Source organism: Aegilops tauschii, chromosome 5 (assembly GCF_002575655.3).
Source record: "Aegilops tauschii subsp. strangulata cultivar AL8/78 chromosome 5, Aet v6.0, whole genome shotgun sequence".
Lineage (NCBI taxonomy): Eukaryota > Viridiplantae > Streptophyta > Magnoliopsida > Poales > Poaceae > Aegilops > Aegilops tauschii.
The window spans coordinates 466,108,966-466,181,054 of NC_053039.3; positions in this window are offsets into that span (position 1 = coordinate 466,108,966).

The window sequence follows — 72,089 nt, forward strand, 5'->3', positions numbered from 1 at the left end:
TCAGGGTCATCCCATCACTGTGGTCAGTTCTGCCCCTCTTGGTGATATTATCCAGAACAGAGAGGCTACAGGGAGAATTGCTAAGTGGGCTATAGAACTCGGACCTCATGGCCTCAAATATGTGCCACGCACTGCTGTTAAATCTCAGGCTTTGGTGGATTTCATCAATGATTGGACGGAGTCTCAAGTGCCTGAGCAAAAGCCGGATAACACTTATTGGACTATCCACTTCGATGGGTCCAGACAGTTGGAGGGCTCGGGGGCTGGTGTTGTATTGGCTTCCCCTAAAGGTGACAAGTTCCATTATGTGCTACGGTTGATGTTTCCTTGCACTAACAATGCGGCTGAATACGAGGCTTTGCTCCACGGTCTTCGGGTGGCTAAGGAGATGAGCTTAAGCCGGGTAAGGTGCTTTGGTGACTCAGACTTGGTGGCTCAACAAGTATCGGGCACCTGGGATTCTAAGGATCCTCTCATGGCGGCTTATCGCCGCGAGGTTGATGCCATTGCTGGGCATTTCCAGGGATACCAAGTGGAGCACATTGATCGCAGGAAGAACGAGGCGGCTGATGCTTTAAGCCGGCTAGGTTCTCAACGAAAGCCGGTGCCGCCTAACACTTTCCTGGATGTCCTGTATAACCCCTCGGTTAAGTTGCCTACAGAAGAGGACTTGGCTATCCCTGACCCGGAGGCACGACTGGTGGCGGCTCTTCATGTCACACCAGATTGGACAATGCCATATCTGGCTTATATAACCCGGGGAGAGTTTCCTGAGGATGAAACTTTGGCCAGGCAAATCACCCGGCGTGCTAAGTCAATGATCGTCATCGATGGCGAGTTACATCATCGCAATGTTTCGGGGGCATTTCAACGTTGTATCTCCCCTGAGGAAGGCCAAGAGATCTTGCGGGAGATCCATGAAGGGGATTTTGGTCATCATGCCGGCTCAAAATCCCTTGTAGCCAAGGCTTCCCGTCATGGTTTTTATTGGCTGACGGCTCACGCTGATGCAGAGGACTTGGTCAGTAAATGTGATGGTTGCCAAAGGTTCTCACGACGGGCTCATGTGCCGGCTCAGGAGTTGAGGATGATCCCAATCACTTGGCCCTTTGCAGTCTGGGGGCTTGATATGGTTGGGCCTTTTAAACGGTCCAAGGATAAGAAGACCCACCTCTTGGTGGCAGTTGACAAATTCACGAAGTGGGTGGAGGCTGAGCCAGTTAGCAAGTGCGATGCGGCCACGGCGGTTCAATTTATGAAAAAGGTGATTTTCCGCTTCGGCTTTCCGCACAGCATCGTAACTGACAATGGCACCAATCTATCCAAGGGCGCTATGGAAGAGTTTTGTCAACGAGAGCATATCCGACTTGATGTTTCCTCAGTGGCTCATCCCCAATCCAATGGTCAAGCTAAGAGAGCTAACCAGGAGATTCTGAAGGGCATCAAGCCCCGGCTTTTGGTCCCTTTGCAACGGACGCCGGGTTGTTGGGTGGAGGAGTTGCCTTCCGTCTTATGGAGCATCAACACTACTCCTAACAGGTCTACAGGCTTCACGCCTTTTTTCATGGTTTATGGAGCAGAAGCAGTCCTCCCCAGTGACATCCGTCACGACTCACCTCGTGTGGCGGCTTACGTTGAGACGGATAATGAACAGGCGCGCCAAGATGCTCTGGACTTGTTGGACGAACAACGTGATGTGGCAGCAGCCCGTTCGGCGATTTACCAACAAGACCTGCGCCGTTATCATAGCCGCCGGGTCAAATCCCGGGTCTTCCAGGAAGGCGACCTTGTGCTCCGGCTTATCCAGGATCAAACAGATGCACACAAGTTATCCCCACCTTGGGAAGGGCCTTTTGTGGTCAGTAAGAACTTACACAACTGGTCATATTACCTCATTGATATTCGGGAACATAAAGATTCGCGTAAATCTGAGGAGGAGACCCGTCGGCCGTAGAATATAGCTCAGCTTCGGCCTTACTACACTTGAGCTACCGGCTCTCGTGGTGTACATATTTATCTCAGACATGTATATATTATGATAAGCAATAAAGCAGGACATCTATCCTTTTTTCTCCTCCAATTATGCGTGGGTTATTTTTTACATGCTGATTTAAAGGAGGATCCGGCTTATGATCGTATTCGAGCCTAGCTGTAAGCTGTAAGGTCACTTGGGGGCTTCCTGTTCAAACATGGGTCGTATTCGAACCAAAGAGAACATAGCTGTCGATACCCACTTGATTGGCAAAGTGCCGAGCTCATTGGGAAGTTAACTTTGGTCATATTTGAATCTCAGTTTTAACCCCTCTGAGAACCGACGTGGATCGTATTCGAATCGGCGTCGTTAAACAATGTTAAGAATCATTTGGGGGCTTCCTGTTCAAACATGGGTCGTATTCGAACCAAAGAGAACATAGCTGTCGGTACCCTCTTGATTGGCATCGCCACACCCACTGGGGGCTATATGATCGTATCCGAATCTTGGCTTAACCCCTTTTGGGCCGGGTCTCTGGTCGTATTCGAACTGGAAGCCCCTAAGTTCTGATTTATCACAAGTTTTCTCTGATTATGACAGTGTGCATGGCCGGGTCTCACTTGCCGGCTTAATTTTGGGTTTATTTTGTTAATTTGAACATCATGGATGTCATCAAGGCAAGTAAATTAGAGTTAAGATGCCAACCGTGCTACCCGGGTTATTTAAACCGGAAGTATGCTTACAGGCCGTTAAGTGTGTTATCACAGCTATGTTCAGAGTGTAACTAAGGACAAGTTTTTTTTTGATTCATATTCCGGGTTATCCATCTCAAGCACCTGATTCTTAGGGTGGTAAGCCGCCTTGAGACTTGTGATTTACCTTTCTATGCAGATACTTAAAGGCACCTTTTAAGGTTGAGAAGGACAAAGGGATAATTATGACCCGGAGGAACACCAAAAGGATAACTTCAAGGGATTTCAGCATTCATTACGTGCACGATGGCACGGCAGAGATAAAATGTTGCACCTATTCTATTACAAAATTCATCAAGTCCCAAGGATGGAGTGTAGTTCGGTGAACCGCCAGCCGCTTTATGATGCCTGCTGCGTTGAAGTCCCCGGCTCGTTCCTGTCTTCTGCTCCGGCTGATCCCAAGACCTCGAAGGTTGACGACTTCCAGTTGATGCCGCTGAGAGCTTTGAACTGGGCTTCTTCGTCAATTAACCCGGCCGGGTCAATCTCCGGGGCGAAGGTGTGTTGACGAGCCGGAGGAATCAGATTGAGAGCTTCATAGCGAGGGGTTGGAATCCTCTGATTCTCCGCGTTGTACCCCGGCTGATACTTGGTTAAGTCGGTGTCGTTCCCGATGATGGTGGCCACCGGGCGTACAGCCTTCACACATGCCGCGAAGTCCTTCTGGTCGAAGGTTGAGCCGTCTTCCTTCAGGCTTGGATAACCCAGGGCAATGTCTGCCGGGTCTAGCTCCGGCAGGAATGCTTTGGCCCGGCTCAGCGCGGCAATTGCTCCGGCTCTTGCGGAGGCTCGGCGTAGCTCCTGGATCCGCTGCGGCAGAACAGCGAGCCAGCGCAGGACTTCGGCTAGATGGGTTGGCACCTCGTTGGATAGGGCCACCACAGCTAAGGCGCGCTGTGACCCGGTGTAGAGTTGTTCCACCAGGGTGTACACGGCCTTTAACTTGGTGACCACACTCTGGTTAAGGTTGGCACTCCTGGGACCTGTTTAACAAGATCAGATAAGCCGGTGACAAGGATGAATCATAACATATACAGACTTGATGAAAGCCGGTGAGGCGACTTACCGAAGATAGCAGCCACCATTTGGGAAACCTGGCGCTTTAGGCCGGAGAGCTCAGCGGTCTTCTCAGTGAGGGCTTTCTCCGCCTGTTCTGCCCGGGTCACCAGTGCAGCCTTCTCCTCAGCCCAGGCCTTCCGTTCAGCATCAAATTCGGTCTTCAGTTTCTCTTGAGCGGCGATGCTGGAGACAAACTTGGCGTTTGCCTTCCGGGTCTCCATCTCCTGTGTCTTCAGCCGGCTCTTGAGATCCGCAAGATCCGATTCTAATTTCTTGCCAACAGCCTGCATATATTTCCGGGTTATTAACAGTCATTTTATAAGTCCCAAGCGCTTTCCAAGCAAAGACGCTTGGCACTTGGGGGCTAATGCATATTGAATGTATCTATCTATGTACTGCCGGCTCAGTTCAGTAAGCCGGGACCTAAGTCTACAACATATTCAAGTATAAGTCGTCGACTTGGGGGCTAGCATGACAAGGGTCGCTATGCAGAAAGTAAGAAGACAGCAGAAGGATACCTCAGATTTTTGTTGGATCTGGTTGACCATCGCGATCTCGGCATCCCGGCTTTTGTGAACTTGGCTGATGTAGCCAGAGACGAGCTCTCCAATGCTCAAGTCGGTGTAGCTGGAGAGGTCCAGGTTCACCCGGTGGGGCTGCAGCAGCTCCCCCTTCGCGGAGCATTTGGCCAGCACGGTCGGTCGCCCTGGCTCAACATACTCCGTCCGGGTAATTACCACGTCCGGGTCGTCAGCTGGTGGGGCTGAGCCGGAGGCCTCCGGGTTAACCGACGCTTCGGTCGTTGTCTTGGTAGTCGGGGCAGGGGCTTCAGGCGCCGTGTCCATGGGAATGGTGGCCTCGGGGGCGGAGGCAGTTGGCGGCTCTTGAGCTGTCGCTTCCGGCTCAGGCAAGTCTGGCACTCCGGCTGACCTGGTTTTCTTTGCTCTTTTGGTGAGCTTTGCCTGGGCACTGAAAAGGCAGAAGTGTTAGGTATACAAAAAGTAACTACGGACAGATAATGTAAGGACATTGTTATTACCCGGGTGCAGTCTTGAAGGCCGGCAGGCTGGACTGCATGGAGTCACCCGAAGAGGGGGAGGTCTCCTGATAATTGGAGTCAGAAGAATTGAGTGGCTGACGGGTGACACCCGCCAATGGATGAAAAGGGTACAGGTGAGAAAAAAACCTCAGTACGACGCTTCCTGGTTGTGTCGGGTAACCCGGTGGAGAGGTCGGTGTCTTTGCGGGCCCGGGTGTGACGCCGACTTTCGTGAACCTGCTGCTTCAAAAGAAATTGAGGGTCTTGATGAGCTAATGGATGTGAAAAGCTTACTTTCCGGGTTACTCTTCGGACTTTCAGCTGTGGCAAAGGCTCCGAGTTGGAGGAAAGTGACATTACCTCTTCAACCACCGGGTTACTGGAGCCGGTGTCATCCTGTCAGTGAGCAAAATGTTGATAAGGCGGACAGCAACAAACAACAAATATGGCAAGAGTTTAAAGGTTTAAGGGTTACCTCTGACTCGGAGTTGTCGCTTAATTGCAGTAGCTCCGAAGCAGTGGGTCTGCTTCCCTTTTTGCGAGGGGCGGCTTTCTTGGCGGCTTTCTTCGCCTTCCTGGCCTTCTTGGCCGCCTCATGGTCATACTTGACCCGCCAGAATTTATCATCAGCCTGAGAAATACAGTAATGAATTCTTAAAATGGTTCAGAGCAAGGTGACATGCAAAAGAAGTTGAAAGGTTAAAGTTAGCGGCTTACCGCTGGGGCTGGATTGGTCTTGCAGAACGGGGCTAGCCCGGTCCTTCCACAGTCTGCCAGGCTCTCGTTTAACAGAGCCTTGGTCTCTTCTTCAGCAACGTCTTCTGGAAGATCATTGCGGCTGTGCCTCTGCGGGTCATCCTTTCGCCCGGTGTACTCACACATTAAGCCGGGGCGGCGGCTCAATGGGATCACCCGCCATGAGATCCAGACCCGGACCAGGTCAATTCCGTTCAGACCGTTGCCTAGCAGGGCCTTGATCTTATTGATCGTTGGAAGCAGAGGCTGGCGTTCCGCAGCAGTCAGTTTGTCGGATAGCGGATGAGTCGGCTCTAGGCGTGTTGGGTGAAAGCCGGGCAGCGGGTTCTCGTCAGCCGGGGACGTATCTTGGCAGTAGAACCAAGTCATATTCCAGTCCTTGGGGTGGCTTGGCGGCTCTGCGTAAGGGAATAGACAGTCCCTACGCCGTTGGATGGAGATGCCGCCTAATTCCAGACTTGGCCCGTTCACGCACTCGTTTTGGCGGTTTAAGTAGAACAGTTCTCTGAAAAGCAGCAAACTGGGCTCCTCCAAGGTACACTTCGCAAAAGACTTGGAAGTTGCAGATGTTGGATACAGAGTTGGGTCCTATATCCTGAGGCCGAAGGTCAAAGAAGTTGAGCACGTCCCGAAAGAATTTTGAGCCGGGCGGTGCGAAGCCCCAGCTCATATGGTCCGCAAAGATCACTACCTCCCCGTCCCTCGGCTGTGGTCTTTCTTCTGACGGATCAGGGGCACGGTAGGACATCACTTCCTTCTTGGGTAGATATTCGGACTTAACGAAGTTGGCCAGGGTCTCGTCAGTGACGTTGGATCTCATCCAGTTGGAAGTGATGGGAGCCTTGGGAGGCATGGTGAAGGTTGGTGGTCTATGATAAAGAGAAAAGTATCTGGGTTAATTATAAGCCGGAGATCTATTGTTCAAACTAAGGTGGCGGCTTATGAAGGGGACTAATGATATATATTCAGATACGGTGGGTTATCTAAGCCGTAGGAGCATTCAGAATAAGTTGGTCATCTACGGCTTACCGCAGTTAAGCCGGAGGATTCTACAGAGCATGGTTCTCTTTAAACCGGAAAGTTCTACGGCACGTGTTTTCTTTAAGTCGGAAATATAAGTCGCCAAGATTCAAGGGCTGCAGTTTTTACTAAGTGTGGTAAAACAGGTTTCACATATTGCAGTAACTTTTTTGGATCAAAATGGTCGGGTGAAATGAAAATTTTCTAGACCTAAAAAACCGAGGCAGGGGAAGTTCTTGAGGTGGAACATGGTTCTTATGCAGTAAAAGGAGGGCTTCTTGAAGGTGAAATGGATCTCAAACATCTACTGCACTGACTCTATGCGAGGTTAAAGATCAACCGAGTGCGGTGACTACAAGAGCTACTGAGGTTTGCGGCAATGGTGATGAACGCGAAGAACACAAGATGAACCCTACAGTAGATCTATCTGACAGGGCAAAGGAGACTCACCGGAGTTGGAAAGAGCGGAGGTCGCTGCCGTGAATCTGGTCCGAATCAGGGTGATGCAGCGGCCGGGTTGATGAAGACCAGGGGCGCGACGGCGGCGGCAGTGGCGGAGCTCGGGCAGAGGAGCGACAGCGCGAGGAGGAAGAAGGAGGCGTGAGAAGAGAGCGTTGGGCCGGCCTATTTATAAGGCAGAGTCATAAGTGGGCGCGAGATTCAAGGAGACCACGGCGTGGTTATCTCCCCCTCACGACGCCTCGATCTTTGGAACGACAGTAAAAGCAAAGATCCGTTGCGGATCTGGCGGAGTAAAAACGGACTTAATGGAGGATGACGTCACGGCGGATTATCCGGAGTCCAGAGGATGACGTCACTCCGGGTTATGGCCTTCACATGAATGGTAAGCCGGAGATTTTCTCTGTCGGCAGAGTTGAAGATTGACACGAGCCGGCTCAAGTCAATCTGGGGCCTAATGTTGAGGATATAGACCTTAGAGTCACCCGCCAGGAGGGGCCGGGTTACTCTTCGGATGGTCATTGCCAGAAGCCCGGAGCCAAGTTTCAAGACGATGGGCCAGAGATGGGCTGAGACCCGGATATGGCTTAGGGCCTGTAGTTACAATCATTATTATAGTAGACTTGTAGTATAAGGCAAGTATAGTTTAGAGTCCGAGCCGGACGTTCTTATGAGCCGGCCGGCACTCTAAGAGCTGATGGGCGTCAGCCTCCCTATATAAAGCGACAACAATCTCATCGAGAGCCGGGCATAGTTGTTTAGCTCCCTGGCGATCGTAACCCTAATCAGTAAACACCTCAAACTGGACGTAGGCTTTTACCTTCACCGTAAGGGGCCGAACCAGTATAACCCCTCGTGTTCCTTGTCCCGCATAACCCCTTCAAGCTTCCTGGTTGCGATGGCCCCACGACTAAGTCCTAGCTCGAGGACATCTGCCGTGACAATTCCACGACACCTGCAGGGTATTATCTTTCGAAAGCCGTGCCCGCGGTTATGAGGCAGATGGGAATTTGTTAATGTCCGGTTGTAGATAACTTGTCACTTGACCCAATTAAAATACACCAACTGCGTGAGTAGCCGTGATGGTCTCTTCTCGGCGGAGTCCGGGAAGTGAACACGGTCTGAGTTATGTATGACGTAAGTAGGTGTTCAGGACCTCTTCTTGGTCATTGCTAGATGACGACCGCTCCATTGCTTCTCTTCTCGCTCTCATTTGCGCAGTTAGCCACCATATATGTTTTTGCCGCTGCAGCTCCACCTTTTTGCACCATCCTTTCCTACAAGCTTAAATAGTCTTGATCTCGCGGGTGTGAGATTGCTGAGTCCCCGTGACTCACAGATACTTCCAAAACAGTTGCAGGTCTCGACGATGCCAGTACAGACGATGGCGTCGATCTCAAGTGGGCGTTCGACGAGGAACGTGGTCGTTACTATGTGTCTTTTCCTGATGATCAGTAGTGGAGCCCAGTTGGGACGATCAGGGATCTAGCATTTGGGGTTGTCTTATTTTCATCTGGATATTGACCGTAGTCGGTCTATATGATTGTATTTTGGATGATGTATGATGATATTTATGTATTGTGTGAAGTGGCGATTGTAAGCCAACTCTTTATCCCATTCTTGTTCATTACATGGGATTGTGTGAAGATGACCCTTCTTGCGACAAAACCACTATGCGGTTATGCCTCTAAGTCGTGCCTCGACACGTGGGAGATATAGCCGCATCGTGGGCATTACAGAGAGGGACGCATGGAGAAGATGGACGCATGGGGAGGGAGAGAGGGTGTGTTTGTGATAGAGAGATCCCCTCGAGATTGTGAGGGGACTATATGGGTGGGAGATCGAGGGACGAGGTGCGTGTGCGATAGAAAGATGCCCCAAGAGAAATCGAGATAGACTACGCACATGTTTGTGATGGAGAGTAAGAATTAGCTAGTCATATACATATAGGGGGGACTGCGTGTGCCTACAATTCAGTGAGAGACCATCATACTTGGCTAGGCGCGAGATTGTGTGTGTGCGTGTGAGATGGAGAGAGAACGAGGGAGAGAGAGAGTTTTAGATGGGTCTATCGAGTGCGAGTGAGATATGCATGTGTATGTGTGACCCAAGGAGATGGAGAGTTTGAGAGAGAGAGAGAGAGGGAAGAGCTCCGAGACGGCAGAGTGGTGCTTGAGAGAGTTGCGGGCAACGAGCCAGGGAATTTGTGTGCGTACGATGAGTGCACCCAAGATATTTAGCTTGGACTAGAGAATCATACATAGTGTGTGAGAGAGACCTATACATGGAGTGTGCATGCGAACTTGAAAGACCCCCCCCACACACACACACAGAGAGAGAGAGAGAGAGAGAGAGAGAGAGAGAGGGAGAGGGAGCAACAAGGTTTGTGTTTGGATGCGTGCGATAGAATTGAAAATTGTCGGCGAGAGAGAGAGGAGGAGTCCGGGAGAGGGGGAGGTCGCAGTTTATGCATCAAAGACTGATATAAACCATGTTTCGATATAAACTTGCATTCAAATATTTAAATTGGAGGACATGTTGTCTGAAATCCACACATGAATGGAGATATGCGTATCAAACAAGTTCATTAATTTGACTTTCAACATGTTCATGGAGTACTATAATACTGTACAACATGCTACTCGATTGAGGTGTTCAATTTTGGATTTAGTTCACTATTTTGACCTGGTGAACGAGCTATTTCATTGAATCAGGATATTTCATTTTGGGTTTGACTCCCGTTTTTGAGTGGGTCAACTATTTGTCATATAGTAAATCATTAGCAACGAGCATGTAAAAACACATTAGTCCCGAGCATCATCTCTCCATCTAAAAAAGAAGTGGCAACCTAATATTTCAAAATTTGATTCGAATCGACTTGGTAAGGTAGACGTGGACGCTCATTGTCCCAAAATTGGAACGAACTGCTAAACACCCTCTGCTCGGTGGTATTCGCCCGAGCAAATAAATGGGAGACACGAAATTACCGGCCTATGTGGGACACGCATCAATTGGCCCGTTGTACATCGAGGGTAGGTTCGTAACTTCATCCAAGCGTGCCTTCTCCTCGGCCGAAATGACATGTGCCGAATAATTCATAAACCATGGGCGGCAAAACACCCTCTCCTCGCCCGAAATCGCTCGCGCCGACTATTTCAAAACACGCCCTCCTAGCCCGAAATCGCTTGCGCCGACAATTTCAAAACACGCCCTCCTCGCCCGAAATCGCTCGCGCCCACTATTTCAAAACATGCCCTCCTCGCCCGAAATCGCTCGTGCCCACTATTTGGGAGAAGCAAGGTTACTCTACTATCCCCGACCCTCAGTACACAGACCCAAGCCCAGAAGCCTAAAGGCAGGGGTAAAACTGTAACCCCCCCCCACACACACACATTTCAGACAAATGCGTCCGTAAGACATGGTTCCCCCTCCCAATTCCCCATTCATACCTCGTGGGTGCCAAATCAGGCCCTCCTCTATGGCGCCCCCACCGCACCAAATTCACCGCCGCCCTCCTCCCCAATGCCGAAGACGCTGTCCGTTTGCCGTCATGCACTGGGTCGTGTGCCTCTTACTCCGTGCTGTCGAAGCTGCCTCGACGACGGCCACGTGAACCGTACCGGAGCCGATTCACCCCCGCCGTTGTGCACGGCGCCGGAGCGGCTCCAACTTCGGATGCGTCCAGGGCCCTGGCGCTGCTTCCCCGTAGCCATCGACCATCGCGACATCTCTGCTTTTGTGCCACTGGTAGCCACCGCAACCGCGCCGGCCTCACCGACTTGGCAGCTGGAGCTGCCTACTTCACCGGGCCACAAGATAGGTCATACCCTAATCTCAAATCACTTTATTTAGGCATCAGTTGTCTGAATTTTTATTCTGGGCCCATCGATTCCCAATGGGATGCAGCACCCCTCGAGGCGACGGAGCTCCTAGGCTGCTGGTTGGCTGGTGTCTAACATAAGGGTGCGGGGGCGCAAGTTCGCTGCGGATGCAGCGCTTAGATGGCTATCTTAGAGTTGCGTGGGTTGAAGGTACTGCCGCCGCCGGATCTGGATGACGGCGAGTCTTTGTGGATTAGCCGGGGGCGGCGCAACCACAGCAGTGCGGTGGGGCGGGGAGCGGGGTTTTGGTTGGAGCTCTCACGACCACGGACGGCGGAGGCAGGCTGCTTTGCCGGTGGTCGCTGGCCCTTCGGGGAAGATTCTGAACAGTGTCAGCCGGGAGGCACAAGACGGCCATCAAGCCATCCGGCATAGATCGGACAGTACCAAAATAAAATAAATCGTGTGACCCCAATTTAGTCTTCAGTCAACAGACGTGTGACCACTCTCGGACCTTACTGTTCATCTCTTAGGGTATTTCTTCAGATCAGAGATATGTGTCGTCCTTATCATTATGTGTTTTCTGCCTCTTTAGCCACACCGTCTTCCTTCTCACCGCAGCTGCTCCAACAAGGGAAGCATACACCAGAAGGGAGCTATAGTCCCCACTCAACAGTTCCCTGCATCGAATGCGCGTGCCCGACATGGACAGCCTCAACAACTGCAGGGCCATCGACAAGTCAGCACATGATGCTCACTCCTATGGATGGCAGCCAGATAGGTTGTACCCTCATCTTACTTGTGTGCAACATTTATCACTTTGTTATTCATCTAAGCATGGAAAATAGATTATCACATTTCACTGTATATTCATGTTGATCTCATACGGGTCTTGTTCAGGAGTTAACGTTGTTCCATAGTTCAGCTAAGAGACTTGTTATTTAGGTGACGTTGTTCCATAGTTATCATCCATCAGCCAATGCTATCCCACAGGCTGGTGATTATAGTATTATACCACTTCTAGTATTACCTATGTTGTTCTTTAATACTTTTGTGTGCCATCTAGTTAATCTCGAGTACAAACGATACATATTCTGTAGCTTTCATATGTGTTCTCCCTTTAGTTTTTGAGACCTATTGCTGCTAGTTAACCCCAGTCCTACTATTTATGTCGTCTCCTACAGGCACTCATTACATAAATCTAACTACTGGTTGTCTTCCATGCATGTCAGATATAATTGCACACACTGATATATCCACAAGAACCTCACGGAGCAATGTAACGGCCAACAAACTTGACGTCAATGGTACCCAATATGATGGAACATGTAAAGGGAGTTCTTCAGAAGACTTGCAGAAAGATGATGAATCCTATTCACCCCACAAGGTCCTTGCTCTAAATTGGCCCGTGATATGGGTACAACATGCATATAATGTCCTGGAGTGCATCTACTCTGTTGCAATGCCATGTGCTTAGCCTGCTGATCATGCATGTAAATATGTCATGCCTTCCTATTCTTCAATACCTATTCCATTCATGATAACATGTTTTGAAATTCAAGTACTGTCATTCTACTCTATCGCAATGCCATCTGCTTAGTTTGGACATCATGCTTCTGAATATCTTATGCATTGTTATTCATCAGTATGTACTTCATCTATCTACCATACCATGGTTTTTTTACATTGAAGTGCTGTTCTAGTGGTCTGTTGCAATGCCATCTTAGTTTCCAAATCATACACGCATATGTTGCCTTAGGATTTTTCTATATGTATTCCGCTAGCATACAGTTTTAAATTCAACTAGTGTTTTTTACTCTGTTGTCCTGTCGTATCCCTAGCTCTTACATCATACTCCCTCCGTCCGGATTACATGTCGCAGAAATGGATAAAAATGGATGTATCTAGAACTGAAATACGCCTAGACCCATCCATTTATTTCCGGATGGAGGGAATACATGTCAATATGTCATGCCTTTCAGTACCTATTCCATCTCTCTGCTGTAGCATGTTTTATAATTGAAGGACCATTCTTCTATATAAGGCATGCAAGGGGAAGACTGTTATGTTAGAATCTGAAGGGTTACAAACAAGGTCTTTGCAAAAGATCCAAACGCCAGGAGATAGTAAACCACCTCCAGTTTTCATAGATACTGCTCCAGCAAATAGAAACCCAACTCCTACTGATAATAAGCAGATTCTAGTGGCCAAAGAACTAGTCCGCTCCAGTCCAGCAAAAATATGTCAACTCCATTCTGAGAAGCATGTGTGTATCCTCGCATCATGAAATTTTATAGCATTATGATCATATTTTCTACATGTTTCTTACCCATCTCTCTTTTAGGAAATAAGCTTAAAGGATAGAAGACTTTCTGCACTGGGATCGTATTCGATGAAAGTATCTTGCGGGAATTCTCTGTTCTCCAATGCTGATGTAAGTACCTGTTGTATATCACTATATTTTTACATTAGCATGTATTTTGTTAATTGGTGTGAATCCAACCTTTATCTGATCTAAATTTAGTTGTAGCAAAATGTATAAGTAAAGGCGACAATGTTGATTTTTGTAAGGAAAACTGCCTGGTAGTTTTGCATACTGAGCTGCATGAGTGTACTATCTCATATCATGCACATTACTGAATTGTAGTGCTGCTCTGGTCCATTCATTCATTGTGTCAATGTTGCTTTCGTATTACCTTACCTGGCTGATGATAGTTGTGCCATATTGTGTTAATTTGGTGTAGGCTGGTGTGGTCTGGTTGCCCAAATGTTCGTTGTGTCAATGTTGCTTTCCTATTATCTGACCTGGCCAATGATAGCAATGCTAGTGTGTTAATTTGGTGCAGCCTGCTGAAGATAAGAAGACAAACTCTGAAAATAGCAAGGCAACCCCATTGTTTCTTTCCAACAAATCTAGGCCAGGTAATATGGCAATAACTCTTGATTAATCTGTTTGGCTACCCTCCTAATTTATGTTATGATGCAGTGGTCAAGACACTCTCCACTATCAATAATACAAGCCTGCCAAAGTCACCATCTGAATCTGTTCAGTTTCCTCTGTCCTGAATGCAATGGAAAAATGTATGTTTGTGAACCAATTACTGGCTGAAGCAATGATGGAAATCGTGGAGGAATCAGAGGTGCACATTCTTGCGCAACAACAACTGATCAATGTTTTCAGAGACAGTGTAGCAAAGAAGGAAGAACTTGCTCACATGCTTATGGGCGTCATCCGCACTGAGGTTGCAGATTGTGACATTGTAGATCGTTAGGTTCTGTTCATTTATTTGCACTGGCATCAATCTTTGATTGCCTAGTGGATGTAATCTCCTGTAATATATGCTAGATGTGCAACGTTTTTCCCTGTATGTCGTACCTTTGCTTAGTGCGCCTCGCATTCCAGCTAACTGGTCACTAGGAAGCAAAAAAGCAATTAAGTTATTAGTTAGCATGAACAGTCATGGGACCTATATGAAGGAAGCTTCCCACTGCCCTTAACGGGCTTCCCTAATGGGCTCGCATGGGCCAAAATTCTCATAGGCCTTTGATTGATCGGTTTTGGTCCTGTGCATAATTGCTCGTCGTAATGGGCTCAAATTATCTAATTGGGCCTACAGACATGTTCGAACTTTAGTGGGCCCATTAAGTTAATGGGTCATTACCATGCTGAAAGTTAATGCTCGGCCATGTTACCTCCCGGGTCGTTAATAGGCCGACATCGAAGCGGGCAATAGGTGGGCCCATTTGATTTCAAGGTCCGTTAACAGGCTGATACTAAGGTCGGGATACATATGGCCCAACTATACTGTGGGCCTTTAGCGGGCCGAAAGAGACAGCGGACTCGTACTGGACCATGAAGAGCATGGGCCGCTAAGAGGCCGAAAGTCAGGCCGTACTGTATATGGCCCAACTGTGTTGTGGGCCTTTAGCAGGCCGAAAGAGAAACTGGGCTGGCATTGGACCATGAAGAGCATGGGCCGTTAAAAGGCCAAAACTCAAGTCCGACTGCAAATGGCCCAACTCATTTATGGGCCGTTAACATGCTGAAAGACACACTGGGCCGGAAATTGGCCCAACACTTAAATGGGTCGCTAAAAGGCTGAAAGACGTACATCCTGAAAATTGGCCCATCCCTTGAATGGGCCGTTAATAGGCCGAAACCACATCGGGCCGATAATGAGCCCAATTATATAGCGGGTTGTTAACGGGCTCGAACTGAGGATGGGCTGCAATGGTGTCAAATCGTTAACAGGCCGAATTGGCACATCTCGTATGGGCCTTGGGCTTAAATGGACCTGACACTAGTAGGCCTTGTATGGGCCGGCCTGCTAATTTTTACTGGGCCAGCCGTTTTCACCGGAATGGGCCACTCTTGGGCCTTGCCACGTGCCAACGTATCATAGGCACCTCCCGTAGTATGAGTGGATGACATCTGTCCCAACGCTGAGCTGACACGTGGATCCTCCGGCGAATGAAAATTTTACACGTGGAAAATCCCCATTGGTCGGGGTTGTTAACGAGTTATTAGATCAAAACTGGAACCCGATAGCTTAACGGCGACCCGTTACGGTGGATGCCACGTGTTGGTTACCCTTGACGAAAGCAATTCTATGATGCGTGATTTATCGTCATGGAAGTGGACACTTCCGTGATGATAATTTTGGTAATGTCATGGAACACTTCTACGACTGCACAGGTATGACTATCTTGATTCTGTCATAAAATCGTCATGGATGTACATGCATGACAGAAAACGTGACCTACTGTGACAAACACGTATCATCACGGAAATGTATTTTTTGGTAGTGGGACTGGTGCAAGCATCTCGGAGTTGGAATATACGCTTTGATAAGGTGATCAAAGCATATGGTTTTATACAGACTTACGGTGAAGCCTGTATTTACAAGAAAATGAGTGGGAGCTCTGTAGCATTTTGATAGTATATGTGGATGACATATTGTTGATTGCAAATGATATAGAATTTCTGGATAGTATAAAAGGATACTTGAATAAGAATTTTTCAATTAAAGACCTCGGTGAAGCTGCTTATATATTGGGCATCAAGATCTATAGGGATAGATTGAGACGCTTAATAGGACTTTCATAAAACACATACCTTGACAAAAGTTTTGAAGAAGTTCAAAATGGATCAGTCAAAGGACTTCTGGCCTGTATTGTAAGGTGTGAAGTTGAGTAAGACTCAAAGCCCGACCACGGCAGAAGATAGAGAAAGAATGAAAGTCATTCCCTATGCCTCGACCATAGGTTCTTTAAAGTATGCCATACTATGTACCAGACCTATTTTGTACCTTGGCATGAGTTTGGCAAGGGGGTACAATAGTGATCCAGGAGTTGATCACTGGACAACGGTCAAAATTATCCTTAGTTACCTAAGAGGACTAAGGAAATATTTCTGAGTTATGGAAGTGATAAAGAGTTCATCATAAAGGGTTACGTCGGTGCAAGCTTTAACACCGATTCAGATGACTCTGAGTCTCAATCTGGATACATATTAATAGTGGGAGAAAATAGCTAGAGTAGCTCCATGCAGAGCATTGTAGATATGGAAACTTGCAAAATACATACGGATCTGAATGTGGCAGACCCGTTGACTAAACCTCTCTCACAAGCAAAACATGATCATACCTTAGTACTCTTTGGGTATTAATCACATGGCGATGTGAACTAGATTATTGACTCTAGTAAACTCTTTGGGTGTTAGTTACATGGCGATGTGAACTATAGGTGTTAATCACATGGCGATGTGAACTAGATTATTGACTCTAGTGCAAGTGGGAGACTGAAGGAAATATGCCTAGAATTGTACTAATCGGAAACTTAAATACATGTGTGAATACATAAACAACACCGTGTCCCTAGTGAGCCTCTACTTGACTAGCTCGTTGATCAAAGATGGTTAAGGTTTCCTAACCATTGACATGAGTTGTCATTTGATAACGGGATCACATCATTAGGAGAATGATGTGATGGACAAGACCCATCCATTAGCTTAGCATAATGATCGTTCAGTTTTATTGCTATTGCTTTCTTCATGCCAAATACATATTCCTTCGAATATGAGATTATGCAATTCCCAGATACAGGAGGAATGCTTTATGTGCTATCAAATGTCACAACGTAACTGGGTGATTATAAAGATGCTCTACAGGTATCTCTGAAGGTGTTTGTTGAGTTGGCATAGATCGAGATTAGGATTTGTCACTTTCAGTATCGGAGAGGTATCTCTGGGCCCTCTCGATAATACACATCATAAGCATGCAAGCAAACGACTAAGGAGTTAGTCACGAAGTGATGTATTACGGAACGAGTAAAGAGACTTGCCGGTGACAAGATTGAACTAGGTATGCAGATACCGACGATTGAATCTCGGGCAAGAAACGTACTGATGGACAAAGGTAATTACGTCATAACAGTTCGACTGATGAAGATCTTCGTAGAACATGTAGGAGCCAATATGGGCATCCAGGTTCTGCTATTGGTTATTAATTGGAGAGGTGTCTCGGTCATGTCTACATAGTTCTCGAACCCGTTTGGAGTCCCGGGTGAGATCATGGACATGACGAGGAGTCTTGAAATGGTGGAGAGGTAAATATTGATATATAGGACAATGGTATTCGGACACCGGAAGTGTTCCGGAGGGTACCGGGTACATATCGGGTCACCGGAAGGGGTTCCGGGCACCCCCGGCAAAAGATATGGGCCAAGAGGGGAAACGCACCAGCCACAAGGAGCTGGTGTACCTCCCATATGGGCCGAACCTGGAGAAGGAAAGAGGGGAAGGGAAAAGGAAAGGGGGGGATTCGGCCTCCCCCTTCCTTTCCTCCTCCCTCCTCTTTCCTACCCCCTCCGGCAAATAAGGCAGGGGCGCGGCCAAGGGGAGACCCCAAGTAGGATTCGGCCTACTTGGGCGCCTCTTGGTAGCCTTCCCTCTCCCTCCCACCTATATATATGTGGGGGGCGCCCTAGCACACACCAGATCAATTGTTAGCCGTGTGCGGCGCCCCCTCCACCGTTTACACCCCTGGTCATATTTTCATAGTGCTTAGTCAAAGCCCTGCGAGGATCACTTAACCATCACCGTCACCAAGCCGTCGTGCTGACGGAACTCATCTACTACCTCGACGACATGCTGGATCAAGAAGGCAAGGGACGTCACCAAGCTGAACGTGTGCAGAACGCGGAGCTGCTGTGCGTTCGATACTTGATCGGTTGTCGTGAGAAGAAGTTCGACTACATCAACCGCGTTGTGAAACGCTTCCACTTACCGTCTACAAGGGTACGTAGACACACTCTCCCCCTCGTTGCTATGCATCTCTATGGATAGATCATTGCGTGTGCGTAGAATTCTTTTTGTTTTCCATGCAACGATTCCCAACACAAACGTTATCCACAGGCACACATAGACCGTGTGCCGGCCAGCATTCGGCCCAGTCACGCTGTTCGCGTGGCATAGCGCGCAGGCGGCCATGGCTCAACGGGCACAAGCCACCAGAGGAGACCCGTTATCTTTACCGGGCCCCGCTCCCCATAATCTCAAGTCGCGCAAGGAGGAACTCAAATCAAGAGCCCTCTCCTCCCCAACCCCCATCGCGGATCCACACTCCTCCCTTGCAGCGGTCGCAAGAGTGGGAAGTGAAAACTTGAAACAGCTCCGAGCGGCGAGCATGGCCAGTGGCGGCGAGCACGCGGCGGCAGCAGGCGAGCAAACGCCGCTCAAGAAGGCGGGTGGGGGGCTCCAGGCGCCCACCGGCTGGACTAAGAAGGTAGCGCGCTTTCCCTGGCTGCTCCACCTCCCGAATCTGACACCATGTTTTAGAAGCGTTTGAGCTCGGATTCAAGGGTTACTTGCTTCGATGCGTGGGGGATCTGGCCTGTGTGTTTCGGGTCGCGTTCTAGGGTTTCGGAGCTAAATCTAGGTAGGATCCCCCACTGGTCATGTGGGTGCGCCTGTTGACTTTATGTTCTGCGGAGTTCGAGGTCGGGTTGTTGCATTTGAAGCTTAGTTAGGGATTGTAGTTCCTTTGCCTGTGATTACTAGTGTTTTTGTGATTCTTCTAGCTAGGGTTCGTAGTTCACGATCTGTTTAGCAAGCGATGTTTCCTGGTCAGGGTTTGTAGTTCCTTGGCCTGTGTTTCCTAGTATTGTTGCTATTCGTTTAGCTAGGTTTTGCAGTTCATGATCTGTTTAGCTAGCAATGGATGCACGACTTTGATGTGAACTTGGCAGGATTTGTGATACCAAGTCTATGTGCAGTTAGCTTAGGGTTCATAAGCCCTATTGGCAGAGGTTTAGGGTTCTGAGTTTGACTATAGCTATGTTTAGGTTGTATTGCATTCTTTTGGTACATGGTGATGAGCGCTCAACATTACTGAAGCTGTATGAATTGTGATGTTTGAGCTTTTGATTCAGTCATATATAATAATACTCCCTCCAATCCATATTACTTGTCACTCAAACAGATGTATTTTGGCGTATTCCAGTGCTAGATACATCTGTTTGAGCGACGAATAATATTTTTCTGGGTTTAACTTCATGCTGAAATTGCGACGAGTGATATTTGCGGTTAGGAGGGACCCCGAAGATACATTTGATAGGGTTTAACTTCATGCTGAAATTGTGAAGGTTGTCGAAGGTCTGCTGGAGGTCGGCGAGGAGGCTTGATCCTTACTTGGATTTCACTACGATGTCGTCAAGGTAGACCTCCACATTTACTCTGATCTGTTTGTTGAAACACTTCTGCATCCTCCGCTAGTCCGTAGCCCCCGCGTTTTTTAGGCCGAACGACATCGTGATGTAGTAGAAGGGTCCAAGGGGCTGACCGGGCGGCCCGGTGCCGCCCCGTGGAGACCTAACTCTGACCTCCATAGTTCTGACAAGGAGACCTTCATCATTTCCAGGGTGTCGGTGAAGATGATATTGAGCCGCTGCCTCCGTCCATCAAGATGCGTGAGAGGCGACAACCCCCTGCTATGGGAACCAACACCAGGGTGTGCTTGCCTGGTTGTATGATGCCTTTGGGGTGAACCCCGTCATCGAAGGTGATCGTTTCTTGGGACCAGGCCAACCATTCGCTGGTCGTGTCCTCCGTTGTATAGATCGCACGTCTTGCGAGCTTCTGGTTTCGGCGCATGTCCGCCATAGTAAATATCATGTTCACGGAGGTCTCGCGGGAGGCCTCGTAGCACAGTGGGGGTCGTACGATGTGTCTCCATGCGAGGCAGTCGGGGCAATCGTAGACCTCTTGGGCCTGCCCTTGTCTATTATACACGCGTTTAACGAAGCGTGAAAGCGAGATGTCAAGGAATCGCCTTGATCCATCAGCGACCAGCTCGAAAGAGCCGAACATGAGGCACTGGCCTGGTGAGAGATCACAAGCCTCTAATGATTCTTTGAGCTGGGTTCCTTCTCCGGTCAACATCGCCCGTGCCTGGCGCGCCAACTGACGGAGCAAATTCCCGTCAGATCCCTCGGTAGGGTTCATGACAAGACTGGAAGTACCGGGATGGTGTGTGCACACACAATTTACCTAGGTTCGGGCCTTCGCAGAGTAATACCCTACATCCTGATTTATCTTGGTATTCATGGTGAGGGATACATCGTATAGAGGATTACAATGGTGTTTGAGATGTCTACCAAGAGTTGGATGTCAAATTGAATTGTTAATGAGGACCTAGGACTCCCTTTATACAAATAGGAGAGGCATAGGGTTTACACAGGGGGTAGGTCAGATTAGTTCGGTCCCGCCCTCTGTCTTGGGGAACATGCTCATTGCCTTCGCCTTCTTAGGGTTCCTTGATACTCCTTGGGCCTAGTGGGCCCTAGTCAAGGTCGAGGTCAGGCTCCCTTATGTTAGGTACCCCGGGTTTAGGACCCCGCCAGCGGAGCCACGGAACCGGACTTACCATCGGTCGTATCGAGCGACGCAAGCTCCGCCGTGTGGAACGACCAGGCCCACTTCCTCGTGTGGGTCCCCCGGTCGGTCATCTCCGCCACCCATGTCCCCCATGAGCACTATCGGATGCCGATGTATTACCTCTGCAGCTGCCGCGGCGGAGGGAGCTCTGGGAAGTCAGTGAACCGGGTGGGGGCCGGCACATCGGGCGTGTGACGTCTGCTCGAGGATGCGTTGCTTGACCGCGGGTGTGGCAGCACGGATCCGCGCTGCGGATCGGCGGCGGGGACCTCCGGCCACCACATCCACCCATTGGGAGGAGAGAGTCGGTGGGGATGGGCGGGGGGAGTTGTCGACGATGGGGATGGGGAGGAGAGGAGACAAAGGAGGCGGAGAGGAAGAGGAGAGAAAGTGAGATTTTTTTACTCGGGCGTGGCGCATTGGAGTAAATACAAGGAGGCGATGCGCAGCTGAGGATAATTTATCCTCCACTAGTGCCAATTGGGGATCGGCTAGGTGCCTGTTAGAGAAGTAAAACCGGGTTTACTCCTCTAACTGGTTATTGGGAATCAATTAGAAATGCCCTAACTACTTGAGTGTAGCTTAGTTCGGTTGAACTAGCTATCTTCAGGATTATCCATTCAATGAGTAGTCAAAACCAAAAAATTAAAAGAAAATCCACACTTACCAAACACGTTGGCAGTTTTGCTAGAACCGAGAAAAACTGTGATTTTAAAAACCGTAGTATCCGTTGCCCACACATTGAAATACTGAGATTTCCAGTTACTATGGTTTTGGAAAAACCGTATTGCCAAACTAGGCCTATAATTCTTTGCATAACTAGAATATATATGCGATGATATATGAATTGTATTGCTGAGTTAGCTCCATGACTATAATTGATTCCCTTTAAATGTAGGTGGGGTGATAAACATTACATATATTTTGGGTGAACTTTTATTATCGGAGTAACACATAGGCAGCACCCGAATATATATACCACAAGGCTAAAGAGCCATACCATACAAAATCTAAGTTATGACTATAGAATGCATGAGGCAAATCCCTCGATGTTCACCTCATCGTGTTGCAAAGTAGGTTTGGGATGCATTAGGGAATTACAGGCCACCAATTCCATCCGTTCGGTAAGCAAAGAGTAGTGCAAAACCTATATGGTTCATTAGATATGATGCAATTCATAACTCTAAACTTCTGAAATTGAAGTTTGCATATGGTTTAACTATTAAATATGGAGATATCTAACCCCCAATATGCCACCATTGTAGTAGAATAAAATATTTAGTACTCGACGATTATTTATGATAGTTGTATAATCATCAATTACCATATAAGCAAAAAAATCTATACTGTTTGCAGGGGGCAAACTTCCCTAGTCCAATCATACAATTCACTTGGTTATGCTTGACGAGAGCTCACCAAAGGAGACGATCCAGATCCAGAAGCCCAATTTCATAAAAACAAGCAAAGGTCAAGTCCGTTGGCCGGAGACTAGCTCGTGGTAGTTGTCATACTTGAATCGTGTTTGTTTGGGCTACAACGTTCATGGCTACAGCTGCCACGGCTCGGACTAGAAGCATCAAATGTAATTGCTAGACATGACTAGAAAGTTGGACCTGAGGTGCATTCACTTGGAGCACCGTATAGCACATTTGCGTCGCAAAAATGGCCTCCGTGGCTTCCTCATTGAATATAACCAGCTCTGGAGATTATCTATTTTACCGGCTACGAGGATCTCTTCTTCATCAATGTACACAGAAGTAAACCATCACTTTGCCAATATCATGCAGGTAAACAAAGCTTTTTTCTAGGGGTGCAGGTAAACACAGCTGTCGTTCTTGTTGCCCAGAAAAGAAAAAGGCAAGTCTGGCATCTGTATCCACGTATCCCTCGCTAGTCCCGCTCGACACGTTGCACAACACGTGCCAGTGCCAGCCCCATTCCCGGATAGGAACTCTCTCCAGTCGCACCTACTACCTCCGGTTCAAAACCCTACCACCCAGGTCCCGCCACATGCCCAACGGTGATGAGCAAGGCCTTCACCGCACGCCGCGCAGCAGAAGCCTGAGCCGACGTGACATAGCTAGCAGATCCCACTGACACGACCGTCCCTAGGGACGCTACCATTTCCATCATGGACCTCACTTCCACCGGCGACGGACATGTGGATCGATCCGTCTCCCATGTTCTACTCTTCCTCACCGGAGACCACACCTTCACTTCATCGGTCTTATCGCCGGTGCTCATGAAGACGGCGGAAGGAGGACAACACGTGCTTGGAAGCTAGGGCGGGTCTTTTTTGTTCTAAATGTTTGAAATGTAGTTAAATTCACCGTGTTTGTATGAGATTTGTCATGTTTGTACGGAATCCATCGGTTTTTGCATGAATTTCATCTGGTTTGTTGAAAAATAGTTTCAAATGTATGCGGCTAGCATTGGATGGCTGCCTCCCGCATCCATGTCCGCGGACTGATCTCCTCCCCCTGCCCGTGGACAGATACGGGAGGTTTTTTATGGGTTGCCTTTGAAGATGCCCTAACTAGCACATCTCAGTGACACAGACTGCCCCTAAGACTATATGCATTCTTTCCTCCACGTGCCATTGCTCACTTTCTTTGGTGTGTATACATGCATGCACCACCTATTGTGTTCTTAATTGAGCCTTCTGGTCTTCATTGGAATTGTACACAAAGTGATCCAAAGAAATAAAAAGTCTAGCCTCCACTCCAACAAGCCAAAGGAAAATTCACATGGAGTTGAATGCTTCAAAACTAATATGCAAATGTAGCCCTTAGTCTTCATGAACCTTGTGTCAGGGCCGATGAATTGGCTGAGTATGCCGAGCTGGACAAGTATTTCCTGTTATTCATGAAAAAAGAGTATTACCGGTTGTTGGTCCAATCCGGTTTGTGTGTGTATGGGTGGGGTGGAGGAGGGGGTAGCTAGACCGTCAATAGGAATGCACAAAGTTCCAAAACCTCATGAATCAGATAGTCATGGATGGTTTAACAACTACTCGAATATAATTACCGTTTTCAACTCGTTTGCATCCTCCTCCTCTCTTTGGTGGATATCTTGAATCACTTCAACGTCTTGATATAAATGTGACTACACACTATGATGGTCATTTTTCCTGTGTTTCGCTTTTATATGAATACAATTTTGTTTTCTCACTCTGGTAATATAGGATTTGGTGTGTTCACTCTTGTCTGATCGCACGAAACCTACTTGTACCATTTTCTCTAGGCAATCAACCTTGCTTGAAGAAGTTGTGCTTATACAACTCACACTTTTTCTTGAACTTGGGCTTTTGAGACATTCTATATGTGTAGTAACACTTTAAATGAATGCCATTTACGAATAGGGAAGTTGCATTTAATAAACAAGCGGACAGCATGCAATTACTTATTAATGGTTGTATACCGATTATAACCCACAAAAGCTTGTTAAATATATTATCTGAAGCATGGCATGCAAGTTGTACCCTAAACAAACACTATAAACAAGTGGAAGACATCTAGATGTAATTTTAAATAAGTTAGCACCAAACTTTCAATGTTGTAAGTATATCCATTCATCATTATTTAAAGTTGCAACTGAGTCACTTGTATGTACTCACTACAAAAAAAATACACTTCCGTGATGATACGTGTTTGTCACAGTAGGTCACGTTTTTTTTCATGCATGTACATCCATGATGATTTTATGACAGAATCAAGATAGTCATACATGTACTGTCATAGAAGTGTTCCATGACATTAACAAAAATATCATCACGGAAGTGTCCACTTCCATGACGATAAATCGCGCGTCATAGAAGTGCTTTCGTCAAGGGTGACCGACACGTGGCATCCACCGTAACAGCTCGCCGTTACGCTATCGGGTCCGATTTTGGATCCGATAACCCGTTAACAGCCCCGACCAATGGGGATTTTCCATGTGTAAAATCATCATTGGCTGGAGGAAACACATGTCGGCTCACCGTTGGGATAGATGTCATCCACTCATTGGACCGAAGGCGCCTATGATACATCGACACGTGGCATGGCCCAACAGAGGCCCATTCTTGTGAAAAGGCCGGCCCGTTTGACTTGATCAAAAGGTGGCGGGACGGCCCACGGAAAGCCTGTTAACGGCTTGTTCGCATATAGCCCATTTACAGCCCGCTAACCCAGGGCCCGTTACGACCTATCAGAATTAGGACCAGTAGCGTCATCTGGGCCGTCCAATATGATTCCAGCCCGTTTTAACTTCTGGCCCATGTATAGCCCATGAAGTCTTTCGACCCATATGAGGCCCTTTGTAACTCTTGGCCCATTAACGGCCCGTGGTGAAACTGGCCCGTAATGAACAGTGTATCACTTTATACCCATTAACAACCCATTATTCCATTGGGCCGTTTCTAGCCCATGTTATCTTTCGGCCTTCTCAGGGCCCATTTATTCTTGGTCTCATTTCCAGCATTCGTTTACTTACGGGCCGTTACTGTCATTTTCTGCTTGTGGGCCAAATTCAACCCATGGTTACAGTCGGCCCGTTTGTGGCCCGTTAATATGTTGGGCCATTTTCATAGCGTCATCAAAGACGGCCGATTAACGACGGCACGTTATGGTCGGCCCATGAACGTACGATTCCAACTCTAGCCCTTTACGGCCATAATGCGGTCTGTTATTGGCCCATGTTTGGCCAATCGATCATACGGCCCGTAGAAGGCCCATTGATGATACGGCCCGTAGAAGGCCCATTGTGTCTACGGCCCGTAGAAGGCCCATTGTTTCTACGCCCCGTAGAAGGCCCATTGTTTCTACGTCCCGTAGGAGGCCCACGGTAACTACAGTAAATATGTAGCCCATGGTTATTGTGGCCTAGTTTTTCAAAAATAGTTATTGCGGCCACTAGCAAACCGCGGAAAAAGAACTGCACTGACTACAAGCAAACAAATAAACAAGACAATAAGGAAACAAATAAGCAAGCAACTTACGCTAGCCTATTACAGCTATTACACATATTACATCCACTAGGCATCAAAGTTCTCCACCAGTGCAAATGTAGGGAACAAAGCAGCATATTCCATACACTGGCCGTCAAAATTGGCCACCAGTGCGAATAAACGCGGCAGCAAAACAAGTCGATAACTGAAACAACTTCAGAAGGGCTGAAGAAACGTTATCCTGGGTATCCACCATGCTGGCAATAAGCTTAGCAAGCTTATTAGCTTTGTCCTGTTTGGTGCTAAAACCCTCCAACGCTTGTTGTTGTACCAGAAAGTATGCGTCTGAATGCTCCAGGGACTTCCGTAGTCCTTCCGCTTCTTGTCGCAGCACAGCTGATCGATGTCTTTCAGCTTGTAGTTGAGACTCAAGAAACCGAACTGATTCAGACAGTGAGTTTGAATAGCTTGTGCAAGCGGTAGTGGCCAGTAACTCGAACACTAAACCAAGACAGGACTTTGGGGTTGCCTCACTGTCTTCAAGATAGTTTTCCTTAGCTGTTTTATCAGCTTTGTTGGAGACTAACAAGGATGTCTCACGATCCTGAACCTTATCTGCATTACTTCCTTTATCATTGCTTAATAAGGCACTCTTCCCCAATATTCTGTCAGCATTCTAAAAGAAGAAACAAGCAGACACATAACAGGTTTAGCATGTACTAGTATATGAAACTCATTTCGGTGAACCAGTTCGTTAGTAAGGTGGACAAGATTAAACTACCAAGTCTTCTATTGCCAAGTAGTACATTATAAAAGCATTAAACAAACATATATCTATGTCCTATGGTCACTGCATTGTCTTGCCAAATCAAAATAGGGACACGGTTCAAATCATATCAGTTCAAGAGAAAGCAGCACTGAAAGAATACAAAGCGTGGGAAACTACACGGCACAACAAAATTTCAGATGGGTACCACAGGTCTACATGTACAACAACACTATTGGCCCTGTTATGATGCTAGTAATGTGCATGATATGAGAAGCCAACTGTATACACAATTGAAATTGAAATCAACAGAGCTATTTATAAGAGGAAACCTGTTAAAGAAACATGCGTAAACATACCTGTTGTGCCATTAGAGTTTTCATTGGATCGTTCAATTTAAAAATAAGTTTGTATGAGTAAATACAGTGATACAAGAGCAAAGCAGTATGCACGATTGCAATGGAGTCTTAAATGAGAACAGTTGTTCTTCAGGTTTAAGCACTTGTTCTACATGACAGAGTACAGTAAGATGCAAGCATATAGTACTTAAAATAAAATGAGCTCATAGACCTTACCACATTCTTGGTTCAGGACCAGTAAAGAACAAGGCGTTCCCAGTCATCATCCAGTAAATGTGTCTCATGAGAACGTAAGGGAATTTGATGAGCTTCTTTGCCAGTGAAGTATGTTTTCTTCAGGTAATTTCGATACTGCCACCAAGCATTCTTGAAGATAGCAGAGGTATTAGCACAGGTTACCTCATCCTGAGTTTCCAAATCGGTCCTTCTCTATAGAGAAAAATGGGAAAATTTGATGTATTATAACCATCATGGAGGTAGAACGTATGGGACAAAGCAAAGTAATTGCCATGACTAACATTACTTACACATAACTCCTGGACAAACACCTGCAACTGGCATTTTCCTTCATCTTCAGTATAATATTTCCATGGTGGGAAGATACGCACATAGGATTTAACAACATCAAATGCGATAGATGCTAAACTATGAATGGCTGGTTGTTCTTCCTCCACAGGAATAGGTTTACTAACTGGTGGAGTTGGGGTTCGCCATGGTAGTACTGGTGCTTTGGGCACTGGAGCTGCCTTACTAACTGCTCTTGTTTGGGAGCTCTATGGTGGAGATGGTGCTATGTCAACAAGAACTGGGTTACTATCTGCTGGGGTTGGGGGTAGATTGGGTGAAGCTAGTTCTCTGTCCATCGCAGTAGGGGTAAAATCTGCGAGAGTCTGGGTTATGTGTGGTAGGGCTTGTTCTCGTGCATGTACAACCGGGGTGCTATCTCCACCAAGACGTAGCACTGTTTTATTTGAAGACCGTGTTTTTACTCCGCTAGATACTGCCATCACCCGCTCCAATTCAAATGGCTGATAAACAAGAAACATAGTTGAATGTACTAAAAGTGCGTTATATAGACTAGATTGGGGTGAATAGGTGATTTTTATGAATTCTTCACTGAGGGGTTCCAGGGTGAGGAAATTCCTAAGCGAAGAACTACTTGCAGCGGAATAAGTACTCAGATGTAATCATAACAGAACACAAGCATGGTCATCATGATAAAATGAAGACAAGCATAGAGTACAGAAAGCGTAAACACAGGATAGCACAGGATGAAGACAAATAGACTAAAGAACTTGAACTGAGGAAATTGAGAAAGTCTTTAGTCAAAGTGTTCAAACAGATATGAACAAGCACACAACAACTGTAATGAGGAAATGAAAGAGTTGAGGAAATAGAACCAGTAGGCTTGGTGAAGACAATGATTTGGTAGACCAGTTCCAACTGCTGTGACAGTTGTACGTCTGGTTGGAGCGGCTAGGTATTTAAACCTGAGGACACACAGTCCTCACCGTATTCTCCTTGATCTAAGGTCACACAGACCTCGCCTAATCACTCGTGGTAAGTCTTCAGGTGACTTCCAAACCTTCACAAACTCGGTCACTCGGCGATCCACAATTTCCTCTTGGATGCTCTAGACCATGACGCCTAACCATCTAGAAGATGCACAGTCTTCAAAGGTAACAAGCGTCAGATCCACGCAGGATCAATCTCTTTAGTGATGCTCAATCACTTTGGGTTTGTAGGTGTTTGGGTTTGGGTTTCCTCACTTGATGATTTTCGCTCAAAGTCCTCGGAGGATGGGATGCTCTCAAATGACAAGTGTTAGTTTCTCTCGGAGCAGCCAACCAGCTAGTGGTTGTAGGGGGCGGCTATTTATCGCCTAGGGAGCAGCCCGACATGATAAGACATAAATGCCCTTCAATGATATGACCGTTAGGTGGGTAGATATTTTGGGACAGCTGGCGTGTAGCACAGCAACGGTCGGATATTTGAGGCTCAATTTCCTCAGGGCTATCATGTTCCTCACTGTGTAGGCAATCCGCACTGGCGAATTCCTAACTCCTCAGTCAGAACAAATTCATCAACGACCAGAAGAACTTCGTCTCTGTCACTAAAGAAATTGACTGAACTGTATGAGATTTCCAATGACTTCACTCGAAGGGATTGGTAGGTGTAGGATTTTGAGTTGAGCATCACATGGAAATTTTTCCTTAGTATTTCCTCGACCCCCTTTAATAGTACGGTGTTTCCTATCACTCAAGAAAGAGAAAATGAAACTAGAAAACAAAAGTCTTCACGCTTCATGTTCCTCGAATGAATGCCAAGTCTTCAAGGTCACACCAATTTCTTCACTTTCAAAGTCTTCAGAAAGTCTTCAGAAAACCAAAATCTTTAGTCGAATATATTCATTTTTAGGGGTCGACTTTCTCTGTAAATATCAAACTCCTCATACACTTATAGACCTGTGTACACTCACAAACACATTAGTCCCTTAACCTATAAGTCTTCAATACACCAAAATCACTAAGGGGCACTAGATGCATTTACAATCTCCCCCTTTTTGGTGATTGATGACAATATAGGTTAAGTTTTCAACGGGGATAAACATATGAAGTGTAAATACTGATATTGAGGAATTTGATTGCAAGATATAGAGGAACTCCCCCTGAAGATGTGCATAGTGAGGAATTTGCTTTTGAAGCAATGCACACTTGAAGAGTAGAATCATGGAGATCTCCCCCTATATCTTGTAATTCATACACGCATTTGACATATAATATGAAGAATTTGAAATGCATGATGAAATATGGTGACTGATGTAATTCAGCATGCGTGCATTAACATTAACGAGGGATAAGCATGCAGAAAATCTCAGCAAAAGTATCAGACCACCATAGAGTTTAAGTTTACAACTCGATCGAATAAAGTCTCAGAAGAACGAGAGTTGTAACTTAGCAAAAACGCCCATATAGGTAGACCCGCTTGAAGACTAACTCAAATTTCTCCCCCTTTGTCATCGAATGACCAAAAGGATCGAAAAGTGAGGACTAACGCCCCTGAAGAATATCAAGTTGATGGAGGAGCGCCAGCGTTGTTGGGGTCGGTTGTTGAAGTAGGGTCTGCCGCAGTGTCGTCCAAGTCTTCATGTTCATCGGTTTTGCGTGATGAAGAATATGAGCTGGCCACCAAGGAAGGAACCTTGACCTTCTTGAATTTCTTCGGTGGAGGAGCAGATCGGTCAAAATCTTCCTTGAGACCCATTTGCTTCAGATCTTCTTCACCATACAGATGTGACAGAATAGCCCAGGTGCGACCGAAGACTTCATGGAGGTAGAAATGGTTTTTCTTCACTGCATTGTGTGTAGCAGTCATGTTGTGAAGAATAGAACCAAACTGACGCTTAACCCATTTGTGGTTTCGATCCACCTTCTGGTGAAGACTGAGGAGAAGCTCACGATCAGTCATGACTCTTGGAGATGTGACTTGAGGATTTGGCTTGGATGCATTGGCAGCAGAATCATGAGTGGAGAGTCATCATTGGTTGAATAAGATGCAGCTTTGCGAAACTGACCATCCAATGGACGATTGCCTTCATCAATAATAGTAGCGGCCTTGCCCTTTTCATCAGCTGAGGAAAATGTCCGCTTGAGGACTTCAATTGGGGGCAAGTAGCTGAGGTGATTCTGAAAATCAGCCTTATAGTTGAGTGAAGACCTTATTCTAAGGAATCTCATAATCCAGGGTGCGTAAGGCTTCAACTCAAACAGAGAGAGTGCAACATTTGCCAGAGTCCTCATGAAGAAATCGTGATAATTGACAGGAATGCCATGTATGATGTTGAATAGCAGATTCTTCATGATGCCAACAATTTCCTCATCAGATGAGTCGTGGCCTTTGATTGGACTCATAGTCTTCGTCAGAATGCGATAGACTGTTCTTGGCACATATATCAATTCCTTCACAAGGAATTTGGTCCTTGGGGCTTGACCGGGCTTCAGAGACTTCATTAGCACTTGCATGTAATGAGCAGTGAGTTCAGGCTCTTGGTACAGACAACGAGCACCTTCAAGGGGAGGAATGATTGGCAGGGCATGAAGTAATTCAGAGGCCGGTGCTTTGTAATGAGTATTTTCGGTCAGCCAGTCCAACACCCAAGAGTTGATATCATCAGCATCGCCTGTGATGTGCAGGGTTGCATAGAATTGAAGAATGAGCTCTTCATTCCAATCACAAATATCCATGCAAAAGTTGAGCAATCCTGCATAATGAAGCACACTGAGGATTGGGGTAAAGCAAGGCAGTGATTCCATGTCCACGTGAGGAATATGCTCGTGGTCGAAGACTTTGTCCTTGTTGAAGAGTAGTGAAGAGTAAAAATTTGCTTGGCTGGCAGTCCAGAAACGCTTCCTTCTAAGACGAGCAGAGTCATATGGGTTGTAGTCAGTGAAGAAAAATGCTCGTCGAAGAAGTCATCAGCCTTGAATTTTTGCTTCTTCGAGAAGGGATCCTTTGGCTTGGGCTGAGGAGTATCAGTCAATTGCATCACCACCTAGGAATCGCAATCTCAAGATCCACAGGCTGAGGAATTTCAGGTTCTTCTTCAGTGACAGCCTGGGTCTTCAATTCTTCATTAACGTTTTCATCAGCACTAGTGGCTGGAATTTCTTCATGGACAGACGGTGTGGCATGAGGTTCTTTAGATCCCATTTGTACTTCAGTATTGACAGGGGACTGAGGAATTTGTTGCAGAGGTGTGAACAGAGGAGAGTTGGGGTGCTGACTTTCCCAAAAGTCATCATTCAGCACAGGTGTTGTACACCCAATGTCCACATCTTCTTCTTCACTCTTTTCCTCAACGCCGGCCTCTTCAGCAGTGAACTGAGGCATGGGCGATGAGACTATTGGGGTTGAAGGGATTGCATCCGCTTCAATTTCTTCATCCAACTACTCTGACGAAGTAGCAGAAGGAATCTCTTCATCTGATTCACTTGGAATCACATAATCTTCATCAAAAGGAACAAGGTCCTTTGATGGCATGGATGAGACAGGAATAGCATCAATTGAATTTGCAAAAGAGCTGGTCAATGGCTTCATCTTCTTCGGAGCTGAAGAATCTGATGAAGTTGATGCTTTCCTTTTCTTCACTGTTGCACGCTCTGCAGCCTTGGTTTTCTTCACATCTGATGTAGACGGAAGGATCGGAGTTGGGGTAGGCGTAGGACGAGCAAAGGAATTTGGTTCAATTACTTCAGGCACAACTGATGCAGTTGCCCTGACTTCTTCAGTTTCTTCAGGCGCAACACTAGTGGTTGCCCTGGCAATTTCTTCAACGGCTAGAATGTAGTCATCAGCCCTGACACTAGCAGTTTCTTCAGCAGCCTGATTGTCATCAGCGGTGCTGGCATGCTCTTCAGTAGGCTGAGCAGATGCCTCAGCCTGAGGATTTTCTTGTTGCCTTGGGGCTGCAACATTGGAAGTGAACTTCTCAGTTAAATTCACAAACCTGACTTTGGCTCCAAGCCAGCCAGCGCGGTATACGTCAAATTCATCACTGAGCTTCTTGCTCTCAGATTGAATAGTGACAAGTTCTTCAGTTGTCATTGAGACAACGTTTTTCTTCAGGAAGCGCTCCTTCTTGTACTGCGCTTTCTTCAACTGCCTAGCCTTTTCAAATTTCCATTTTTCTCCTGAATAAAGGCAGTCAGCATATGACTTTGGCCAGGAGTCAGCTTGAAATCAGGCATAGGAGTGTTGGGGTCCTTGTGCCAGAGGTCAATGTAATCAAGGATCAATTTTGGATCCAAAAGCAGAGGCACATTTGTGCCTTTGGCTCTAGCGGCCTTGAGCTGCTTGTCTCTGATGATTTCGGCAAGTTCCTCATCATCGGCTTCGTCTTCATCAGATGGCACTTGAAAGGCGACCTGCTTCTTTTGAGGACTTGGTCGAGAGCCTCGTCTAGCAGTGGCCTTTTTCTTCAGCAGAGAGGGGCCAGTTGAGGAATTTGGTGCAGCTGAAGAACTAGCAGAAGCTCCTGATGCAATAGAGATGTCTGTTGTCCTTTGGCACGTGGCGAGATGCACAGGTGCTAAGGATTTTGTCGGAGGAGCAGAGGACTTTGGCGGAGGAGTTGGGGACTTTGGAGGAGGAGCTGAGGACTTTGGAGCAGCTGGAGCAGCTTGAGGAGTTGGCCGTGAGGGCTTTGAAGAATCTGGTCGTGAGGGCATTGCTAAGGAACTTGGCCGTGAGGGCATTTGGGGCGAAGCACTTGGCTTATGAGCAGGCTTCTTAGCCATGGCCTTCTTTGGCTTGCTTGCAGAGGCCTCGGCAGTGGTAGCAGCAGCAGAGTCTTCATTAAATTTCCTCACTGCTTCCTTAGCTATTTTGGCTAGCTTGGCCTGGTGCTTGGCCCATTCATCAGGATAGTCCTCACCACGCTTGAGGCTGGTGGGATCAGCTTCTTGGCCAGGTGCCAATGGAGGTCTTGGGCATGGAGGATTTAGTGCGAATTTCTTCATATACTTGGGAGTAACATATCTGTACTCCCTCCATTCCCGTGCCCATCTCCTCTCTATCCTTTGTATGCGCACCTTGCGCTGATTTTTGTCCTCCTTGCCAAACTTGGCCTCATCAGGAGTGCAATAATCCTTGTATATGTCATCAGGGATCTCGAAAGCAGTATTGACCTCAGGCCTCTTTCCTCCCTTCTATGGCTTCTTACCGTCACCCATTTTCTTCAGATGAGGAATATGAACAACAGAATTTTCTGAAGAGGTATGCAACTTTTCTTCGAGGAATCCTGCAAATGAGTTAAGTTGATGAGAACCTAGTGATTCAGCAGCGGACATGAGTACCTGTGAACAGAGTATAGTTGCGAGGAATTTGGAGAGGTCATATGCGTTCTCAGAAGTTTTTCAAAAAAGAACAAGTTTGAGGAATTTGACCAGATGAGTCTTGAAGAATTTCACTAAGCATTCTTTGTCTTAGGTTCCAGAGTTGTACAGATAGAAAATCCACACAATTGAGGAATCTTGAAGAAAAATGTTGCTTAGAGAAAAGGATCAAGAACAGATGACATGTGAGGTGTTTAGTGTGTGAAGATTTGAAGTGTAAACACATTTTGAAGATTTTGTTGAAAACATTTGAATCAAAGAGGGTAGTAAAAGTAACTTTTAATTACCCTGGACGAAGAACACGATGAACTGGGAAGTGTAGATGTGAAGCTCGTCAGTTCAGATCTTCCACGCCCTAACTTGGCTGAGGAAGACAGCTACGGCGGCGGCGGAGTGAAGAAATCCGTAGCCGGCGCGAGTACGACGGCGACGAGGTCGAGGCAGTGAAGCTCTTCCTCACCAGCAACGATGAAGTAGCGGCGGAGCTAGGGTTTGAGAAGCTCGAGCGGGAGAGAGGTTGAGCGGAGTAAACACGAAGTGAGGAAGGGAAGGGGTATATATATCCGAGGTGAAAAACTATTCGCCCGAAGAAATTGGACGAACGTGCCCCTGACCCTTCTCATTCGCTTGACATGTGTCACCCATGTACTCAGAGGTGGCGATCGTGTGAGATTGTGGGTGAATAGATAAGTATTATCGCGGGATGCGGAACGGTTTAGGCGGCAAGCAGGCGAAAATTGAGATAAGATAAGTTCTAAAGTTCCGTTCGCAAATTCTTCAGCTGACAAGGACATAGTAAAGATTTTGAACGAGTTTCAAATAGAACGCACATGAAGAATTTGTGAATAGACTGGGTTGAGTTTAGCATAGAGGGGGAAGGGTCCGATCACATTCACTTAGTAGAAAAGGGCAACTTGAAGAAATAGCAATAAGTGAATGCTGTAGAGGATATAAACTAATATATATATATATATATATATAGACAATGAAGAAAAACGACGGAAACAATGAAGACAATGCAAAGTTGAAGAAAATGAACAACTGAGGAATTTCGAAAACTGAGGAAAAACTCAAATTGAAGATTTTCAACTTTTGGTGGTGGCGTGACCCACCGTATAAGAATGATGATTTCAGACACCGCGTACAATTGTTGTAGGGTTCTGAGAATCAAATTCTTCATTAATTTCTTCACACTTAGAGTGTTAGTCTTCATTGATTGAAGAAAAATGTTTCTTCGCGTGTTGCACATCTAAGTCATCAATTTTGCATAAGTGTTAGGATGAGTGTCCTTTTCAAAGAACATTCGAAGATTCTAGGATATTTAGCTCACACCTCAACTTGCTAAATCTCTTCTCATCCAAGGGCTTTGTGAAGATATCGGCTAGCTGTTCTTCAGTCCGTACATGCTCAATAGAGATTTCGCCCTTCCACACATGATCACGAAGAAAATGATGACGAATTTGAATGTGCTTTGTCTTCGAGTGCTGAACTGGGTTGTGAGCAATCTTGATTGCACTCTCATTGTCACAGTAGAGAGGCACATTCTTCATGTTGACGCCGTAGTCCTTGAGAGTTTGCTTCATCCACAGCAATTGAGCACAGCAAGAACCAGCAGCAATATACTCAGCTTCAGCAGTAGACAGTGATACGCAGTTCTGTTTCTTCGAGGACCAACAGACCAAAGATCATCCGAGGAAATGGCATGTGCCTGATGTTGACTTGCGGTCCACACGAACACCAGCATAGTCAGAGTCTGAATATCCAATGAGATCAAAATCCGAGCCCTTGGGGTACCATAATCCAGGTGTTGGTGTGTGAGCTAGATATCGAAGAATATGCTTCACAGCCTTATGGTGTGATTCCTTCGGTGTAGCTTGAAATCGGGCACACATGCAAACACTAAGCATAATATCTGGCCTAGATGCACATAAGTACAATAATGAGCCAATCTGGAGCGGTATACCTTTTGATCGAAGTAAATACCATTTTCATCAGTGCATAGATGGCCATTGGTGGGCATAGGAATTTTGACCCCTTTGCAATCTTGCACTCCGAATTTCCTCAGTACATCCTTGAGGTATTTCTCCTGAGATATAAATATGCCATTGCGCTGTTGACGAATTTGAAGACCTAAGAAGAATTTCAATTCTCCCATCATAGACATTTGATATTGTTCACTCATCATATAGGCAAATTCATCACTGTAACGTTGGTCAGTACAGCCAAATATGATATCATCAACATAAATTTGGCACACAAACAATTCACCATCATAAGATTTAGTGAAAAGAGTTGGATCAAGTGAACCGGGTTTGAAGCCTTTCTTCATGAGGAATTCCTTCAAAGTATCATACCATGCCCGAGGGGCCTGCTTGAGGCCATAGAGGGCCTTATTGAGTCTGAAGACTTAGTCAGGATGCTTTGGATCTTCAAAACCTGGGGGTTGAGCAACATATACTTCTTCCTCAAGCTTACCATTGAGGAATGCACTTTTCACATCCATTTGATATAAAGTAATATCATGATGGTTAGCATAAGCAAGTAATATGCGAATAGCCTCAAGTCTAGCAACAGGTGCAAAAGTTTCATCGGAATCAATTCCTTCAACCTATGTGTAGCCTTGAGCTACAAGCCATGCCTTATTCCTCACCACAAGGCCATTTTCATCTTGCTTATTGCGGTAGATCCACTTTGTGCCAATGATATTGTGCTTGCGAGGATCTGGACAATTAACCAGTTCCCAGACGTTGTTGAGCTCGAACTGATGTAATTCTTCTTGCATAGCTTGAATCCACTCAGGCTCCAGAAATGCTTCATCTACCTTAGTGGGCTCTGTGATAGAGACGAAAGCAAAGTGCCCACAAAAATTAGACAAATGTGAAGCTCTTGAGCGTGTGAGAGGACCTGGAATGTTGATGTCGCTGGTGATTTTCTCAATCTGCACTTCATTTGCAACGCGAGGATGAGAGGGTTGTCGTTGAGGAATTTGATCAGTATTTTCTTCAGCATCATTTTCCTCAGGTGCATCAACATGATGTTCTTCACGCTCTGAATGATTTCTTCAACAAATTCTTTGGTAGGAATGATATCCTCAGTAGCCTTGAACTTGATAGTTTCCTCAGGTGATTGTTCATCTAACACGGAAGGTAGGTGCTCTCTTTGCGAGCCATTAGTTTCATCGAACCACACATCTACAGTTTCAACAACTTTGTGGTGAACGTTGTTGAAGACTCTGTAGGTGTGCGAGTCCTTTCCATAACCAAGCATAAAACCTTCATGTGCTTTCGGTGCAAATTTAGAATTGTGATGAGGATCTCTAATCCAACATTTAGCACCGAAGACTTTGAAATAACTCACATTGGGTTTCTTGTCAGTGAGGAGTTCATATGCCGTCTTCTTGAAGAATTTGTGAAGATATACCCTGTTGATGATGTGGCACGCAGTATCAATTGCCTCAATCCAGAAACGACGAGGCGTCTTGTACTCATCAAGCATAGTCCGAGCCATCTCAACAAGAGTCCTATTCTTGCACTCCACGACGCCATTCTGCTGAGGAGTATAAGGAGCAGATAAGTCATGAGTAATACCAAGTTCATCAAGATAGTCATCAAAACCAGAATTCTTGAACTCAGTTCCATTGTCACTTCTGATGTGCTTGATCTTCACACCAAAGTTGGTTGAAGCCCTCGAGGAAAATCGTTTGAAGACTTCCTGCACCTCATGTTTGTAAGTGACAATATGCACCCATGTGTAACGAGAGTAATCATCAACAATAACAAAGCCATATAGAGATGCATCATTTGTAACTGCTGAATAATGATTAGGCCCAAAGAGATCCATGTGAAGCAATTCAAATGGTCGAGTGGTAGTCATGATTGTCTTCGCTGGATGTTTGGCCTTGGTCATCTTTCCAGCTTCGCAGGCTCCACACAAGTGATCCTTGAGGAATTTGACATTCTCAATGCCAATGACATGCTTCTTCTTCGCGAGCGTGTGCAAATTCCTCATGCCAGCATGACCAAGTCGTCGATGCCATAGCCAGCCTTCTGAAGCTTTTGCAGGTAGACATACAGCTGGTTGAGGTCCTGTAGAGAAATCAACAATATACAAGTCTCCTCTCCTAAAGCCTTCGAAGACTTTGGAATTGTCAGCTTCCATGATCACAACACAATGATACTTGCCAAAGACAACCACCATATCAAGATCACAAAGCATTGAGACAGACATGAGGTTGTATCCTAAGGACTCGACAAGCATGACTTTGTCCATGTGTCGATCCTTTGAGATCGCAACCTTACCTAGACCCAATACCTGACTTTTGCCTTTGTCAGGGAAGATGATATGCTTCAGATGCGATGGAAATAAGGGAACATCCATCAATAGATTATTGTCACCAGTCATGTGATTTGTACATCCACTATCGAGGACCCACTCATTGGCTTTGGGTTGATCATCCTGTAGATGAATTAGTGCAACTTACGAACTCATATACTTCATTAGTGAAGAATATGACATCAATTTCATCAAATCAATTTCATCGAGCAATAGAACAGATAAAGTAGTAGGAGGAAGTGAGAAATGAGGATTCATTTCTTCATGATTAGCCTGCGTCCTTTCAGGCATTTTCAGGTCTCCAGCAAATTCTTCAGACGTTTAAGCACGTCTGGAGACCTGACCCTGCATAAGAGATTAGTTCCTTTTCTTCACCACCCACATCTGAAGGGGTGGCAAAGAGTTCATCACTCTGCGAGCTCCATACGAGAAAGGTGGCACAGAAGCCATTCCATTTCGTTTCACATAAGAGTAGTTAGGATAAGCATATGAATAAGCAGAGAAATTCTTCAAGGACTTATGAACATAATGGTTAGAAGAATAATGCTCATATTCATAGCCCTTAGCTCTTCCCTGCGAAACAGAGGTGTTAGCACAATGATATTCATATGAGGACTTTGATCCTTTTGAGGAATTTGGTCCATATGAAGACTTTGATATGGGGTTCCTATTCTTCACAGGTGGTGTCATGATGATATTCACCTGAAGACTTTCAAGGCACCTTTTGGGAACCCAGATTTTCTTCACAGGGGAACCGTTCCTGCAGTTAGTGCCAACATATCTAGCAAATACTTCACCATTCTGATTTTTGAACAGTTTATAGTTGGAGTCAAATGACTCATCAGAAGAATGAGGAGATTCACATGTAAAGCCAGATAAAGTAGATGGATCTACTGGAGGTCCCTTTGTAGCAACCCATGAGGTTTTGGGGTACTGCTCAGGCTTCCAATATGTTCCATCAGCATTGATTTTCCTCTCAAAGGCAGTACCCTCTTTCCTAGGGTTCCTATTGAGGATCTGCTTTTTGAGCACGTCACAAAGAGTCTGATGCCCTTTGAGGCTTTTGTACATGCCTGTAATGTACAATTCCTTCAGCCCAGCATCATTAGTGATACTAGCAATGTCCTCGGGTGAGGAATTAGTGATAGCAGAGACAGCTGAAGAATTTGTAGCATTAGAAGCATTTGAACATTCAGGTGAAGAATTAGTAGATTCATGTTCAACGCACTTCAAACATGGAGGAATAGATTCTTCCTAAGCAGCACTGATTTGTTGAGCAAGTAATGAATCGCGCTCCTTCTGAAGATCTTCATAACTCACCCTTAGCTTTTCAAGATCTTGCTTTCTTTGAAGAAATTCATAAGAAAGCTTCTCATGATCAGATAAGAGAGTGTTATGATGACCTTGAAGGGTGTCAAACCTAGACTGAAGTCTCTGAAGATTTTCAGTTAAGGTTTTAGTGCGATCCATTTCTTCACCCAACATATCATCACTTTTGTCTAGCATGTTTTGAACCTTTTCAAAAGCCTTTTGTTGTTTCACAGCAATCTTAGCAAGTTTAGAATAGCTAGGCTTGAGGTTTTCATCAGATTCATCCTCACTTGATTCAGAGGAGGGGTATTTGAGTACCTTGGCACCTTTTGCCATGAAGCAGTAGGTGGGAGCGTAGTCATCATTGCCTTCATCAGCCTTGTTGGTGAAGCCATTTTCTTCAGAGTTGAAGATGGACTTGATGATGAATGCAGTAGCGAGAGCTAGGCTCGCCACACCAGACTCAGACTCCTCAGATGCCTCCTCTTCCTCATGTTCCTTAGATTCAGCCTTAGAATCCATTTCCTTGTCAATGAATGCCCGAGCCTTCTTGGAGTTGCTCTTCTTGTGAGATGAAGACTTCGAGGATTTTGATGATGAAGACTTTGAAGATTTCTTCTTCTTCTTTGAGTCATCAGAACTGTAATCCTTGTATTTCTTCTTCTTTGATTCCTTTTCCCACTGAGGACAATCTTGAATGTAGTGACCAGGTTTTTGCATTTGTGGCATAGCCTCTTCTTGTAGTCACTGGATGAAGAATCATTGCTCCTTCAGGATTTTCCAAAGCGACCACGTCTTGAGAACTTCTGGAATTTCTTCATGAGCAGTGCTAGCTCCTGGCTCAATTCTTCAGGATCACCAAGGCTACTACCAGAACCTTCACCTTTAGATTCAGAGATAGCCTTGGCCTTCAGGGCACGTGATCTGCCATAGCTCGAACCATAGAGATCTCTCTTCTCAGCAAGCTGGAACTCATGAGTGTTTAGCCTCTCGAGGATATCAGCAGGATCAAGTGACTTGTAATCTCCACTTATTGTATCATCACTGCCAGAGTATCAAATGAGGAATCAAGCGATCTCAGCAATTTCTTCATCACCTCATGGTCGGTGATGTCAGTGGCACCAAGTGCTTGAAGCTCATTTGAGATGTTAGTGGGGCGATCGAAGGTTTGCTGAACATTTTCATTGTCGAGTCTCTTGAAGCGATTGAAGAGATTGCGAAGAACGTCAACTCAAGAGTCACGTTGAGTTGAGACTCTTTCATTCACTTTGGACAGCCTATCCCAGATAAGCTTAGTAGTTTCCAAAGCACTCACTCTTCCATACTGCCCTTTGCTCAGATGGCCACATATGATGTTCTTCGCTTGAGAATCGAGTTGCTTGAATCTCTTCACATCAGCAGCATTCAGAGAAGGTGTGACTGAGGGAACACCATTTTCCACAACATACCAGAGATTGTTATCAATTGCCTCAAGATGCATTCACATCTTATTCTTCCAGTAGGGGTAGTTCGTCCCATCGAAGGTAGGACACCCAGCAGAGACCTTGATCATATCTGCGGTCGACATAACTAAAACTCCACGCGGTTAAACCAAAATCACACAGAACAAGGGAGTACCTTGCTCTGATACCAATTGAAAGTGCGTTATATCGACTAGAGGGGGGTGAATAGGCGATTTTTATGAATTCTTCACTGAGGAATTCTAGGGTGAGGAAATTCCTAAGCGAAGAACTACTTGCAGCGGAATAAGTACTCAGATGTAATCATAACAGAACACGAGCATGGTCATCATGATGAAATGAAGACAAGCACAGAGTACAGAAAGCGTAAAAACAGGATAGCACAGGATGAAGACAAACAGACTGAATAAATTGAACTGAGGAAATTGAGAAAGTCTTCAGTCAAAGTCTTCAAACAGATATGAACAAGCACACAACAACTGTAATGAGGAAATGAAAGAGTTGAGGAAATAGAACCAGCAGGCTTGGTGAAGACAATGATTTGGTAGACCAGTTCCAACTGCTGTGACAGTTGTACGTCTGGTTGGAGCGGCTAGGTATTTAAACCTGAGGACATACAGTCCTCACCGTATTCTCCTTGATCTAAGGTCACATAGACCTCACCCAATCACTCGTGGTAAGTCTTCAGGTGACTTCCAAACCTTCACAAACTCGGTCACTCGGCGATCCATAATTTCCTCTTGGATGCTCTAGACCATGACGCCTAACCGTCTGGAAGATGCATAGTCTTCAAAGGTAACAAGCGTCGAATCTACGCAGGATCAATCTCTTCAGTGATGCTCAATCACTTTGGGTTTGTAGGTGTTTGGGTTTGGGTTTCCTCACTTGATGATTTTCGCTCAAAGTCCTTGGAGGATGGGATGCTCTCAAATGACAAGTGCCAGTTTCTCTCGGAGCAACCAGCCAGCTAGAGATTGTAGGGGGCGGCTATTATAGCCTAGGGAGCAGCCCGACATGATAAGACATAAATGCCCATCAATGATATGACCGTTAGGTGGGTAGATATTTCGGGACAGCTGGCGCGTAGCACAGCAACGGTCGGATATTTGAGGCTCAATTTCCTCAGGGCTATCATGTTCCTCACTGTGTAGGCAATCCGCACTGGCGAATTCCTAACTCCTCAGTCAGAACAAATTCATCAACGACCAGAAGAACTTCGTCTCTGTCACTAAAGAAATTGACTGAACTGTATGAGATTTCCAATGGCACTCGAAGGGATTGGTAGGTGTAGGATTTTGAGTTGAGCATCACATGGAAATTTTTCCTTGGTATTTCCTCGACCCCCTTTGTCAGTACGGTGTTTCCTATGACTCAAGAAAGAGAAAATGAAACTACGAAAACAAAATTCTTCACGCTTCATGTTCCTCGAATGAATGCCAAGTCTTCAAGGTCACACCGATTTTATAACTTTCAAAGTCTTCAGAAAACTAAAATCTTCAGTCGAAGATATTCATTTTTAGGGGTCGACTTTCTCTGTAAATATCAAACTCCTCATAGACTTATAGACCTGTGTACACTCACAAACACATTAGTCCCTTAACCTATAAGTCTTCAATACACCAAAATCACTAAGGGGCACTAGATGCGCTTACATGTACAGACATTGTATGAGAGACAGATGCAATAGATAGTGTCAAAAAAAGAGGGCATTAAATAGTTGACATGTATATTGTTTAACTAAAACGGATAGCATGACATAATTTCACATATATGATGTCTATCTAAAATGGATAGCATAGCATAACATAATTCAAAGATATGATGACTAACTAAACAAGATCGCATGCATAATTCACATACATGTTATCTAAGTAACAAGGATCGCATGATTTAATTCACATATGTGATTTATATGCTAAGCAGAGGACATTTGCATATATGATGTCTGAACTAAGAACATGGTGTTGAATATTGTGTATATGATGTCTAAACTATGCAATGCAAGACACCATATGCATGATATGAGCAGTAGAACCGTGCCAAGTTAGAGCATACACCTCGGTGGGGGAATAGGACTGGTCATCTGTCTCTGAATCCATCTCTGAGGAGCTATCGGGACCCAGCAAGAGATCTGCTTCGACAGGTAGCACTGTCTGCTCTGAAGGCCTTGTTTTCACTCCAGATTTTTTCCATCACCCACTCAAATGGTTGATTCACAGGAAGAGTAGTTTAATGTACAAACATTGTCGACTCATGGAAATTTAATGAAGAAAAGGATGGGCTAGATATCATTCAAATATATGATGCCTGGTTAAACAGGATGGCATTGCACCTTTCACATATATTATGGCTGGCTAAAAGACATGAGACTGCATAATTCCCATATATGATATTGAAACTAAACAGGTGGCATTACAGAACATGTCTAAACTAAGCAGATGACATATATGATGTCGAAAGTAGGCACTGCAAGGCAACATATGCATGATATGACTAACATCATCATGCCAAGTTAGAGCAAACACCTTGGGGGTAAACAGGAGTGGTCAGCTGCGTCTGAATCCGCCTCAGAACAGATATCTTCCTCTGAATTACAATCTGGAGAGGGGGAGGGTTTGCCATCGTTAATCTCAAGTGGGATTCTAATACATTTCCAATAGATGATGTAAAATGCATTACCAAAAAGTGATAGATGTAAAATTTACATCACCAAAAACCACCTGGCTACAACAAATGAGGTAAAAATTGTTGACTCTGAACTTAACTGTCGAAGCTGAAATTTACTGTGGAATCTGAATGTTACTGTCGAAACTGAACGCAATGGTAGCAGAGAGGCACTTCACATGGGATAGTTTAGGGAGGGCCTGCAGTTCACTTCAACCTGCACCCCCCTGAGCCGCCAGCCACCACCAGCCGAACCCCGTGCCGCCTCGCCGCCCCGAAACAACTCCCCACCACCGGTTCGCCGCCGCCTCGCCGCCCCGAAACAACTCCCCACCGCCGGTCCGCCGCCGCCCCGGCCAGCCCTCTAACCCCCCCCCCCCCCCGGCGCCAAGCTTTTTCTCCGGCGATCCCCACACCACCGCCCCACCACCGCGCCCCCCACCGCCGGCGAGCACCGCCCCCACCCAGAACCCAAAGATAGATAGTGGGGTACCACTCCGGCGAGCCCCCTCCCTGCTGCAGGTGGTTCTTCCTTAACTCCGGCGAGCCCCCCACCCCCTGAAAATCGACTGACCCAGAACTTGATTCAGTTGACTGAAGTGTAGCTAAATCGGAGCAGAGGAGCAGCACGAGCGAGGGGGAGAGCAGCAGCAGCAGCACGAGCAAGCGAGCGAGAGCCGGAGCAGCAGCAGCTGGGCGAGCGAGCGAGCGAGAGCCGGAGCAGTAGCAGCATATCCGGCTAGTACGGACGCCGCTGCCGAAGGGGCCTCGCACTGGGGGAGAGCCGCCATGGAGATGTCGCCCGCGGTGCCGGCTTCGAGGTAGCCGCTCCATGGGGTTGCGGGATGGAGCACCGTCGGCGCCGGGAGGTCAAGTTAAGGAGAACGTGCGATGCGATGAGTGTACAACCTATTTGGTGTTGGGGAACGTAGTAATTTCAAAAAACTTCCTACGCACACGCAGGATCATGGTGATGCATAGCAACGAGAGGGGAGAGTTTTGTCCACGTACCCTCGTAGACCGAAAGCGGAAGCGTTAGCACAATGCGGTTGATGTAGTCGTACATCTTCACGATCTGACCGATCCAAGTACCGAACGTACGGCACCTCCGAGTTCAGCACACGTTCAGCTCGATGACGTCCCGCGAACTCCGATCCAGCAGAGCTTCACGGGAGAGTTCCGTCAGCACGACGGCGTGATGACAGTGATGATGTTGCTACTGACGCAAGGCTTCGCCTAAGCACCGCTACGATATGACCGAGTTGGAATATGGTGGAGGGGGGCACCGCACACGGCTGGAATAGATCAACAAATCAACTTGTGTGCCTAGAGGTGCCCCCCTGCCCCCGTATATAAAGGAGCAAGGGGGAGGTGGCCGGCTAGGAGGAGGGCGCGCCAAGGGGGGGAGTCCTACTCCCATCGGGAGTAGGACTCCTCCTTTTCCTTGTTGGAGTAGGAGAGGGAAGGAAGGGAGAGAGGAGGAGAAGGAAAAAGGGGGGCGCCGCCCCCCCCCCTCCTTGTCCAATTCGGACTAGAGGGGGAGGGGCGCACGGCTGCCCTGGCCGCCCCTCCTCTTCTCCCACTAAGGCCCATGGGGCCCAATTAATTCCCCGGGGGGTTCCGGTAACCCCCCGGCACTCCGGTTTTCTCCGAAACCACTCGCAACACTTCTGGTGTCCGAATATAGTCGTCCAATATATCGATCTTTACGTCTCGACCATTTCGAGACTCCTCGTCGTGTCCGTGATCATATCCGGGACTCCGAACTACCTTCGGTACATCAAAACACAAAAACTCATAATATCGATCGTCACCAAACTTTAAGCGTGCGGACCCTACGGGTTCGAGAACTATGTAGACATGACCGAGACACGTCTCCAGTCAATAACCAATAGCGGAACCTGGATGCTCATATTGGCTCCCACATATTCTACGAAGATCTTTATCGGTCAAACCGCATAACAACATACGTTGTTCCTTTTGTCATCGGTATGTTACTTGCCCGATATTTGATCGTCGGTATCTCAATACCTAGTTCAATCTCGTTACCGGCAAGTCTCTTTACTCGTTCCGTAATACATCATCTCGCAACTAACTCATTAGTTACAATGCTTGCAAGGCTTATAGTGATGTGCATTACCGAGAGGGCCTAGAGATACCTCTCCGACAATCGGAGTGACAAATCCTAATCTCGAAATACGCCAACTCAACAAGTACCTTCGGAGACACCTGTAGAGCACCTTTATAATCACCCAGTTACGTTGTGGCATTTGGTAGCACACAAAGTGTTCCTCTGGTAAACGGGAGTTGCATAATCTCATAGTCATAGGAACATGTATAAGTCATGAAGAAAGCAATAGCAACATACTAAACGATCAAGTGCTAAGCTAACGGAATGGGTCAAGTCAATCACATCATTCTCCTAATGATGTGATCCCATTAATCAAATGACAACTCATGTCCATGGCTAGGAAACTCAACCATCTTCGATTAACGAGCTAGTCAAGTAGAGGCATACTAGTGACACTATGTTTGTCTATGTATTCACACATGTATCATGTTTCCGGTTAATACAATTCCATCATGAATAATAAACATTTATCATGATATAAGGAAATAAATAATAACTTTATTATTGCCTCTAGGGCATATTTCCTTCAGTCTCCCACTTGCACTAGAGTCAATAATCTAGTTCACATAGCCATGTGATTTAACACCAATAGTTCACATCACCATGTGATTAACACCCATAGTTCACATCGTCATGTGACCAACACCCAAAGGGTTTACTAGAGTCAATAATCTAGTTCACATCGCTATGTGATTAACACCCAAAGAGTAGTAAGGTGTGATCATGTTTTGCTTGTGAGAGAAGTTTAGTCAATGGGTCTGCTACATTCAGATCCGTATGTATTTTGCAAATTTCTATGTCAACAATGCTCTGCACGGAGCTACTCTAGCTAATTGCTCCCACTTTCAATATTTTCCAGATTGAGACTTAGAGTCATCTGGATCAGTGTCAAAACTTGCATCAACGTAACCCTTTACGACGAACCTTTTGTCACCTCCATAATCGAGAAACATATCCTTATTCCACTAAGGATAATTTTGACCGCTGTCCAGTGATCTACTCCTAGATCACTATTGTACTTCCTTGCTAAACTCAGTGTAGGGTATACAATAGATCTGGTACACAGCATGGCATACTTTATAGAACCTATGGCTGAGGCATAGGGAATGACTTTCATTCTCTTTCTATCTTCTGCCGTGGTCGGGTTTTGAGTCTTACTCAATTTCACACCTTATAACACAGGCAAGAACTATTTCTTTGACTATTCCATTTTGAACTACTTCAAAATCTTTTCAAGGTATGTACTCATTGAAAAAACTTATCAAGCGTCTTGATCTATCTCTATAGATCTTCATGCTCAATATGTAAACAGCTTCACCGAGGTCTTTCTTTGAAAAAACTCCTTTCAAATACTCCTTTATGCTTTCCAGAAAATTCTACATTATTTCTGATTAACAATATGTCATTCACATATACTTATCAGAAATGTTGTAGTGCTCCCACTCACTTTCTTGTAAATACAGGCTGAAGGAAATATGCCCTAGAGGCAATAATAAAGTATTATATATTTCCTTATATCATGATAAATGTTTATTATTCATGCTAGAATTGTATTAACCGGAAACATAATACTTGTGTGAATACATAGACAAACAGAGTGTCACTAGTATGCCTCTACTTGACTAGCTCGTTGATCAAAGATGGTTATGTTTCCTAGCCATAGACATGAGTTGTCATTTGATTAATGGGATCATCTCATTAGGAGAATGACGTGATTGACTTGACCCATTCCGTTAGCTTAGCACCCGATCGTTAAGTATGTTGCTATTGCTTTCTTCATGACTTATACATGTTCCTATGACTATGAGATTATGCAACTCCCGTTTACCGGAGGAACACTTTGTGTGCTACCAAACGTCACAACGTAACTGGGTGATTATAAAGGTGCTCTACAGGTGTCTCCAAAGGTACTTGTTGGGTTGGCGTATTTCGAGATTAGGATTTGTCACTCCGATTGTCGGAGAGGTATCTCTGGGCCCACTCGGTAATGCACATCACTATAAGCCTTGCAAGCATTGTGACTAATGAGTTAGTTGCGGGATGATGTATTACGGAACGAGTAAAGAGACTTGCCGGTAACGAGATTGAACTAGGTATCGAGATACCGACGATCGAATCTCGGGCAAGTAACATACCGATCACAAAGGGAACAACGTATGTTGTTATGCGGTCTGACCGATAAAGATCTTCGTAGAATATGTGGGAGCCAATATGGGCATCCAGGTCCCGCTATTGGTTATTGACCGGAGAGGTGTCTCGGTCATGTCTACATAGTTCTCGAACCCAAAGGGTCCGCACGCTTAAAGTTACGATGACAGTTATATTATGAGTTTATATGTTTTGATGTACCGAAGGTTGTTCGGAGTCCCGGATGTGATCACGGACATGACGAGGAGTCTCGAAATGGTCGAGACATAAAGATTGATATATTGGACGACTATATTCGGACACCAGAAGTGTTCCGGAGAAGTTTCGGATTAAACCGGAGTGCCGGAGGGTTACCGGAACCCCCCGGGGAAGTATTGGGCCTTAGTGGGCCTTGAGGGGAGAGAGAGGGCAGCAGCCAGGAGGTGGCGTGCCCCCTCCCAGGAGGAGTCCTAGTTGGACTAGGAGAGGGGGGCGCAGCCCCCTTACCCTCTCCCTCTCCCTCTCTTTCCTTCCCCCCTTCTTTTCCTAGTAGGACTAGGAAAGGGGAGTCCTACTCCTACTAGGAGGAGGACTCACCCTCTCTCCTTGGCGCGCCTAAGGCAGCCGCCCTCCCCCTTGGTCCTTTATATACGGGGGCAGGGGGCACCTCTAGACACACTTGATATACGATATTTTAGCCGTGTGCGGTGCCCCCCTCCACCATATTACACCTCGATAATACCGTCGCGGAGCTTAGGCGAAGCCCTGTGTCGGTGGAACATCATCATCGTCACCACGCCGTCGTGCTGATGAAACTCTTCCTCAACACCCGGCTGGATCGGAGTTCGAGGGACGTCATCGAGCTGAACGTGTGTAGAACTTGGAGGTGACGTACGTTCGGTACTTGATCGGTCGGATCGTGAAGACGTACGACTACATCAACCGCGTTGTGATAACGCTTCCGCTATCGGTCTACGAGGGTACGTGGACAACACTCTCCCCTCTCGTTGCTATGCATCACCATGATCTTACGTGTGCATAGGAATTTTTTTGAAATTACTACGTTCCCCAACAGTGGTATCAGAGCCTGGTTTTATGCGTTGATGCTATGCACGGGTAGAACACAAGTGAGTTGTGGGCGATATAAGTCATACTGCTTACCAGCATGTCATACTTTGGTTCAGCGGTATTGTGAGATGAAGCGGCCCGGACCGACATTACGCGTACGCTTACGTGAGACTGGATTCACCGTTCGGAGCACTCGTTGCTTAAAGGTGACTGGCGGGTGTCTGTCTCTCTCACTTTAGTTGAACCGAGTGTGGCTACGCCCGGTCCTTGCGAAGGTTAAAACAGCACCAACTTGACAAACTATCGTTGTGGTTTTGATGCGTAGGTAAGAACGGTTCTTGCTAAGCCCGTAGCAGCCACGTAAAACTTGCAACAACAAAGTAGAGGACGTCTAACTTGTTTTTGCAGGGCATGTTGTGATGTGATATGGTCAAGACATGATGTGATATAATTTGGTGTATGAGATGATCATGTTTTGTAACCGAGTTATCGGCAACTGGCAGGAGCCATATGGTTGTCGCTTTATTGTATGAGATGCAATCACCATGTAATAGTTTTACTTTATCACTAAGCAGTAGCGATAATCGTAAAAGCAATTAGTTGGCGAGACGACAACGATACTACGATGGAGATCAAGGTGTCGCGCCGGTGACGATGGTGATCATGACGGTGCTTCGTAGATGGATATCACAAGCACGGTGCTCGGAGATGGAGATCACAAGCACAAGATGATGATGGCCATATCATATCACTTATATTGATTGCATGTGATGTTAATCCTTTATGCATCTTATTTTGCTAAAATTTCAAGATAAAAGTGTTCTCCCTGAGTATGCACCGTTGCGAAAGTTCTTCGTGCTGAGACACCACGTGATGATCGGGTGTGATAGGCTCTACGTTCAAATACAACGGGTGCAAAACAGTTGCACACGCGGAATACTCAGGTTAAACTTGACGAGCCTAGCATATGCAGATATGGCCTCGGAACACAGAGACCGAAAGGTCGAGCGTGAATCATATAGTAGATATGATCAACATAGTGATGTTCACCTTTGAAACTACTCCATCTCACGTGATGATCGGACATGGTTTAGTTGATTTGGATCACGTAATCACTTAGATGATTAGAGGGATATCTATCTAAGTGGGAGTTCTTAAGTAATATGATTAATTGAACTTAAATTTACCATGAACTTAGTACCTGATAGTAGCTTGCTTGTCTATGTTAATTGTAGATTAATGGCCCGTGCTGTTGTTCTGTTGAATTTTAATGCGTTCCTTGAGAAAGCTAAGTTGAAAGATGATGGTAGCAATTACACGGACTGGGTCCGTAACTTGAGGATTATCCTCATTGCTGCACAGAAGAATTACGTCCTGGAAGCACCGCTAGGTGCCAGGCCTCCTGCAAGAGCTACGCCAGAAGTTATGAACGTCTGGCAGAGCAAAGCTGATGACTACTCAATAGTTCAGTGTGCCATGCTTTACGGCTTAGAACCGGGTCTTCAACGACGTTTTGAACGTCATGGAGCATATGAGATGTTCCAGGAGTTGAAGTTAATATTTCAAGCAAATGCCCGGATTGAGAGATATGAAGTCTCCAATAAGTTCTATAGCTGCAAGATGGAAGAGAATAGTTCTGTCAGTGAGCATATACTCAGAATGTCTGGGTATAATAATCACTTGATTCAACTGGGAGTTCAACTTCCGGATGATTGCGTCATTGACAGAATTCTTCAATCACTGCCACCAAGCTACAAGAGCTTCGTGATGAACTATAACATGCAAGGGATGGATAAGACAATTCCCGAGCTCTTCGCAATGCTAAAAGCAGCGGAGGTAGAAATCAAAAAGGAGCATCAAGTGTTGATGGTCAGTAAAACCACTAGTTTCAAGAAAAAGGGCAAAGGGAAGAAGAAAGGGAACTTCAAGAAGAACAGCAAGCAAGTTGTTGTTCAGGAGAAGAAATCCAAGTCTGGACCTAAGCCTGAACTGAGTGCTTCTACTGTAAGCAGACTGGTCACTGGAAGCGGAACTGCCCCAAGTATTTGGCGGATAAGAAGGGTGGCAAGGTTAACAAAGGTATATGTGATATACATGTTATTGATGTGTACCTTACTAATACTCGCAGTAGCAACTGGGTATTTGATACTAGTTCTGTTGCTAATATTTGCCACTCGAAACAGGGGCTACGGATTAAGCGAAGATTGGCTAAGGATGAGGTGACGATGCGCGTGGGAAATGGTTCCAAAGTCGATGTGATCGCCGTCGGCACGCTACCTCTACATCTACCTTCGGGATTAGTTTTAGACCTAAATAATTGTTATTTGGTGCCAGCGTTAAGCATGAACATTATATCTGGATCTTGTTTAATGCGAGACGGTTATTCATTTAAATCAGAGAATAATGGTTGTTCTATTTATATGAATAATATCTTTTATGGTCATGCACCCTTGAAGAGTGGTCTATTTTTAATGAATCTCGATAGTAGTGATACACATAATCATAATGTTGAAGCCAAAAGATGCAGAGTTAATAATGACAGTGCAACTTATTTTTGGCACTGCCATTTGGGTCATATCGGTGTAAAGCGCATGAAGAAACTCCATACTGATGGAATTTTGGAATCACTTGATTTTGAATCACTTGGTACTTGCGAACTGTGCCTTATGGGCAAGATGACCAAAACACCGTTCTTCAGAACTATGGAGAGAGCAACAGATTTGTTGGAAATCATACATACAGATATATGTGGTCCGATGAATATTGAGGCTCGTGGCGGATATCGTTATTTTCTCACCTTCACAGATGATTTGAGCAGATATGGGTATATCTACTTAATGAAACATAAGTCTGAAACATTTGAAAAGTTCAAAGAATTTCAGAGTGAAGTTGAAAATCATCGTGACAAGAAAATTAAATTCCTACGATCTGATCGTGGAGGAGAATATTTGAGTTACGAGTTTGGCCTACATTTGAAACAATGCGGAATAGTTTCGCAACTCACGCCACCCGGAACACCACAGCGTAATGGTGTGTCCGAATGTCGTAATCATACTTTATTAGATATGGTGCGATCTATGATGTCTCTTACTGATTTACCGCTATCGTTTTGGGGTTATGCTTTAGAGACGGCTGCATTCACTCTAAATAGGACACCATCGAAATCCATTGAGACGACGCCTTTTGAACTATGGTTTGGCAAGAAACCAAAGTTGTCGTATCTGAAAGTTTGGGGTTGCGATGCTTATCTGAAGAAACTTCAACCTGATAAGCTCGAACCTAAATCGGAGAAATGTGTCTTCATAGGATACCCAAAGGAAACTGTTGGGTACACCTTCTATCACAGATCCGAAGGCAAGATATTCGTTGCTAAGAATGGATCCTTTCTAGAGAAGGAGTTTCTCTCGAAAGATGTGAGTGGGAGGAAAGTAGAACTTGATGAGGTAATTGTACCTGCTCCCTTATTGGAAAGTAGATCATCGCAGAAATCAGTTTCTGCGACACCTACACCAATTAGTGAGGAAGTTAATGTTGGGAATCGTAGCATAATTTAAAATTTTCCTACGCTCACCAAGATGCATCTATGGAGTCTACTAGCAACGAGGGGAAAGGAGTGCATCTACATACCCTTGTAGATCGCGAGCGGAAGCGTTCCAATGAACGTGGATGACGGAGTCGTACTCGTCGTGATCCAAATCACCGATGACCGAGTGCCGAACGGACGGCACCTCCGCGTTCAACACACGTACGGTGCAGCGACGTCTCCTCCTTCTTGATCCAGCAAGGGGGAAGGAGAGGTTGATGGAGATCCAGCAGCACGACGGCGTGGTGGTGGATGTAGCGGGTCTCCGGCAGGGCTTCGCCGAGCTTCTGCGAGAGAGAGAGAGGTGTTGCAGGGGGAGAGGGAGGCGCCCAAGGCTGTGTGTTGCTGCCCTCCCTCCCCCCCCCCCTTTATGTAGGCCCCCTGGGGGGCGCCGGCCCAGGGAGATGGGATCTCCAAGGGGGGGCGGCGGCCAAAGGGGGGGAAGGGGTGCCTTGCCCCCCAAGGCAAGGGGGAAGCTCCCCCCTAGGGTTCCCAACCCTAGGCGCATGGGGGGAGGGCCAAGGGGGGCGCCCCAGCCCACTAAGGGCTGGTTCCCTTCCACTATCAGCCCACAGGGCCCTCCGGGATGGGTGGCCCCACCCGGTGGACCTCCGGGACCCTTCCGGTGGTCCCGGTACAATACCGGTAACTCCCGAAACTTTCCCGGTGGCCGAAACTGGAGTTCCTATATATAATTCTTCACCTCCGGACCATTCCGGAACCACTCGTGACGTCCGGGATCTCATCCGGGACTCCGAACAACTTTCGGGTTTCCGCATACATATATCTCTACAACCCTAGCGTCACCGGACCTTAAGTGTGTAGACCCTACGGGTTCGGGAGACATGCAGACATGACCAAGACGCCTCTCCGGTCAATAACCAACAGCGGGATCTGGATACCCATGTTGGCTCCCACATGTTCCACGATGATCTCATCGGATGAACCACGGTGTCGAGGATTCAATCAATCCGTATGCAATTCCCTTTGTCAATCGGTATGTTACTTGCCCGAGATTCGATCGTCGGTATCCCAATACCTTGTTCAATCTCGTTACCGGCAAGTCTCTTTACTCGTACCGCAATGCATGATCCCGTGACTAACGCCTTAGTCACATTGAGCTCATTATGATGATGCATTACCGAGTGGGCCCAGAGATACCTCTCCGTCACACGGAGTGACAAATCCCAGTCTCGATCCGTGCCAACCCAACAGACACTTTCGGAGATACCCGTAGTGCACCTTTATAGTCACCCAGTTACGTTGTGACGTTTGGCACACCCAAAGCACTCCTACGGTATCCGGGAGTTGCACGATCTCATGGTCTAAGGAAAAGATACTTGACATTGGAAAAGCTCTAGCAAACGAAACTACACGATCTTTTATGCTATGCTTAGGATTGGGTCTTGTCCATCACATCATTCTCCTAATGATGTGATCCCGTTATCAATGACATCCAATGTCCATAGTCAGGAAACCATGACTATCTGTTGACCAACGAGCTAGTCAACTAGAGGCTTACTAGGGACACGTTGTGGTCTATGTATTCACACATGTATTACGATTTCCGGACAATACAATTATAGCATGAATAATAGACGATTATCATGAACAAAGAAATATAATAATAACCATTTATTATTGCCTCTAGGGCATATTTCTAACAGTCTCCCACTTGCACTAGAGTCAATAATCTAGTTACATTGTGATGATTCGAACACCCATTGCGTCCTGGTGTTGATCATGTTTTGCCCTAGGGAGAGGTTTAGTCAACGGATCTGCTACATTCAGGTCCGTGTGTACTTTACAAATATCTATGTCTCCATTTTGAACACTTTCACGAATGGAGTTGAAGCGACGCTTGATATGCCTGGTCTTCCTGTGAAACCTGGGCTCCTTCGCAAGGGCAATAGCTCCAGTGTTGTCACAGAAGAGAGTCATCGGGCCCGACGCATTGGGAATCACCCCTAGGTCGGTAATGAACTCCTTCATCCAGACTGCTTCCTGTGCTGCCTCCGAGGCTGCCATGTATTCCGCTTCACATGTAGATCCCGCCGCGACGCTTTGCTTGCAACTGCACCAGCTTACTGCTCCTCCATTCAAAATATACACATATCCGGTCTGTGACTTCGAGTCATCCAGATCTGTGTCGAAGCTAGCGTCGACGTAACCCTTTACGACGAGCTCTTCGTCACCTCCATAAACGAGAAACATATCCTTAGTCCTCTTCAGGTACTTCAGGATATTCTTGACCGCTGTCCAATGTTCCTTGCCGGGATTACTTTGGTACCTTCCTACCAAACTTACGGCAAGGTTTACATCAGGTCTGGTACACAGCATGGCATACATAATAGACCCTATGGCCGAGGCATAGGGGATGACACTCATCTCTTCTATATCTTCTGCCGTGGTCGGGCATTGAGCCGTGCTCAATTGCACACCTTGCAATACAGGCAAGAACCCCTTCTTGGACTGATCCATACTGAACTTCTTCAATATCTTGTCAAGGTATGTACTCTGTGAAAGACCAATGAGGCGTCTTGATCTATCTCTATAGATCTTGATGCCTAATATATAAGCAGCTTCTCCAAGGTCCTTCATTGAAAAACACTTATTCAAATAGGCCTTTACACTTTCCAAGAATTCTATATCATTTCCCATCAATAGTATGTCATCCACATATAATATGAGAAATGCTACAGAGCTCCCACTCACTTTCTTGTAAACACAGGCTTCTCGATAAGTCTGTGTAAACCCAAACGCTTTGATCATCTCATCAAAGCAAATGTTCCAACTCCGAGATGCTTGCACCAACCCATAGATTGAGCGCTGGAGCTTGCATACTTTGTTAGCATTCTTAGGATCGACAAAACCTTCCGGCTGCATCATATACAACTCTTCCTTAAGGAAGCCGTTAAGGAATGCCGTTTTGACGTCCATCTGCCATATCTCATAATCATAGTATGCGGCAATTGCTAACATGATTCGGACGGACTTCAGCTTCGCTACGGGTGAGAAAGTCTCATCATAGTCAACCCCTTGAACTTGTCGATAACCCTTAGCGACAAGTCGAGCTTTGTAGATGGTCACATTACCATCCGCGTCCGTCTTCTTCTTAAAGATCCATTTGTTTTCTATGGCTCGCCGCTCATCGGGCAAGTCAGTCAAAGTCCATACTTTGTTTTCATACATGGATTCTATCTCGGATTTCATGGCTTCTAGCCATTTGTCGGAATCCGGGCCCGCCATTGCTTCTTCATAGATCGAAGGTTCACCGTTGTCTAACAACATGATTTCCAGGACAGGGTTGCCGTACCACTCTGGTGCGGAACGTGTCCTTGTGGACCTACAAAGTTCAGTAACTTGATCCGAAGCTTCATGATCATCATCATTAACTTCCTCCCCAGTCGGTGTAGGCACCACAGGAACATTTTCCCGCGCTGCGCTACTTTCCGGTTCGGAAGGGGTGACTATCACCTCATCAAGTTCCACTTTCCTCCCACTCAATTCCTTCGAGAGAAACTCCTTCTCCAGAAAGAACCCGTTCTTGGCAACGAAGATCTTGCCTTCGGATCTGAGGTAGAAGGTATACCCAATAGTTTCCTTAGGGTATCCTATGAAGACGCATTTTTCCGATTTGGGTTCGAGCTTTTCAGGTTGAAGTTTCTTGACATAAGCATCGCATCCCCAAACTTTTAGAAATGACAGCTTAGGTTTCTTCCCAAACCATAATTCATACGGTGTCGTCTCAACGGATTTCGACGGAGCCCTATTTAAAGTGAATGCGGCAGTCTCTAAAGCATAGCCCCAAAATGAGAGCGGTAAATCGGTAAGAGACATCATAGATCGCACCATATCCAATAGAGTGCGATTACGACGTTCAGACACACCATTTCTCTGAGGTGTTCCAGGCGGCGTGAGTTGTGAAACTATTCCACATTTCCTTAAGTGTGCACCAAACTCGTGACTTAAATATTCTCCACCACGATCTGATCGTAGGAATTTTGTTCTCCTGTCACGTTGATTCTCAACTTCACTCTGAAATTCCTTGAACTTTTCAAAGGTTTCAGACTTGTGTTTCATTAGGTAGACATACCCATATCTACTTAAATCATCAGTGAGAGTGAGAACATAACGATATCCTCCGCGAGCCTCAACACTCATTGGACCACACACATCGGTATGTATGATTTCCAATAAGTTGGTTGCTCGCTCCATTGTTCCGGAGAACGGAGTCTTGGTCATCTTACCCATGAGGCATGGTTCGCACGTGTCAAATGATTCGTAATCAAGAGACTCCAAAAGTCCATCTGCATGGAGCTTCTTCATGCGCTTGACACCAATGTGACCAAGGCGGCAGTGCCACAAGTATGTGGGACTATCGTTATCAACTTTACATCTTTTGGTATTCACACTATGAACATGTGTAACATCAGGTTCGAGATTCATCAAAAATAAACCATTGACCAGCGGGGCATGACCATAAAACATATCTCTCAAATAAATAGAACAACCATTATTCTCGGATTTAAATGAGTAGCCATCTCGAATTAAACGAGATCCAGATACAATGTTCATGCTCAAAGCTGGCACTAAATAACAATTATTGAGGTTTAAAACTAATCCCGTGGGTAGATGCAGAGGTAGCGTGCCGACGGCGATCACATCGACCTTGGAACCATTCCCGACGTGCATCGTCACCTCGTCCTTTGCCAGTCTCCATTTATTCCGTAGTTCCTGCTTTGAGTTACAAATATGAGCAACCGCACCGGTATCAAATACCCAGGAGCTACTACGAGTACTGGTAAGGTACACATCAATTACTTGTATATCACATATACCTTGGGTGTTGCCGGCCTTCTTCTTGCCCGCTAAATATTTGGGGCAGTTCCGCTTCCAGTGACCACTTCCCTTGCAATAAAAGCACTCAGTCCCGGGCTTGGGTCCATTCTTTGACTTCTTCCCAGTAACTGGTTTACCGGGCGCGGCAACTCCCTTGCCGTCCTTCTTGAAGTTCTTCTTACCCTTGCCCTTCTTGAACTTGGTGGTTTTATTCACCATCAACACTTGATGTTCTTTTCTGATCTCCCCTTCCGCTGATTTCAGCATTGAATATACCTCGGGAATGGTCTTTTCCATCCCCTGCATATTGTAGTTCATCACAAAGCTCTTGTAGCTTGGTGGAAGCGAGAGGAGGATTCTGTCAATGACCGCGTTATCCGGGAGATTAACTCCCAGCTGAGACAAGCGGTTGTGCAACCCAGACATCCTGAGTATGTGCTCACTAACAGAACTGTTCTCCTCCATTTTACAGCTGAAGAACTTGTCGGAGACATCATATCTCTCGACCCGGGCATGAGCTTGAAAAACCAGTTTCAGCTCCTCGAACATCTCATATGCTCCATGTTTCTCAAAACGCTTTTGGAGACCCGGCTCTAAGCTGTAAAGCATGCCGCACTGAACAAGGGAGTAATCATCAGCACGTGATTGCCAAGCGTTCATAACGTCTTGGTTCTGTGGGATTGGTGCATCACCTAGCGGTGCTTCTAAGACATAATGTTTCTTGGCTACTATAAGGATGAGCCTCAGGTTCCGGACCCAGTCCGTATAGTTGCTGCCATCATCTTTCAGCTTGGTTTTCTCTAGGAACGCGTTGAAATTGAGGACAACGTTGGCCATTTGATCTACAAGACATAGTGTAAAGATTTTAGACTAAGTTCATGATAATTGAGTTCATCTAATCAAATTATTAATGAACTCCCACTCAGATAGACATCCCTCTCGTCATCTAAGTGAAACATGATCCGAGTTTAACTAGGCCGTGTCCGATCATCACGTGAGACGGACTAGTCAAGATCGGTGAACATCTTCATGTTGATCGTATCTTCTATACGACTCATGCTCGACCTTTCGGTCCTCCGTGTTCTGAGGCCATGTCTGTACATGCTAGGCTCGTCAAGTCAACCTAAGTGTATTGCGTGTGTTCCGAGGCCATGTCTGTACATGCTAGGCTCGTCAACACCCGTTGTATTCGAACGTTAGAATCTATCACACCCGATCATCACGTGGTGCTTCGAAACAACGAACCTTCGCAACGGTGCACAGTTAGGGTGAACACTTTCTTGAAATTATTATAAGGGATCATCTTACTTACTACCGTCGTTCTAAGCAAATAAGATGCAAAAACATGATAAACATCACATGCAATCAAATAGTGACATGATATGGCCAATATCATTATGCTCCTTTGATCTCCATCTTCGGGGCACCATGATCATCTTTGTCACCGGCATGACACCATGATCTCCATCATCATGATCTCCATCATTGTGTCTTCATGAAGTCGTCACGCCAATGATTACTTCTACTTCTATGGCTAGCCCGTTTAGCAACAAAGTAAAGTAATTTACATGGCGTTATTCAATGACACGCAGGTCATGCAAAATAATAAAGACAACTCCTATGGCTCCTGCCGGTTGTCATACTCATCGACATGCAAGTCGTGATTCCTATTACAAGAATATGATCAATCTCATACATCACATATATCATTCATCACATCTTCTGGCCATATCACATCACATAGCACTTGCTGCAAAAACAAGTTAGACGTCCTCTAATTGTTGTTGCAAGTTTTTACGTGGTTTGTAGGTTTCTAGCAAGAACGTTTCTTACCTACGTATGACCACAACGTGATTTGCCAATTTCTATTTACCCTTCATAAGGACCCTTTTCATCGAATCCGTTCCGACTAAAGTAGGAGAGACAGACACCCGCTAGCCACCTTATGCAACTAGTGCATGTCAATCGGTGGAACCTGTCTCACGTAAGTGTACGTGTAAGGTCAGTCCGGGCCGCTTCATTCTACAATACCGCCAAAACAAGAAAAGACTAGTAGCGGCAAGAAGAATTGGCAAACTCAACACCCACAACTGCTTTGTGTTCTACTCGTGCAAAGTAACTACGCATAGGCCTAGCTCATGATGCCACTGTTGGGAATCGTAGCATAATTTAAAATTTTCCTACGCTCACCAAGATGCATCTATGGAGTCTACTAGCAACGAGGGGAAAGGAGTGCATCTACATACCCTTGTAGATCGCGAGCGGAAGCGTTCCAATGAACGTGGATGACGGAGTCGTACTCGCCGTGATCCAAATCACCGATGACCGAGTGCCGAACGGACGGCACCTCCGCGTTCAACACACGTACGGTGCAGCGACGTCTCCTCCTTCTTGATCCAGCAAGGGGGAAGGACAGGTTGATGGAGATCCAGCAGCACGACGGCGTGGTGGTGGATGTAGCGGGTCTCCGGCAGGGCTTCGCCCCAAGGCAAGGGGGGGAAGGGGTGCCTTGCCCCCCAAGGCAAGGGGGAAGCTCCGCCCCCCCTAGGGTTCCCAACCCTAGGCGCATGGGGGGAGGCCCAAGGGGGGCGCCCCAGCCCACTAAGGGCTGGTTCCCTTCCACTTTCAGCCCACGGGGCCCTCCGGGATGGGTGGCCCCACCCGGTGGACCTCTGGGACCCTTCCGGTGGTCCCGGTACAATACCGGTAACTCCCGAAACTTTCCCGGTGGCCGAAACTGGACTTCCTATATATAATTCTTCACCTCCGGACCATTCCGGAACCTCTCGTGACGTCCGGGACTCCGAACAACTTTCGGGTTTCCGCATACATATATCTCTACAACCCTAGCGTCACCGGACCTTAAGTGTGTAGACCCTACGGGTTCGGGAGACATGCAGACATGACCGAGATGCCTCTCCGGTCAATAACCAACAGTGGGATCTGGATACCCATGTTGGCTCCCACATGTTCCATGATGATCTCATCGGATGAACCACGGTGTCGAGGATTCAATCAATCCGTATGCAATTCCCTTTGTCAATCGGTATGTTACTTGCCCGAGATTTTGTAGCGACCAGACCTCAAATGGTCTGTGCTGCTGTGCACCAGTGTCATCCCTGGATCATTAATGCTGACACGCACAGTACAAATGGAGGATTTATAACAGAGTAGCAATCACACACTTATTACATCGAATATCTCCAAAGAGATAAGTATGAAAACATGGCTTAAGGCCATCTAATAACGATAACAGCGGAAGACTTGGAAGATAAGTGAGTCCATCAACTCCAGCGGCATCACTGAGTATAAGACCACGACCTAAGGCACCTTACTCGTCGTCTGAAAAGTCTGCAACATGAAACGTTGCAGCCCGAAAACGGGTCAGCACATAGAATATGCTGGCAAAGTAACACATAGAGAGCAATGAACAATAATAATGCTATACTATATGCATGTATGGCTGGTGGAAAGGCTCTATGGTTACAGTTTTGCGAAAAGCCAATTTTATCCTACTGCAAAGGAATAATTTTTATTTAACTATCATGGTGGTTGAAACATTGAGAAGGTACCTCCAACTCAATCCCAATTAAGTGCCATCATTAACCCACCAAATTAATCATAAGTATCACGGTGATGAGATTCAAATGATAATCCAGATACTAGATACTCAAGTTGTCCATAACCGGGGACACGGCTAATCATGATCAGTTTGTACACTCTGCAGAGGTTTGTGCACTTTTCCCCACAAGACTCGATCGCCTCCGTTTTTTATTTCTCGCGCTGCATGATGTTTGAGAAACGGATGACCGAGACACAGTCTTTCAGAAACAATCACTCTTTACTCTGGATGGACCGGTACACCTACTTTCCCCTACATCTGCTAGTCCACCTCTTCAAGAGATCCTGTAACCTACTCAGCTATGCTAGAGCCCATAATAGCTTGTGGCTGCACACGGAAGTTTCTAGCATGAATAATCTTATGATCCCTTTGAGCCTGGGTGGCGGACCTTATACATACAGGCAACACTGGGTTCTCCAGGTGCCTCAATCCACCCAGATGTGAGTTTTAGTTGCCACCTTAAGTTGAACCATTAATAAACATCTCACATCTGTCATGAATATCACTCAAACCCAGATCCACGTCTACGAGCATAGCATGGCAATAATAAAAGCAACGTAGAAGTAACTCCCAAGGGTTTGATAATAAACAGGGCAATAGGTACTACCTCATCAACTACTTCCCAATACCCACAATTTAATTAGATCCTAACCATGCAATGTTTGGGGAATATAACTAATGCATAAAAACTGGGTATGAAAGGGATATGGTCAAAGTGTGAACTTGCCTTGCTGATGATCCGCAAAACCTAGCGAGTCGAAGTAACAAGCGGCACACTCCGGGTACTCTATCGCAAACAAACAAGCATACAATCAGTACTCATCTAATGCACAGGTAAAACTCGAATGAAAGATCCAACCAGAAAGTTCAACTTAAGAACTCCGGTTTGCAAAAAGAATCAACTCGAAAGAAGCAACGAAAGTCAAACGGCGAAAGAAAGAAACTTCGTTTGCTAATCTAGATCTAGGTCAAATTTTACTGTAGCAAAAACTTGTTTGAGTAGGTTAAACGGAAAGAGAATTTCGAGACGAAACTCTAGGCGCTTGAATCACCTGATTCCGATAAACGAGCGAGAAGTTAAACAGATTCGAAAATTCGATCAGAAATCGAATCTGAGAAAATAACGAGAAAATCCGACGAAAAAGAAAAACGGACGAACGGTTAAATAACGGACGTTCGTTAACAGAGAAAAACCGACGAACGCATTCGTTAAAACGAACGGTTCGGTGAACGCTCGCGAAATAAGAAAACCGAAAAAAACCGATCTAGGGTTTTTTTTAAACAAAAGGGTTTTTTTTCAGAAAACCGGTCAACAACGAAGACGGCCGGCGGCAGTACCTCGACGGGCGGCGAGAGGCTCCGGTGGCGGGGCTCGGGCGCGAGGGGCGGCGGGGCTCGGGGGGGTGCTCCGGCGACGAGGGGCGGCGGCTCCGGCGACTCCCGGCGGCGGCGGCGGCGAGGCAAACGGCGGCGGCGCGGGATGAGTGCGGGCGGCGGCGGGGCTAACGGCGGCGGCGGTGAGAGGAAACGGAGAGGGAGGGCTATTTATGGAAGGGGGCTAGGGAGGCTTGGGGAAGGGGCATCCGAGGCGGCGGCGGCGTCGTGTCCGGGACGGACTCCGGCGGCGGCGTCGTGGGGAGAGAGGAGAGGGGCGACGGGGCGGGCCGTCGGCTGGGCCTTTGGCCCAGTCGGCACGGGCGCGTGTTTTTTTTTAAGTTCCGCGGAAAATATTGCGTAGAAAAATAAGTAAAAATCAGAAAAATATGAAATAAATTTTCCCCGTCTAGTTAGAAAATCTAGAATAGGGTGAACATTTTTAAAATCAAAAATAAATATTTTGAAAACATGCAATATTTTTTTAATGCAATAAAAATTCCAAATAAATTCCAAATAATGTTTTTAACATTTTTCCTCCAGTATTTCAATTGTTTTGGAGAAGTCATATTTTCTCCTCTCGTTTATTTAAAATTGAAATATTTTTCCGGAGAGAAAATTAATTAAAACCAAAATCCTCGTCTTATTATTTGATGAAAATCAAATATGAAAATTCGAGAAAATCCCCAACTCTCTCCGAGGGTCCTTGAGTTGCTTAGGATTTATCGAGGATTTGTCAAAATGCAACAAAACATGATATGCAAATGATGATCTATGTATAACATTCCAAATTGAAAATTTGGGATGTTACAAACCTACCCCCCTTAAGATGAATCTCGCCCTCGAGATTCGGGTTGGCTAGAAAACAGGTGGGAGTGGTTTTTCCGTAGATCTTCCTCTCGCTCCCAGGTGGCTTCATCCTCCGTGTGGTGACTCCACTGAACTTTGCAAAACTTGATAACCTTGCTGGGGGTAACTCGGCTGGCATACTCAAGAATCTTAACTGGTTTCTCCTCATAGGTCAAATCACTTTCCAACTGAATCGCTTCCAGTGGCACAGTGTCTCTCAGTGGTATCTCAGCCATCTTTGCGTGGCACTTCTTCAACTGCGGAACATGAAATACATCATGAACTCCAGACAATCCTTCGGGCAATCCCAGCTTGTAGGCAACTTCTCCCATACGTTCCAACACTCTGTATGGTCCGATAAAACGGGGTGCTAACTTTCCTTTAACTCCAAAGCGCTTCACTCCTCGAAGTGGTGATACTCGTAGATACACTCTGTCTCCGACTTTGTGAACTGTCTCCTTTCGTTTAGAATCAGCATAACTCTTCTGCCTGGACTGGGCTACCTTGAGCCTATCACGAATCATCCTCACTTTCTGTTCAGACTCCTTAATCAAATCTGGTCCAAACAACTGACGGTCTCCAACTTCGTCACACAACAACGGTGTTCTACACCTCCTTCCGTACAAAGCTTCGAAAGGGGCCATCTTCAAACTGGTTTGATAACTGTTGTTATATGAAAACTCTGCATATGGCAAATTGTCGTCCCAACTAGATCCATAATCTAGCGCACATGCTCTCAACATGTCCTCCAAAATCTGGTTGACTCTCTCGGTCTGTCCATCTATCTGCGGGTGAAATGCTGTACTAAATTCCAGCCTGGTTCCCAATGTTTCATGTAGCTGCTTCCAAAACTTCGAGGTAAATTGGGTTCCTCTGTCTGATACAATGGTCCTCGGAACTCCATGCAAACATACTATCCTGGTCATGTATATCTTTGCCAACTTAGCACTAGTGTAAGTGGTCTTCACTGGAATGAAATGAGCCACTTTCGTCAAATGGTCGACTACAACCCATATCGAGTCATAGCCTGAACGAGTCCTGGGTAATCCCGTGATAAAATCCATGCCTATTTTATCCCACTTCCATTCGGGTATCGGCAATGGCTATAGCAATCCTGCTGGCTTCTGATGCTCTGCCTTCACTCTCTGACATACATCACAAACTGCTACAAACTCCGCAATATCCTTCTTCATTCCGGTCCACCAGAAAGTATTCTTCAAATCCAAATACATCTTGGTATTTCCTGGGTGAATCGAGTATGGTGAATCATGGGCTTCTTGCAAAATCAACTTCCTGATCTCCGGATCATTTGGCACATATACACGGTCCTCAAACCATAAGGTATCGTGCTCATCCTCACGAAATCCCTTGGCTTTTCCTTTGCTCATCTTCTCCTTTATCTCTTCAATCTCCTTGTCTGTCTTCTGAGCTTCTCTGATCCTTTCCATCAAGGTAGACTGAATCTCCAATGTCGCTAAATAGCCTCTAGGGACTATCTCCAAACATAGCTCACGTAGGTCCTTGGCTAACTCCTGAGGTAACTCTCCTGTCATGAGGGTGTTGACATGACTCTTGCGGCTCAACGCGTCTACTACTACGTTAGCCTTTCCAGGGTGATAATGCAATCTCATATCGTAGTCTTTGATGAGCTCCAACCATCTCCTCTGTCTGAGGTTTAACTCCTTCTGCGTGAAAATGTACTTCAAACTCTTGTGATCCGTGTACACTTCACAATGGTTTCCGATGAGAAAATGTCTCCATGTCTTCAATGCATGCACCACGGCTGCTAATTCCAAATCATGCGTAGCATAATTCTTCTCATGGGGTTTAAGTTGTCGTGAAGCATACGAAACAACTCTTCCTTCCTGCATAAGCACTGCTCCAAGTCCTCGACGAGAAGCGTCGCAATAAACTTCATAGTCCTTGCGTTGATCTGGCAGAATCAACACTGGTGATGTAACCAATCGTTTCTTCAACTCCTGGAAACTGGCTTCACACTCCTCAGTCCAATCAAATTTGGTGTCCTTCTTCAATAGCTCAGTCATGGGCTTAGCAATCCTTGAGAAATTCTCGATAAATCTCCGGTAGTATCCTGCAAGTCCAAGAAAACTCCGGATTTCTCCAACTGTCGTGGGTGATTCCCAACTTGTCACTGTGTCAACCTTGGCAGGGTCTACTGCTATTCCTTCTCCAGAAATAACATGTCCAAGGAATCCAACTTCCTTCAACCAAAACTCACATTTGCTGGACTTGGCATATAACTGATGTTCTCTGAGCTTCTCAAGTACCAATCGCAAATGCTCCTCATGCTCTTCTTCATCCTTGGAAAAGATTAAAATATCATCAATGAACACCACGACGAACTTATCCAAAAACTCCATAAACACTTTGTTCATCAGGTTCATGAAATAGGCCGGTGCGTTAGTCAGTCCAAATGACATAACGGTGTACTCATACAATCCATATCTAGTGGTAAATGTCGTCTTGCGTATATCCTGCTCTCGAATCTTTAACTGATGGTATCCTGATCTTAGATCGATCTTGGAAAATACTTTAGCTCCTTGCAGGCGGTCAAACAAATCATTGATCATCGGCAGCGGGTACTTGTTTTTGATGGTCACTTCATTCAATCCTCGGTAATCAACAACCATCCTTAGTGATCCATCTTTCTTCTCCACTAGAAGTACTGGTGATCCCCAAGGTGACGAACTTGGGCGAATATAGCCTTTATCCAGTAACTCCTTGATCTGCTTCTTAATTTCCTCCAAATCCTTTGCGGGCATCCTGTAAGGTCTCTTAGATATTGGCCCTGTGCCTGGCAAAAGTTCAATCAAGAACTCAATGTCTCTATCTGGTGGCATGCCTGGCAACTCTTCTGGAAATACATCCGGATAGTCCTTCACCACTGGTACTTCCTCCTGTACAACTCCTGATAAGGAATTCGCTTGAGTCCTCTTCGGCATATGCCTAGATACATATTTGATCCTTTTTCCCTACCGGGGTGGTAAGCAAAATCGTCTTGCTGGCACAATCGATGTTTCCTCCATACAACGATAGCCAATCCATTCCCAAAATTACATCCAAGCCTTGTGATTCCAAAACAATGAGGTCTGAGGGGAAAACATGCCTACCAATGGCCAAAGGTATCTGAAAACATCCTTGGGTGGCCATATACTCTGCTCCTGGCGAGGTTACTAACATGGGGCTTTTGAGAACTTGGGTGGACATCTTAAACTAGTTTATGAATCCCCTTGATATGTATGAATGCGATGCACCAGTATCGAAAAGAACGGTTGCAGTAAATGACTTAACCAAAAACTTACCTATTACTGCATCAGGCTGAGCTTCAACCTCCTCCACGCTCATGTGGTTCACATGTCCTTTGTTGAACGGGTTCGGCTTCTTCCCCGAGCTTCCATTGCCATTTCCATTTTGGGCTTCGGGACAATCGGTAGCGTAATGTCCCGTCTTCTGGCACTTGAAACAGGTAATGTGACTTAGATCTCTTTTGGTTGGGGTAGATGGGTTGGTGCGGTTATGTCCGTTTCCTCCTCCATTCCCATTACCATTCTTGGAACCATTATGGTTGTGCGAACTACCTCCTCCATGGGTATGCTGAAACTGTCCTCCCAGCTTCGGGGTAAATCGTGGCTTCTGCTGGGCTCCAGAATTGTACTTCCCTTGTCCATACTTCCTTTTGCGGTTTTCAATCTGCTGTTGCTTCCCTTCAATCATGAGAGCTCTATCTACCAGCTCCTGGTAGTTGTTGAAAGTTGCTACCATCAACTGCATACTCAGCTCATCATTCAATCCTTCCAGAAACTTCTCCTGCTTGGCTTCATCTGTAGCAACGTCATCTGGTGCATAACGTGCTAACTTACTGAAATCCTCCACATAGTGGCCTACGGTGCGTCCTCCTTGGCGTAGGTTGCGAAACTCACGCTTCTTCATAGCCATAGCTCCTGCTGAAACATGAGCTGTACGGAAAGCTTGCTGAAACTGGTCCCATGTGACAGTGTCAATAGGGTGCGTGGCTGTATAATTCTCCCACCATGATGCTGCGGGTCCATCAAGCTGATGTGCGGCAAAACGCACTCTTTCCGCATCTGTGCATCCTGCAGTGGTCAACTCCCTTCCAACTTTGCGGAGCCAATCATCTGCAACAATAGGCTCAGTGCTACTGGAAAACACCGGCGGGTTTAGCCTTAAGAAACGGGCTAAGTGATCAACAGGTGGTGGTGGCAGTGGGTTGTTGTTGTTGCCTTGGTTCTGAACTAACACTTGCATCAGGGCATTCTGTTGCTGAATCAACTGGGTGATCTCTGGCGGGAAAACAAATCCGGTGTCGCGTCTCGGAGGCATCTGATAGGTTTAGAAAAGATGAGAATTAAGAATAGAATGAGGTCTAGAGAGAAAAACACTACCCATATGCTCATGAGACAAATTCAATCAATATCACTCAATCAATCCAAACAAGGCAAAACAAACGATCTAACTAGCGTTACAAAGTGCTTGAACTATACTACTAAATGGGGGAAAAACTACTACTGATATGGTGGTCTACTAAAAATTCTGATCCGTTGAAGACTCCATGATGTCTGCTTCAGCTTCATCAATCCATTTGTCTTCACTTGGTTCCGAGTCGGTGTCGTCGATGATGATGTAGTTATCCGGACAAGTGCATTCGTCGACTTCTGCTTTTGGCACTGGATTTCCCACGAATGCTCCAATCTTATTCTCCAGGTCGTCAATCTTCCCGACTAGTGCGTTGATTTCCTCCAAGTAATCTTCGCGTGTAGCCTTGAGTTCTTCTTGGATTTCCTTGATCTTCGTGAATGCCTTCTTCAGTTCTTCCTTGTCCGTGCACATCTGGTTCTCCTGGCGTCGAATATGTTGGTTCTGCTCCTGGATGAAAGCTGCAATTGATCCATCCTTCTTGGTCTTGATCATCTCCCATTGAGCGTCTTGACGTCCACAAATCTGATAAATTGTATCCTTAAGCTCCTGGTGATAGACTTCTCCAATGCGTCCCATGGCGATATGTGCGGCCATGCTCTTCCCTAAACTCCAAGTGGGTGCTTCGAAAACCAATCTTATGGGTTCAGTAATTGGCGCAAACGTTCTTCCTGGAATGATAACTTGAATCTTCCAGCTCTCCTCTACAGGTAATGTGGTGTTGTAGGTTCCGGTGACGCTTGGTATTCCTATGTTCAAGTACTTGGTGACTTCCTTCAAGTGTCGACCAAACGGCGTGTCTTCATCTGGTTGCATGAACTTGCTCCTTGCATTCGCCATTCCTAAAAGAGTAGAAAGTGGAGAGGGGTCAGAAATGAGAAGAGAGAAGTTTTCTAGGGCTTAAGCTTAGTAGTCGTGTCCTACAGTCAGCGTGTGCTCTGATACCAACTTTGTAGCGACCAGACCTCAAATGGTCTGTGCTGCTGTGCACCAGTGTCATCCCTGGATCAGTAATGCTGACACGCACAGTACAAATGGAGTATTTATAACAGAGTAGCAATCACGCACTTATTACATCGAATATCTCCAAAGAGATAAGTATGAAAACATGGCTTAAGGCCATCTAATAACGATAACAGCGGAAGACTTGGAAGATAAGTGAGTCCATCAACTCCAGCGGCATCACTGAGTATAAGACCACGACCTAAGGCACCTTACTCGTCGTCTGAAAAGTCTGCAACATGAAACGTTGCAGCCCGAAAACGGGTCAGCACATAGAATATGCTGGCAAAGTAACACATAGAGAGCAATGAACAATAATAATGCTATACTATATGCATGTATGGCTGGTGGAAAGGCTCTATGGTTACAGTTTTGCGAAAAGCCAATTTTATCCTACTGCAAAGGAATAATTTTTATTTAACTATCATGGTGGTTGAAACATTGAGAAGGTACCTCCAACTCAATCCCAATTAAGTGCCATCATTAACCCAACAAAATTAATCATAAGTATCACGGTGATGAGATTCAAATGATAATCCAGATACTAGATACTCAAGTTGTCCATAACCGGGGACACGGCTAATCATGATCAGTTTGTACACTCTGCAGAGGTTTGTGCACTTTTCCCCACAAGACTCGATCGCCTCCGTTTTTTATTTCTCGCGCTGCATGATGTTTGAGAAACGGATGACCGAGACACAGTCTTTCAGAAACAATCACTCTTTACTCTGGATGGACCGGTACACCTACTTTCCCCTACATCTGCTAGTCCACCTCTTCAAGAGATCCTGTAACCTACTCAGCTATGCTAGAGCCCATAATAGCTTGTGGCTGCACACGGAAGTTTCTAGCATGAATAATCTTATGATCCCTTTGAGCCTGGGTGGCGGACCTTATACATACAGGCAACACTGGGTTCTCCAGGTGCCTCAATCCACCCAGATGTGAGTTTTAGTTGCCACCTTAAGTTGAACCATTAATAAACATCTCACATCTGTCATGAATATCACTCAAACCCAGATCCACGTCTACGAGCATAGCATGGCAATAATAAAAGCAACGTAGAAGTAACTCCCAAGGGTTTGATAATAAACAGGGCAATAGGTACTACCTCATCAACTACTTCCCAATACCCACAATTTAATTAGATCCTAACCATGCAATGTTTGGGGAATATAACTAATGCATAAAAACTGGGTATGAAAGGGATATGGTCAAAGTGTGAACTTGCCTTGCTGATGATCCGCAAAACCTAGCGAGTCGAAGTAACAAGCGGCACACTCCGGGTACTCTATCGCAAACAAACAAGCATACAATCAGTACTCATCTAATGCACAGGTAAAACTCGAATGAAAGATCCAACCAGAAAGTTCAACTTAAGAACTCCGGTTTGCAAAAAGAATCAACTCGAAAGAAGCAACGAAAGTCAAACGGCGAAAGAAAGAAACTTCGTTTGCTAATCTAGATCTAGGTCAAATTTTACTGTAGCAAAAACTTGTTTGAGTAGGTTAAACGAAAAGAGAATTTCGAGACGAAACTCTAGGCGCTTGAATCACCTGATTCCGATAAACGAGCGAGAAGTTAAACAGATTTGAAAATTCGATCAGAAATCGAATCTGAGAAAATAACGAGAAAATCCGACGAAAAAGAAAAACAGACGAACGGTTAAATAACGGACGTTCGTTAACAGAGAAAAACCGACGAACGCATTCGTTAAAACGAACGGTTCGGTGAACGCTCGCGAAATAAGAAAACAGAAAAAAAACCGATCTAGGGTTTTTTTTAAACAAAAGGTTTTTTTTTCAGAAAACCGGTCAACAACGAAGACGGCCGGCGGCAGTACCTCGACGGGTGGCGAGGGGCTCCGGTGGCGGGGCTCGGGCGCGAGGGGCGGCGGGGCTCGGGGGGTGCTCCGGCGACGAGGGGCGGCGGCTCCGGCGACTCCCGGCGGCGGCGAGGCAAACGGCGGCGGCGCGGGATGAGTGCGGGCGGTGGCGGGGCTAACGGCGGCGGCGGTGAGAGGAAACGGAGAGGGGGGCTATTTATGGAAGGGGGGCTAGGGAGGCTTGGGGAAGGGGCATCCGAGGCGGCGGCGTCGTCGTCGTGGGGAGAGAGGAGAGGGGCGACGGGGCGGGCCGTCGGCTGGGCCTTTGGCCCAGTCGGCACGGGCGCGTGTTTTTTTTTAAGTTCCGCAGAAAATATTGCGTAGAAAAATAAATAAAAATCAGAATAGGGTGAAATTTTTTAAAATCAAAAATAAATATTTTGAAAACATGCAATATTTTTTAATGCAATAAAAATTGCAAATAAAATCCAAATAAATTCCAAATAATGTTTTTAACATTTTTCCTCCAGTATTTCAATTGTTTTGGAGAAGTCATATTTTCTCCTCTCGTTTATTTAAAATTGAAATATTTTTCCGGAGAGAAAAATAATTAAAACCAAAATCCTCGTCTTATTATTTGATGAAAATCAAATCTGAAAATTCGAGAAAATCCCCAACTCTCTCCAAGGGTCCTTGAGTTGCTTAGGATTTATCGAGGATTTGTCAAAATGCAACAAAACATGATATGCAAATGATGATCTATGTATAACATTCCAAATTGAAAATTTGGGATGTTACAGATTCGATCGTCGGTATCCCAATACCTTGTTCAATCTCGTTACCGGCAAGTCTCTTTACTCGTACCGCAATGCATGATCCCGTGACTAACGCCTTAGTCACATTGAGCTCATTATGATGATGCATTACCGAGTGGGCCCAGAGATACCTCTCCGTCACACGGAGTGACAAATCCCAGTCTCGATCCGTGCCAACCCAACAGACACTTTCGGAGATACCCGTAGTGCACCTTTATAGTCACCCAGTTACGTTGTGACGTTTGGCACACCCAAAGCACTCCTACGGTATCCGGGAGTTGCACGATCTCATGGTCTAAGGAAAAGATACTTGACATTGGAAAAGCTCTAGCAAACGAAACTACACGATCTTTTATGCTATGCTTAGGATTGGGTCTTGTCCATCACATCATTCTCCTAATGATGTGATCCCGTTATCAATGACATCCAATGTCCATAGTCAGGAAACCATGACTATCTGTTGATCAACGAGCTAGTCAACTAGAGGCTTACTAGGGACACGTTGTGGTCTATGTATTCACACATGTATTACGATTTCCGGACAATACAATTATAGCATGAATAATAGACGATTATCATGAACAAAGAAATATAATAATAACCATTTATTATTGCCTCTAGGGCATATTTCCAACAGTTAATGATAATGATCATGAAACTTCAGATCAAGTTATTACCGAACCTCGTAGGTGAACTAGATCAAGATCCACACCAGAGTGGTACGGCAATCCTGTTCTGGAGGTCATGTTACTAGACCATGATGAACCTACGAACTATGAAGAAGCGATGGTGAGCCCAGATTCCACAAAATGGCTTGAGGCCATGAAATCCGAGATGGGATCCATGTATGAGAACAAAGTATGGACTTTGGT